Genomic DNA, 72,089 nt, shown 5'->3' with positions numbered 1-72,089 from the left:
CTCTGACTATTCTCTGCACTGCATATTGGGAATTATATATATTCATCTTCTGGCAAATATTTACCAAACCCATACAACATACTTCATAAACATTTGTCTCCTTTCCATTGGAAAGGTAACCCCTTGTATATGGTAATAGCATCTCTTGAATTAATCCTCCATAAACAAAAATTATTTATAATTATGCAAAACTATAATTATGCCAAGCTCCCTGCAAATTTGCACATGGGTGAAGAGTGGCTCAGGGCGTTCGCTAGAGTGGAAACCCCTGTACCACTGTTGTATGCTAATTGGGCTCCTGAAAAGTTCAGAGAAATGATTCTGTATGCCAGCATTCATCTGCCAAGTAACAATTATGTGTCCCAGCAGGGAGCAAAAATGCTACCAAACACAGCAAATACACATACACATTCACATGCAGCAATAGGATAAAGATCACGAGGAGGAAACAAGGCAAAGAATATGCTAATGAATGAAATAAGAAAACCACTTGACAGAAATACAGAGTTAAGAAAACAATGACACAAAGGAAAAATGCTGACAGAATCCTCAGCTGACCTACAGCAATTGGCTACTGGATACAGAGACTTTTGTATCCTGTATCACAGGGCCAATTATTTGAGTAAAAGTAAAAAATGTTTGCCTCTACCTAATGTAATCCTTGGGTGGGTAGTGATCTCCATCCCCCAAATCTCAGTGCATGACTGAAGCTTTCATCAAGTCAATGAATTGAATCAGGCTGCTAATAGCTGCAACAAAGGCTTGGCTTTTTAACCCAAGACCAGATTTGATTTTCTATAAAGCCAGCTATCTAATTTTTTATCTGTACACAAGATATGTATTTGGCTTTGAGTGGCTTCTTTCACACCTGTCTAAATGGAATCTCACCCTAATCTAATCTACTGTATCTCAAGATAATTCATATTCCGTATTTCAGCATGTTTCTTCCTGTTACTTTGATCAGTCTTTCACTGTCCTTGCATTGCTTCCCTAATTCACACTGGATCCTGTAAAAGTATTTCATATTTTATCTTCAAACTATCAAAACACTTGAACAGATGCACAAAAGTAAACTCCAGAGTTGTCCCATCCCCTTCTGTGGGATTGCTTACCAGAAGAGCCTGCCTGACTGGGTGGATGAAGTTCTAACACGTTTCAGCAAGGAACCAATGTGCTTGCAGCTATTAAGTGAGCTGTGTGTGGTGTAAGCTTTATTAACACTAGTTGTACCGCCTGACCTATCCAAGTAGCTATGGTTGGAGACAGAAGGATACAAATGACCAAAGAGTGTCATCACCCAAATCTTAGGAAAAAAACCCCCACTCTTTCAGCAGCACCTCTTTTATAGTCATATCCCCTAATGGCTTGTGTGTCTCCTCATTTTTGAAATTACATGAAAGAATAGTAATGGAATTATTAATGCTTTGATAGATTTTGCTGAGTGAGGACTATAGTGTTAGAAAGATCGGAGTGCTGAAGGCAATAGTGAAGTAGGCAAGACTCTGCTTGATCTGTTCTTTACTTCCCTGTTTACCATCAACAGTTTGGCCTGGCATCGGCACTAGCTCTACAACGGCCACACACGGCCTGAAAAAAATCAGGTCCTGTTGCCCATTAACTTTTCCTTTATCTTCTCCTTTTTTTTTCTCCAAATTCCATGCTAAGCAGAGCAGAACAGTTTTAACCTGTCGGACCACTACTTCGTGTATCAAAGGCCACAGCTATCCCTTGAATGAAATAGTCACATACCTTGACTTCTTCCATGAAAGGACCGTTGCCCAAATACTGCAAGCCGACATAACTACAGTGAAACTTGGGGATTTGGCCAAGATACATTTTGCACAATATCTTAATAATAATAATTTTTTAAAAAAATTCTAATTACTAAGCATTAATTTTGGTATTTTTTTTTTTTTAGAAAAAACAACAAATCAAAACACAAACTTCCTCCTTTGCCTAGAAGAACACTGTTTTAATTTGCTTATCAAAGTAGTTTATTCTTAATGAAGGGTAATTATATCCTGATTACTACAGGCTTAAATTCACATCTGCTATTAATCTTCTGACCAGTTCATCAAGTTGGATTGGTTCCAATGATAAAGATATAGCCATACTTCAGATACATCTGCTTATCCATTGACAGTTAGCAAACCACCCCAGATATGTCAGTGAGAAATGACATTTAAGTATTCTGCTGTATTTAACTATTTTTTTTCTACAGTCACTTGAACTTAGGACAGAGTTAAATGAGCTCTCCAACACAGGAAATACAAAATAAGCTTATTAAATCTCATATTAAAATGCCTCATCAAAAAGCTTTCTTCACTCAGGGCATAATTGTTAGTTCTCCACATCATCTTGTTCTCTCTGGTCTTCTTCATTCAAAAAATTTTAAGTTTTACCACAAACTAAATTGATAAAAGTATTTGCTAAAATACTTTAATTCCTATTCCTTTGCTTTTCTTTGAATACAGTGCTGCCTAGAACAAACAGTCATAAACAAGCAGGAAAAAAAATCCTGATACTTAGCATTTATATATTATTGTATACACTTTAATTTTATTGCAAATTTTAATGAACATTCAATTAACTGCTGTGGTATGATCATCCATAATTTATGGAGGTCCACAAGCTAGGTGTACTTTCAAGATTTGCTGTAGGAGCAGCTATAAGCACATTGTACTTCTTCAGCCTTATTTCTCCTTAAGGTGTCCCAGGCTGCTAAGTGTCGACAGAAACAACCATGGACAGGCTGTTTCCACATGCATGCAAAAGGTACATGTCAACAAGTAGATAGAGGCACACAGAGTTTTCTGCAATGTCTTATTTACTCTGGAAGGTAGCCTCTGCTGTTTTGCTCCACATGTCGAGGGCAAACATGAACACAAAGCACCTAAAAATTCAATAGGGACAAGATATGAAAAGGCTCGTTGATATTTAATCAACTAATTGGTAACCAAGAAAAAGTGATTCCTGTGTCTGCACTTTTCTCATGCTAGATACAGAGTGGCTTCTCATATTAATATTGCTACAGCTCCTCTGGGTTATTGGATGGTTGGAGTTTTTTTACAACTGCCTCTAGATTTCATGTCCTCTTATTTCTGTTGGTGCTGTACTGATGTCCTCCTTAATATCAAACAGTATTGCATTGCTTCTGTCCCTGATTTGCTTGCCACTGGAGGACTTGTCTGAAAAATTTTTTTGGAGTGGCAAATTGCTTCTCTTCTTTGAATCCCATACAAAACCACTTCCTTCTAAAGTTAGAACCTGAATAATGTAAATCCTGTTCTGCTCTCCCTCCACTCTTAGTATATCATTGCTAGTAGTCAGGGGAAAGCAGACCAGCTGCAGGTACCTAGAAAGCTGCCCCAAGGAAGCTTTGATAATGACAAGTAGTCATTTTTTTAATTGAAAAATTCCATCTATTTTAGTAACCTGGCATCTGTCAGGGAGTCATGCTAATAGAGATGGGCCTCAAAAAATAATGTGACTTTTATGCTCCAAACACCATCAAACTGTTAAAATATGTGTCCTAAGCCAAGATAGAATGCTGATATTTGCCGTGTGTGTGATTTACAAAAACCTCATGCACCTGGTGTCACTTTTTTCCTCAAGGACCTCAGCCTTGCTTTAGCCTTCTCAGATGTGCTTCAGGACACAAGGCAAGACAGCACAAAAATAAGGGGATCAAGAAAGACCTGTGCTTGCCAGTTACTTTGATTAATTAATTTCAACACAATTATACAAAACAAGTGGTATATGGGAATCATTTACCACTTCAGGGAGCAATTATGTGAAATAGGAAGACGTCTTTGTTCCTTGATTTTGTTAATGGTCTAATCAGAAGAACAAAGAATGATTGGTCATTACTTGCCAGAGTACAGTAGTCTTGGATTGACAATATGCCAACCTTGAACAGAAATCTGTAAATCTTTGCAGGAAGTCATGGTTTCCAGGCTTGGGTGGCAGGAGAAAGCAAAACTCTGCCTATCCTTGCTGAGAGAATTTGTTCCCAGAACACACAAACTGTCTATGTGCACATATGTGCATAAGAAAGAACTGTCACAGAATAAGAAATAGAGAAAACAAATGCAAGACTACTATCTAAGCAGCAAAGGTAAGGAACAGAGAGTGGAGAAATTAATTAACAATGAGAAAATGGATGAAAACAGTAACCTGGTTTAACTTGAAATTAGTTACTTAGAACTTGACCCTTTCCAGCCATTGTCTCCTACACATAGGGCAATATAGAAACTCTCTTATCGCTTGATTTTGAACTACCTCCGTGCTAGGAGAAGACACGAGGGAATAATTCAGCTTTCCACATTCTTTTTGTGTTCCCCCTCTCTTCTTTCTCTGTGTTACGAGAGCCACAAAATATATGACACCTATGAGAAACCCCAAATTGCCACTCTGCAGTGATTAGCATTACTTTTAAACCAATGAAATTCTAACAAGAATGAAAATTTTCCAAGAGTATTGATAAGAAAAGGGAAAAATCTTCAGGTTTTAAAATCAAGCGTTTTGTTTTCCTCTCTACCTCTAACCTCTTAATGTATACAAAGCTACTGGAAAAAATATACAGCATATAATCAGTCACAGCACAACAAAAGAATAGAATAGATCTGTATTAAAATTGGGTACGCCCCACAGAAATAATTAAAAAAATAACAATTGCACATTCAATTTCTTTAACTTTCTAAGCTCTAAGAGATAGGGTCTATATCTACCTGTGAAGCTGCTGACCTCTAGAAACACAAGAGGGATTTAAGTCCTTGCTGCTTTTTAGACATCAAAATCCAGTTTTAAGGTGCCAATCACATTTTGAATAGCCTGCCTGGTGATCACCTTCCTGTGTGTGAAAAGTGGAATCATCAATATAGCCAGGGAACAGAAAGGCAATGCAGTACTCAGCGTTGTTAAACCTCTTGTCCCTTACGGTTCTAATTCACATCAAAGAGAGTGGTGGGTTCTAATGTGATTCAGACTCTGTAGGTGGTACCAAAATATACACAATAATGTTAAGAAAGGGGTAGACCATTTCACAGATTTACTCTGATGTCCTCAAGTGTTATTTTAGCTGATTAAATATGTAACATTGCAAACATGAAAGAGGTAGAAGACTGATAACCGTACATGAGCATGCTGCTTCAATACGTATGTTTTATTTATATATTACATTATTAACTGAAAAAGTTGAATACTTAATATCTATTTACATTTTCTATCTTTTTTTTCCTTTGATCTAGTTAACAAGGTTGCAATTCTTGAAGCCCTTGCTGACTACAATGCCTTGCTAGTAGCTATAAAGACTGGGATCTCACAACACTAAATGAGGCTTTTGCATGCTAACTAACAAAGGATTCCTACAAAACTTTTGATTTTGAATGTAACTTCTCCCCAGATTTAAGTCTGAGCATATTAGTAATTTCTTGAAATAAAGAGCTGGTTGTATGAAGACAGTGAGGCAAAATAAGAGATTCTAAGACTATTACTTCCTAGCTGGTGTTTTGCCTTTCAATGTCTTTCTAACAAACAGCAGTAATTGACAGTTTCTATTGTAATCTATCCTCTAAAATGAATGTTTAAAAGGAGTGATGAAGAATCAGTAATCAAATATAAAACAAAATTGCAGTATGCTTTCATGAACAGGTCAAATCTTTAACAGAGAAACCAATTGCTATGGTGATATTCATTCATCTTCTTGTCTATTTAAACACTTCTACAGGTTAGATAAAACTTAAGTGAAAGAATACAAAGGCTCCAACGGAGACGTCAAAAACTTGAAGGTGCTGGAGCACATTTGAAAAAAAAAAAAATGGCTATAGTAATTCAACAGCTTCGAACCTGTGTAGAAGAACTGTACAGGGCACCACTACCATCAGTTTTTAAGTGATGTGCCACATTCTTTCTCTGTAATTTTGTGTATGTCAAGGTCAACACATGCAGATAAACCTGTGTTCAGACCAAGGGTGCATGTCCAACCACTCTTCAATAAGTCTCTTATGGGATTAATTTGTTAAGATATTCAAAGTTGAGGTCTTGATATTTCACTTCAGTTAAGCATTTTCTAACCTTTTATTAAAATTTGATTTTTCCAGGCCATGTTCAGTGCTACACCACACAACCTTCTTTAAAAATAAGCTAGAGTGTCTAATCTATCAATTTGCCCATCCCTACATGTCATGCCTACATGACTGAGTGAATGCAGAACCTGGCCTGTTGATATCTATCTCATGACAGTACATCCAGCACTCTGTTTCAATAAATGACTTAGATGCTGATGCTTTGAGCCATGCTGTATCAGTATCATATTAGCTACAGAACAACAGGGTTTACAATAAATCTGCATATTATTAATGAGCTATTAAATGTCACGTTCATTCAAGGACACACTTCAAAGGAGTCCTGTGATATACAAAACAAGTAGCAGCATACTGAACTATGGCATTATAAAACACTTTCAGTTGAGATAATAGACTGCCTCCACAGAGATCTGAAATATCCATAGGGAAATACCTGTGAAGACAGAGGTACCTTCTGCCATAGTGCATTGATTCCACAAGTTAAGAGGAGGAGCTATGGGGGCCACAATACTTGTGGCAGCAAGCGTGTAGCCTCACAGTGCCCAAACAGGGTTAGCAAAGCAGCAGCAGTGAGGACAACAGGGTCAATTGATGGTCTAGTAATCATCACACATAAGCAAGGGGACAAGGCAGATCCAGGGCAAATCCAGGAATTTCCATCAGCAAGTCAGGAACAGCAAAGAGTACTGGGCTCAGATTTATCTACAACAGAGCTCGGGCCAGGACTGAGTGCCCAAGTCTGCATTTAAATGAAGTACCTGGGTTTGGAGGGGGGGCAGGTGTGAGGTAAAGCTGGTTGGGGCAATTAGGGCTTATTGGCATACACAGGATTCTGACACCTTCATGCATTATTAGACTGAGAAGACCAATCTTCTCCATCTCTTCCCTTTGACAAAGAAGTATTATATTTGCAGGAAGAAACTTTCATTCAGCAGTCCTTTTTTGTATCCTTGTGTTTCTCTTATAGTATACTACAACATCATAAAAGATGACTGCATTTTATGGCTATACAGCACACTTGCAGATATCCTCTTCCAAAAGCTTTATACAACACCTGTGGTTTATATGTGTGTGTGTATATATATGTGTGTGTGTGTGTATATATATATACTGATTGGCTGTGAATGTGGAATATTTTATTCTATGACAGAGGTACGATTTCTTCTCCACAAACCTATTTTTCTAAGTTCTGGTAAGATTTTTATCTTATTTTTGCTGTAATACAAATGAAAACTGATTATTCTCGCGTTAGTATAGGAAAACCCACTGCCATATGAACTTCATTTTTTCTCCTGAAAAGACAGTGAGTTTAATTAAACCCCAACCACTCTTACTTTTCTACTGTCTTCAAACTACCACTTAAAGTAGGAATCACAGTACCTGTTTATAAATTCAGTTACCTAGGAGTGGAACTTGGTACAAAAATGGTCATATTTCTTCACCAATATCCTTACCCAAGAAGTTCTTGCTGCCTGCACTTACCTTCAATATGTCTCTGTTCCGTTATCAACCTACAGAGTCTACTTTTTTCTATTCAAATCATGCTTTCGACTTTGTTACAAGGCAGCAACAGGAAAATAACATAATTGCCCTTAATTCTTTAAGCATTTATATTGTTTTTTTAGCTGTCTTCTTTCACAGATGATTAAAACAAAATAAAACATGTGCTTTGAAAACTTTTTCTTACATTTCTCCATTTGAAAACATTCCTTTGCAACACAGAGTTCTTGTTATATAATTGCCTAGTTTTTCTCCTGAAAACTAACAATTTTAGGTCTGTAACATTTGTTCTTACCTCAAATTTGCAGTGATGCTTAACAAACACTTTTTACTGCAGTAAAAAATGCTTTCTTTTGAATAGCTGCAACATGTTTCTAACTGAAACAATGTCAGAGGACCAAACCAGTTATCTGTTCAAATATTCTATATTTCTGTGTTTTTCAAGGAAAAATTAAAAAGTTCCATGTTAAGAGGACTTTTTTTTCCTGAAAAATAATACTGTTTCAGATTTTAAAATGCTTCAATATAAAATCTCCCATTTTTTTCAGTTAGTCAACAAAAATTCTTGCAGTGACAAAGAAACACTGGGATTCCAAAATGCAAGTATATAACCTTGTTGAAATATAATTTCCATTTATCTTAAAAAAAACAACAGACAGTAGTTGATGGTGACATGCTAAAGCTGAAGCTCAAAGTTGGGTGCTTTTCACAACAACGTTTTGGCCATAAGAATAGTTTTAGCCTCTCAGACCATTGGAGTTTTAGGAGTGAACCTAAAAAAACAGTGGAGTTTAAACGGCTTTAACATTGATGAAACTGTCTTTTTCTTAAAGTCATAAAAAAAACTTCCAAGACCTCATGATCTGTAAGACTAAGCTTCTGCCTTTCATTAAAACAGGCCATCTAGTCACGATGGAATGCTGTCAGCAACAGGTAAAGCTGTGCTTCAACAACAGTTTGCCCTGCTGTCCTGGTTCTGGCTAGGACAGAGTTAATTTCGCAAGGAGCCAGGACAGGTGAGCCCCCCCAGCCAGGGGCTATTCCATACCATGTGATGTCATGCTCACCATAGAAGGGGGCTAGTCGGGGAGGGGTGGATTCGGCGCGGCCAGGATGGGCTGAGCGTCAGGTCGGTTGTCGGATCGGTAAGTTGCTTTCTGTTATGCCCCGTTGTGTATGTTCTGTTACCAGTACTGTTGTTGTTGTTCCCCTCTCCCTTGCCGTCCCAGTGAACTGTCCTCACCCCACCCCAGGAGGCTTTGCCTTTGTCTTTCCCATTCTCCTCCCCGTCCCACCGGGGAGGGGTGAGCGAGCGGTGCGCGGTGCTCAGCTGCTGGCTGGGGTTGAGCTGCGTCACCTGCACTATCCGTGATAAAATTGAGGAATTCCATCTCCAGGTCCCACTGGCTCATACTTTACAGACCTAAAACAATCTAAAAATGTTGAACAAAATAAGGGAAGAAAAGTAAATATAGTAGTTTAGACCAACTGGTACAAAATCACTCTTGTGTAACACAGTTCACGGCTTTCATTGCCTTTCTTACCTCCCAATAAATCTAGGTAAAGTAGGTATTTATGCTAGATGTACATAAATAAAGTCTATTTAATTTTACCTCAAAGATAAATAAATGACAAGGTGTTTATATTTGGTCTTTTCATCAATTAACTAAAAAAATAATAGGCAGAGGGATAGATAATTGCTTTAGAAACTCCATGTAAGAGAGAATGAAAACATCATTCTGTCATTGTCTCTATAGAAAACATGTATCATCAGCAGAAGACAGCTGGATTTGTTTTTTTGGAAAGACCGTAAAGAAGAAAACTGTTTCTTACTCAGTTTAACACAACCACTGCATCTCCTAGGTTTACTATGACAAAATCCCTAAGTTCTTGTTAAAGTCAATGGGCCTTTGCTGTCATGACTAAATAAATCTGACAGCTAGCTAACTCTGAGACAGCAAATTTACTATAAGGTTTAAAGAACCTATAGCAACTCCTCCTGTCCCACAGTTAGCACAACTAATGCATCAGATGTTCAGCAGCTGTTGTGTGAAACTAATGACATCCATCATGATAACACATTAGACTTCATCTTTTCCTTTATTATGCTCACAAAAGATAACACAGCTTCAGAGAAAGCAATATGCCACATCCTTAGCATGGGTAAAATGGCATATCTCCTCTGAAGTAAATGGTGTTACACTGAATTACATCATCTGAGACCAATAAACTTTGACTTTAATCCAAGTTGCCAGACAGTGCCTTCCTGGGGAGATTTTGTTGTTGTTACTGGGTTCTGAGGTTTTTTGTTTGAGGTTTGGAGGTTTTTTGTTGTTTGTTGGGTTTTTTTCCCCATGGTGGCATTAGGTCATTCATCTCATTAGAATTTTACTTGGGCCTTCAATCTCAGTCTGAAGACCCTGCAAACAGCTATCAGATCACTGCAGGTTTTGATCATCCTTCAGTTGACTGGAGCAATGACCAAGCAGAAGGAAGCTAATCTATTTTGTTGCCTCTGCCTCTCCACTGATCAGCTTCTAGAAAGTTGTCATTGCTAAACTGGTTTGTCCTTCAGGATCTCCCTGTAGTTAGAAAGTATTGTTATGCAATTTGGGGGTTTATAGCTTCATAAATACAAAGTCAGAAAATGAAGACCCATTATGGTTAATAAAAAGTTGTGCCTGAAACTCCTTAAGCCAAATGCTACGTACGTACATTTGAAAGTGGCTTTTGGTTTCTAAAAGAAGGATTTTTGGAAGCTGTAGGGGGTTTCCATATTGTTTTTTATTTCACTGCATTCCTGTCACATGAGCATTCATTAACACTGCAGTCCTATGAATAAGCAGAGCTCATACATAGTTCAGTAACACTTTGAAAGGCCACAGGTAGGGTGACTTGCTCCAAAACCATGAATGACCATCTCAGGTGAGTAGATTAATCTACAACTGATGATATGGTGTTCTGTTTAACATCTAAATAACTGCTTAAAACGTAGCTCAAGTTAAAAGACAGTGATGTCTTAAGCTATTCATTATGATTTGTGAACCTCTAACCAATACACTGTGAATGAGTTTCTCTCTAATAAACCTGCCCTAATTAATTAGTACCTGTCATCTTTATTCCTTTCTTACTCACTTCAGTCAATTCTAGGAGAAAGAGCAAAAACTCTGTAGGCAAGGAGTAACAGCATGGCATTCTCAGCCTGAAAACAAGCTTTCCAGATCAAACCATAAAGTGCACCAAGGCAACTGGTGCAGTAATATTGCATTAAGGTTATCATGTGGACATACACACAATGGAAGGTGGCATTTTAAGCACACAGCTTTTGTTCCCAAGGCAGCCAGTTGTTAACTTTTCAAAAATAACATGGTCTTCAGAGCCGTTGAGTTCCTACACATCCTGTCAAATTCAGCTTGAAACCTTTAGAACTGGGCCATAAATCCAATATAAAGTACTCTCAGCACTTCAAGCTAAGATAATATGCATATTACACAGCTGCAAAACTCTTTTTACCTACCTTTTAGAATATATTTACTTTGGCACTTTAAACTTGTCTTTCCGAGTACAACAGAAATTATTGTGAAAATTTGTATTTCTTATTTCATCTAACAAGCAAAAAATTATGGGATTCCTCATCACTTCCCCAAAATTCTAAACGAAATGATTATGCAGCAATTCCTAATCTGAACAAAGCCATTCAATGATGATGGCTAAATTCCCCATAATCCCTGAATTACAAAATAGTGATTTTAGAAAATGATTGCATCATCACAATTAGACATACAGTAATGCTCTCAGTGGTCACTTTTGATTCATGTATTTCAAAGCAAATTAAAAAATAGCATGGATTCTTATGCTGCAAATTGGGAAAGAGACAAAGAAAGGCAATGTGACACACCAAAGAGCACCAAACTGGTCACCAACACAGCAGGAATAAAAGTGAGGTCACTTGGGCAGCAGGCTGGCATGCTCATCTACTAGGCTATCCTTCCTCTCTCTTCCATGTACATATGCCAGTATTGGTTGTTATGAAAGAAAAAACAGCTTTCATAAAGTCTTGAATGTCCTTTTATCTAATTAGATAAATTCTTGCCTTGCTGCCATTGAGACCAGGAATAATCCTGTTAGAAATAATAGGGTTTAAAGAGCTGCTGTGAAGGCATATGAAATTCTTATGAAGGGCATTGGTAAACCTGTCCTGTCATCCTCTTTTAACCCTGTTCCTCCAACAGAACAAGAGATCATTTCTGGTTTAAAAGGGGATAATCATGAAACAAGCAAAAAGCGTATTTCTCTTATATAAGCCTTCGTAGTTTGGTGCTGAAAGAGCACCACACAGCCATGGTTAAACCACGACAGAGGCACAAAGAGGTATAAGTAATCTTTTAGTCCCCTTTAACAACATATAGACCTAGATAAAGTTAATCACAAAAGGTCATTCTTCAGTCAAAGTCAAATGGACTGGTTTTTAGTAAAACTTGTTTCTCTCCCTCCTCAGGTTCACTGGCACGAGTGTGTACAAAATGTCTTATTTTGTATTTCTTGGTCTTTTTTCCCCCATATTCTCTGATCACTACTTTTTCTCTAAGCCTTTAGCAATAGATCTGCAACATACATGCAGGCACATCCTAACTTAAAGGCCTGTGCAAAGTCAATGCATATATTGCTTTATGAGCTTCCCCAGTCAATTATTTCTTTCAAGGAAAAAAAGGAAAGTAGATTATGTCACAATCTTTAAGTCACATCTTTTTCATCACAGTTACTACAATTTCTTTGATAATACTTTGACATTTATATGATGTGTTATACCCAATATTCAGTGCCTCAATGCCTTCCTCTTTGGAATACATTTTTAAGCATGGAATAATCCTTAATTTGACCTTTTTAGAAATATGCTTTCATTTCTTTCTTGAAGCTCTAGATGCCATCACAGAAAAACACTCTAGCTTTAGATAAATAAAAAAAGACACTCTATTCTTTGCCAACCACTATTTCCACTTCAAAATTTGTAAAAATATGTGGTGATGAAAAAAAGGGGTCACTTTTTGAACAGAGGTCACAGTGTTAACCTGGCTTGTCACAATGCTTTTCATTCTGACAACATTCATACGTGAGATGGTCAATCCACAAATTATAAGGACTACTGAGAGTATGTCTGAAAACTGCCTGACTTTTCCCAAAAATTCTGAGGAAGCTTAGTCTGGGAGGAAGAGGATTGTTTAAACACTGTGTCTCTAGTAGCAGGAACCTCTTGGAAAGCTTGCCCAGAGCAGTTTGTGTTTCATTTTTTATTTTGCTACTGTAAGACTTAAAGGAGCTTTCTTCAAGCCCCATCTCTACCAGTGACTTTTTCTGTTATCTGACAAAGCTGGTTTATCTTTACTGTCCGTCTATGAGTAAAGTGAGGCACCACAAAAGGAGGTTTTTTATTATTTTTTCCCTCATGGAAAATTTCATTTTAATAGTGATCACTCATGTTTATTTTTAATTTTGCCAAAAGTTTTTTTGGGAGTATTCTAACTTTTCTTCAAAATTAAATATTTTTCAGATGAAAAAATCTAAGCAAAAAAATTTTATATTAATAAATTATCATTTATAAGGCGCATCATTACTTTCTGCTGTGGTACTCATTCAGCTGGAAGTCCCCTTCACATCAAGAAAAAGAAGTTCTTAATGGAAGTTTTTCAGTAATCTCTTTATATTTCTTTTCCATTTAAAACTGTAAGTTTTTCTGGAGTACAGGCTTTCTCTCACCTTCTGTTTGTGCCGCACTAAATGCATTGATATTGAAATATTGTTTTGAAATTCCTGGTGCTTTTCTAACAAAAAAATCATTCCTACTGTGTCCACTGTGAGGCCGGAGAACTGCAAGGACGCCTGAACTGGAATCACTAGCTGACCACTCAAGGCATATTAAGCTTCATTTGCACTACACTTCTCAAAATCATGCAAGTAGGGTAAGAATGGCATCCTTGCTGAGTTGCTGGGAAGTTTTTTATTGGGTTTGTTTTGTTTTTAAATAAAAAACCCAGCATATAATGATCATTAGAGAAGCTAAATGCAAGTCTGACACACAGAAAGAACATGTCCACTTATGTTTTAGAAATTATAGGGGTTTCTTCCTTTTTTTTTTTGGTCTCTTGTGGTAACCTTTTCCTTTATTTGATTCTTTACAAGTGTGATTATGTAAACAAGTCGTCTGCAGAATCTCTTACAGGGTGTCACTCCTTTCTTTTCTCAGTAACCTCTCTTTCTCCTTAACAGCTTCAGAAAACTGGAGTTTGGGATAGAGAGAAATACTAATCTTTTCCAACTGTTCTTGCAATCACAGAGATTGCAGAAAGAAAGGTCTGGATTGGCTCGCTGTCTTTTTGCTGTGGGTGCCATCTGGAAGTTCACATAGCTTGTACAAAGTATGAAATACAATCTGTTAATTTAAATTATCTTTAGAGATAATTATCCTGAGTGACAGCATTTGACAGTTTATTAAGACAAAGTCTAAACCAGGAAATTGTTACTTGGGTTACTTTCCATCTTACCAGTGGAAAGGAAGGTAAATCACTCTCCTCACTGCCACAAAAACAATGAATTCAAAGCTGCACAGGGGAATAACATTTGCAAATTTTTCATGTATTACTCTAAAATTACAGCTATGGTGAAAAAAGTACTGGATTAAATGTATTGTCACTTACCAATCTTCACAACCTTGAAGAAAGGAAATGGTGTCTCCTATTCCCCGTCTCTTCAGCAGTAGGGTCACATTGATGGGACATTATAGACTTTCCTTAGTTAATGTCTGACCTCATCTATAAGCAAATAGTGAGTCAGAAATTCTTATCATGTGCAGTAGCAAGTTCATTAATTTCTTTTATAAGAATACAAGAATTCATTTGTTTCTTTTCCTGGCCAGCTTGGTCACTACTTAGAGCAAAAGGTCCTAGCACAAAATTACTTTTTTTTTTTTTCCTAAAATAGTATGTGATATTAGCCAAGTGACCAATTGCTAGCAAAATTGCCCCATAAGTTTTGCTGTTTCTTTACTTCATGATATGTTTAATCATTTTGTGCCTTCTACCTATCAAGTTATATACTCGTGCTAGGGAACACTGTAAATTTTTTTGAAATGTCTTGGGACCAAAACAGTCCCAAGTCTTGGGACTTGATACAGCTCAAGTAAAACCCAAATAATATTAAGATAAATTACTTTACTGGTTTATTAATTGTGCAGCATCAGACAATACCTCCCAGGAGCAAACGGCACTCTTTTAAGAGCCAGAAAACTATAGAACTTCAAAATTTACTCAGTTCCACAGAAGAGACATGTTGGGGTGAAGGCATCAAAAAACAATGAAAAGGAAAGCCTTCTGATGCAAAAATCATGTAGTAAAAAATGAAGAAAGAAAAAAAAATACAAGGAGAGGGAGATCAAAGACTAAGGAGTAAAGTCGAGTGAAAAAATAAACAAATATACTTGTCCAAACTTGAGAGTGACAGAAACAGTTTTGTATATTCCATGTTGGGTGTAAGAAATGAACAAATTTCATAGAAGATTTTAAATTCTCTACCACAACATAATTGTAAATTGGGCTTGCCAAATGAGATGGCAGAATGCTGATTAGTTGAATATCTCATCAACATGCTTCCATATCTTCAGCTTCTCAAGCCAAACTGCCGTGAGTTTCATTGAATGCACTCATTTAAGGCCAGAGTTAAAGAACTGTCTAAACGAATAAAACCCCAATTACCTAGAGGCAACTCGGCCAATGCTAAATCTACAGCTACTTCCATACAAATATGATAAATCTGAAATTAATGCTTGCAAACAATGGTGTCGTTGAGGAGAAGCAGCGGTTGGCTGTTCCGCAAGGGAAGGGGAGGGGAGGGGGACAGCGAGGCAGGGCAGTGGCCCCACAGCACTTCAGCAAGGGCAGAAGAGCCAGACCAGTTTCAGCCAGAGTCCACTGAACACCAGACAAGACGAAAGGAAAGTCCAAGGTCGAGCCAGCAAGTCAGTAAGGCAAGCAAAAGGTCTAGCAAATTATATATACCTAAGACAAGCAAAAAAACATTATCAAGAAGTATAATGACATAAAAATCTTTTTAAAATAATTTAGAACCAGGTTCTTAATCAACAGTCAATAAGTGTATAGGCTAGGATGATATAGCCTGGGTTTTCTAAAAGCTCTGACAATTTCCTTGGCTAAGCACTCCTAAAGAACTTGTAGATCATGCGACATGAGAATTCCAATAGGTACATCACTGAATAAAAGACAATGATAAGACTAAATAGGCTATTTCACACAGCCTGATAGATAACTCTGGCTTTCTACTGTACAATGGAATATTTTAAAAATTATTGAGAAAAGCACTTATATAATAAATCGTCATAATATGTAGATTATATAAAATTTTTCAGAACAATAAAAACTACAGGGAGAGAGGGATAACAATCTGCATAGCAAGTGTATGAAAGCAAACAATCTACAGGATGAAAATTTTTGTAGCAATTAGTAGGAAGTCCATATGCATGTGGTTTCTTCAGGTCTAGATGCACTTTTTTGTAAACATATTTTTCAATAAATTATTTAACTGTACAAAACTGTACTTTTCTACAGTTTTAAAAATTTGGAATTGACCTCATAATAAAATAAAATAATATTCAAATGCATGTTTTTGGCTAATGGGGGAAAGTTTATTCTGAGTTCTGAAGAAAAGTTTTTGAAAGTATGTAAATCATAGTATTTTATACCCGGGGTTCTGAAATGGGCTTACAAGCAGTAATTATATACTTATGTGAAATGAAAATCTACCTCCTCAGTTATCTTTAATTAGAAAAAAAATCCTGATCCCCCCATATTTGCTTCCTGGGCCACAACACAGTGCTGCTTCTTCCCTAAATGGCCTTCTTGAATGGCATCTTAATTTCAGAAGTTAGAGAGGAGAGCTGCGGGGTAGCCTAAAAAAGCAGTCTATATCCCAAAGACAGTAAAGATTTTTGACCCTACTGGACTTGAAGTGCTAAAATAAGCAAGACAGCTTGACACAGGACATAACGAACAGAAAACTGTGCTACTTTTTAGATGACAAAGAGCTTTAATCTCCCCTGCTGGCTATTAAAGTGAACAAAAGAATGTCTTAATCTTTGACAACAGAATGAAGATCCCCAGGCAATAAAAAACAAAAAGCAGTTACAAGGAGCATCAGCTGCAAAAAAGAATCTGTATAGGGCAGATGAATGGGGTTTCACCGGAGACCAGATATCATATATTTAAGTGATATTTAATCTCTTCACCTCCACATTAAGGCAACTTTTATGTTTTCAAAAGCAGCAGGATGTTATGTTTTACATGATATTCAGGATGGTGGACAAATAAAAGGAGTCCTGCCTATAAAAAGCTTTAGTTCCAATCACTTAATAAATTCATCCTTGTCAGAGTTAATGCAAAAGCATTCACTTTACTGCTTACAAGCAAACATTAACACATTATGAAACTGGAGTATTGGTTTGAAACCTAAATAAATAAAGCGAAACTGCAGCTTTTATGGAGAAAGAGATGTTATTATGTGTCAATCAAACGAATGATGCCAACGCACACTGGTAGGCAGTAAAACCCCAAGTATTTCACTGTTGGGTCATTTCTCACATACTGTTACTGCCTGGCTCCCAGGCTCAGGGGTCTGACAATGCAGAGGAAGGCTGTGAGATAAACTCTGCTTCTTTTGTTCAGGCTCAATAAGAAGAGGATTTTTTTAAACTCTAATCCAGTTGGGTGTGCTTCTTAAGAAATTTGACTGCAATTAAAATCTGAAGTGAAATTTAGTCCATTGACTTACAGACTCACTGTCTGGAAAATGACTTGGGAATAGAAATGGATTTCTATACCCTGAAAATTATTTTCCCATTCTTCATCAAAATTAACCTGAAGTGGGTCAATTTCTCTTGTGAAAAAGCACACACAATTCCTGTTCCAGTTGCTACTCAGACAGTCTTTGGCATACTACAGAAAAGCTCGAATTTCTCAGACATCAGCTTTTTCACGATGAAAAATGTTTCTTACTCTCATTTTCACATATAACTGATGGGGAAAATAAAATCTTTTCAGAAAATTTCTAACTATTTGTGTCTGAAACTATCTTCTGATTGTCTTTAGACCTCCTCACTTGGTCTGTTGAACTGTCCCACACACACAATCAGATTTGATCTGGACTCACTCAAAAGCCATTTACTTCAAAAAACAGCCTGGATAGCTGACTAGAAAATCAGCTTCAGGCTGATCAAAAATCCAAACTAAGGTTTTGGGAAACTCCACTAAGACTCTACGAGAATACAGCTGACCTGATCAGAGTTCAATCAGTTCAATTCAGATCAAAGTATTGGTAATACCTTTTAACAGATTGTCAGAAAGTATTAAAGATAAAGAGAAAGCTAGAAATGTGAAAATTAAACACTACTGGTGCATCTCAGGTAGATACACAGATATGTTGGCCTCCTCTCAGAGAGGGTTTGAAAGAACCTGCTGCCTGTACATTATGCAAATGTGAACTCACTGTTCAAATTACCTATGGCAATCTTCAGCCAACAGTGAATAAAATCTGGTAATTATATCATATTGATATGTACACTCCAAGAGCAAGAGTTATTTTCAAAGGTTAATTATTTACATAACCCCTCTCTTTCATCTTTCTTATTCACACAAACTCAATCTCTGCAAAAAACACATGGAATAAGGTTTTCTTTTTTTACCAGTAAAGTTACTCCACCAAAGAATACAAGGGCTGCATTCCACAAAACAGGTACCAAAAATCTAAGGATGACTCTTGAATATGCATGAAATATATTCAAAATAATGGAGGCAGGAACAGTAATGCAATCTGTACATAGCCTAGTTACATAAAATATTGAAATTATATGATTTTTTAAATTATCAAGTACTGTATCTGTGAATGCATGTCCAGTTTTGCATACACTTTTCTGATACTATTCTGAAACAGTATTTAGAAAAACAATGACAGGAAAGCTGCTGTTTAGGAAACCAGAATTCAGAATTTATTTAAGACAAGTATTATCACTTTATTTCCACAAACAAAGGTTTAATATTTGTTATTTTCAGTCAAGACTGTAATTAGTCTTATGAATTAATGTTCTTGTGATGGTTTTGTTTCTTAGCATATAGAATCACAGAATGGTTTGGGTTGGAAGGGACCTTTAAAGGTCATCTAGTTCAAACCCCCTGCAATGAGCAGGGACATCTTCATCTAGATCAGGTTGCTCACAGCTCAGTCCAATCTGACCTTGAATGTTTCCAGGGCTGGGGCATCTACCACATCTCTGGGCAACCTATTCTGGTGTGTCACCACCTTCATGGTAAAAAAATTCTTCCTTCTATCTAGTCTGAATCTACCTTCTATTAGTTTAAAACCATTACCTCTTGTCCTATTGCTACAGGGCCTACTAAAAAGTCTATCCCCATCATTCTTGTAGTCCCCTTTTAAGTACCTAAAGGCCATAATAAGGTCTCCCTGGAGCCTTCTCTTCTCCCATACTCTCTCACCCTTTCCACATAGAAGAGGTGGTCCATCCCTCTCCTCATTTTTGTGGCCCTCCTCTGGACAAGCTCCAACACTCCATGTCTTTCCTGTGCTGGCGACCCCAGAGCTGGACACATTACTCCAGGTGGGGTCTCGAGCAGAGCAGAGGGGGAGAATCACCTCCCTCGACCTGTTCATCACGTTTCTTTTGATGCAGCCTAAGATACAGTTGGCTTATGGTTGCCGGCTCACGTCCAGCTTTTCATCCACTAGTGCCCCCAGGTCCTTCTCTGGAGGGCTGCTCTCCATCCCTTCATCCCCAGCCAGTATTGATAGCAGGGGTTGCCCCAGCCCAGGTGCAAGACCTTGCATATGGATCACAGAAGTGGATGAAATACGAAAGACAATTTGAAGACAATGAGGGAGGAAGTTTTGAAAGATTTTGGACCTATTTCCATGATATCCAGAGAACAGATGTACAATAAACTTGTTTCTCATGCAAAGAACAAACATGTAAATTGTACATACCTTCCTCAAGTTTTAGAGAAGAAAGAAAAAAATAGGAGTTTAATTCCCAGAATCTAAGAAGAAGGAGCATTAAACCATTCACAATCTTTTTTAATTCTATTCCCTGAGGCTTACAAGAGTGAATCTGTCAGTAGTTTCAGGGGAAATAAATCTTTTTTTCTCTCTTTTTGAGGCCAGCAGATGGAAAGTAAAATTTTCTTTTCTATCATTCTGTATCTATTTGGGAGGACTCAAAAGAATAGCTCTTCAGGACTTTTCCTCCTGGCTCAGCATGGTTCCAATATTCTTTAATATCTTTTTACAATTACTTTTCAAGGGAGAATAAATTTAAAATACCTTCTTTGGCTTACAAGTATGTTGACAAAATGAGCTCAGGGATTCTGAAACTGAACCCCATGCTAGAATTTCAAAGGCAGGAGTAGGATTTAGGCACTACGCTTTCATTGAAAGTCAATAGGAGTTAGTTACCTAAGAGCAGGAATTTGTTACCTAAGTGTCATTTGAATGTCCATCCTGAAATCTTAATAGAGAGAGATTACAGCATGAAACCTGTCTCCTTTTCCTGATCATGCAGATCATTTTTCTTCTGGGTCATTAAATTAAATCTGGGAAGTACTACAGATGGAAGATACATTTATGTGCAAAACTTGTGCCTTCTTTTTTAAATTTCAGGCTGGATTTTGAAATGTTTTAATTATTTCTAGTAAGCACAGAAAAATGCAAATAAGTATATTGACATTTTATAAGTTCTTTCTGAAAAATCTCCTAACTATTTTAAGGCCAATACAAATGAACTGACTTGCAGTATTAGAAGTCATTTAGTATAGTTTACATGTTATCCATTTAAAAATGTACATTTCTCACAAGAAGAATTATCTAATGAAACCATAGAATCATAGAAATGCTGATTGGAAGAGACCTCTGTAAATCTCTCATCCAGCCTTTCACTCAAGTTCACTGCTGCCACCACTAGAACAGATCAGCTATGTTTTTTTCTAGCCAGTTGTAGAAAAGCTTTGAGGACAGAGGCTCCACCATCCTCTTTTAGGAACCTGTTCCAGTACTGCACTACTTTGTCTGACTCTAAAAAAGAATTTGGCTCCATCAGCTTTGTAATACACATTTAGATACATATAGATACTGTAGGCTTCTCTGTGCCAGATTAAACAAGACCAATTGCCTCCTGATTTGTCATATTCCCATAGTTCTTGATTGTCTTAGTAGGCTTCTGCTGAATTCTGTCCAGTTTCTCAATATAGGGAACCAAATACTGGCTAGGTTGTCCTAGATGTGACCTCACTACCACTAAGCAGAGGGGGATAACATATCCCATTGTTCTGCTAGTCACATTTCTCCTAACATTTCCACAGCTATGGTTGCCTTAGTCACAGTGGAAGCACACTGTTGGCTTATATTCAACTTGGTGTCCACCTTAACACCTGGGTCCTTTTCTGTGGGCTGCTACTCAAGTCAGTTGCATCCCAAATGGTATCATCAATACATGTTTGTTTGGGGTTTGGTTTTGGTTTTTTTTTTTTTTTGCTTTGCATACAGAACCCTTCACTTTCTCTCTTGAACTTTGTGGGTTTTCTGCTGGCCTAATCCCTTAGATCCCTCTGGCCTGAAGCTCTGCCATTTGTTGTGTAAGCCACTCCCCCTAATTTAGTATGATTAGGAAATTTGTTGAGGAGCAATCTGTGTCATCACACAGGTTGCTGATGAAGATGTTGAGAAATAAGGGCCCCCTAGCTTGTCCCATTCATTATCAATCATCAACTGGACATGGAGTGAACTTTTAACTGTGGGGCATTTTCTGCTATTTACTGTCTGTCTGTATGGTTGTTACATGCCTTGGCAAACTCACAAAATATCTTCCTTCTGTTGTCCCTCTTTAAAGCTGGTGGATATGATCTAGACTTCTGGCAGAAAGATTATGGGTATTATCCAAATTTTGGGGAGGAATCTCTTCTTCCTTCTGAATATTTCCATTTTTCTAGTTATGGGCATGAAGGTTAGCAAATAATACTTCTCTTAAGAAATTTCATTTGTTTTTCACTTTTTAAAGAGACTAATTAGGTAGAAATTATGTAAAAAATCCAGGACAACATGACATTGAGTCTCTCATATAATTAGCACTTGTTTTGACTCACTAAGGCAGCAGATACAAAAGTCTGAGAAATTCTGAACTTTCTTGAAGTTGAGTAAATGTATTGAAGAAATAAAATGCTAAATGTTATAATTTCCAGAAACATAATAAACTGAGCTGCATCAATTCAACCTGATTCGTCAGAGAAAGAAAATTTCTGATGGGTGAAAAGCCTCCAGAATAACTGATTTTAACTGTAACTAGTGCTCTTTTCATGTAACTATGAGTTATGTGGCCTAAGAAGAAAAATGGTAATAAATAGTTTTTAAAAGCTCATTTTGTTTCCTGAGTAGTTGTAAAGGGGAGACCTCAAAATGTGAACAGAATGCATGCTCCAGGCGAAGATTTAAAAAAGCAATCTAGACCAATACTAGTTCATTTTCCTTAAATAGACAGGGCACAGACTATACAGAGGCTTGCCAGGAGACAGTTACAGAAACTACCAAAATTAAGTATAATGGTTTTGATTTTCAGAGAAGTAAAAGCTTCATCATTTAATGTCTCAGGACCAAAGTCAGAATTAGAAAGGTACTAAATTCACCCTATAATGGCACCTGCAAGTAATAAGGAAACCCTTACTACCAAGACAGATCCTGGGGCCAGAAGACTAAATGAGAACTGTTTCCGAACTTCAATAATTATGGTAAAAGCATATAAGGACTTTATTAAGAGGCCTATAGCCCAAAGTAGTAAAAGAATATGTTTGTGAAAAGTATTTTATGTTGATGGATTCTTGAAATATTGCTACCTCTGAATTCGCAAATCAGAAGACTACCAGAATAATTTAATAATAATTAGCTTCTACAGAATGAAATAAAGTTAAAGAAGATGTATTTAGTGTATCTTGTGTTATCATGACTTTTAAAGCTCAAGAATTCAAGTTTTTAATCATAAAAATTAAGGAAAGAAACTTCTTTGGTTAAATTGAAGGTCAGTTACTCACATAAGCAACCAAATCTATGCAATAAGGCTTTAAGAATCTAGATTGCAACATCATGTCAGGGCTGTATCTACACGAGAAAACCCATACTTAAGATCCAGGGCTTAATTTGCCTCCGGTCAAATACTAATCTCTGTAATCAAGATGTGCAAATACTCATGCATGTATATTAAGTCAGTTGACACTGCAGGTGACATTCACTGTTTTAGTAACGTGCTTCTGCTTTCCACGCACCCTCACAGTAATCTGCTGACAATTTTATCTTTTGAGCTTTCAAACCTGGCGCAAATCGAATGTAGTCACTATAGAATTACTGTTTTAAAATAATCATAAGCAGCTAACAGAAAATTAGCCCATGACATTGATGAAGGAAATAATAGGCTGCATTAGAAAGGCATGCCATTGTCAAGCACGATGCCTGTGCCAGGCTTGTGCCCGAGACACTTGCAAGCAATCTGGCATTTTCTTTGCTAGAAATGGAGTGGTAGCAGTCTGATTGACTTTACACGAATAAAACACAGTCAGGGATGCTGATAGTTCTGACTTAACTCTTACTTTCTCCTTATATTAATATGGCATTATGTACCATATTTCAGGTCTTACCTGATCTGGACTAATTTTCTTGGAAGAACAATGGTCAAGAGCAAGACATGACTAAAGAGATGTTAAGATGACCAGGAAAATATGAAATATGACTACTATAGCTATGTAACTGAAGTAATATTGAGTGGCCAGATAATAAAATAATGAGTAAGGTAGTTGCAATCTCACAGTAGAATAACATGTGATTACATAAGACATCTGTGGAATTGTATGGAGAAAAAGAAAACATGAAAAATTCCTCTGAAAACCATTTCATTTTAACCAAATGGAATGATGTTCATGGCCACAATTTGCATACATGCTTGATAAAAGGACAAAGATAATGCATGAAATAAAAAGGACAAAGATAATGCATGAAATAAAAATGCATCATTGATAAATGGTATCCATCAGGAGAACGCATAATACAATAGATGCAGAACAGATGGGCAACCACAGTAAAGAGTAAGACTGCAGAACAGATGTGAGCTCTTAGGTAACTTTTACACTCTGATATACTTGATACCTATGTGAGGAACAAAGCAAAGAAATATGTTGGACAAACGTTGAATAAAATCAAAAGAATAATGGGAAAAGATGAGTGAGACTAGTTCCTGAAAGTCAGAAAAACTGTGTAGGGAGCAGTGAGCAGGGTGACAAAGTCTACAGCTCAAGGTGGAGGTGGGGCTGCAAAGGGCCAAAAAAAAAGAAACAGTGGGCTGCACCAAGAATTCTTTCCTGACAGCTTCTTCCTCAAGGGTCTGGAAAGGGATCTCAGGCTAAGTTTCAGCCTACCTTGAGGCTTAGGGTTAGGGTTAGCTTTAGGGTTAGGCCTAGGGAACACAGAGAGACAAAACCTAGAGCTCCAGGTACAGTGAGACTGGAAAAGGGATACCAGAAAAAAAGTGAGCTGTACCAAGAACACTTCCTGACAACTTCTTCCTCTAGGTTATAGGAGGGGATTTAGCACTAAGCCTCAGGTCACCTGAAGTCAGGGGCTTAGCATTGCCATTGGTAGAGAGACAAAGTCAAAAGTCATAGATGCAGCTGGGCTGCAAGGCAGCTGCAAAAGAAGGATTAGACTGCATCAAGAATTCTCTCCAACAACTTCTGGGTCATGGCTTGTCTTGGGGCTTAAGTCTCAGCCCACAGCTAAGTTTAGGATAAGGTTTAGGGTTAGGACAGAGACAAATCCTAGAATTCCAGGTGGAGTGGGACTGCAAAGGGTGTACTAGAGGGGTAGGTAGCACAAAGTTCTCCACTGACAACTTGTTTCTCTAGGAAATCCCTCAGGTTAAGTTTAGAGTAATGTTTAGAGCTAGGAGCAAAACAAATCTAGAGCTTCAGGTGAATTGGACCTGGAAAGGTGCTGGCAGAAACCCTAACCTGGCTCAACTTCCATCTTGCCTCTTCACTATGGACTTGCTGGGACTTCACCAGACTGTTTGTAATACTGGCTTCCACCACCAGGTAAGTGTTCCCTCCGTGCCTGCTGGTGGGTCTGGGCCCCAGCTGGCAAGGATACTGCCTCTGCCAGCCTTGTTCTCACACTTGGCTTCTGGGTCCCTTTCACTTAATTAGCTGCTGCTCAGTGCAGCTCCATGAGTGTTTTGAGGTGTAGCCCAAGGCCAAAAACAGGAACCTGATGAACAAGGTCTTTTCAAACACATTTTTTTAGCACTCATTGTGGAGCCCATTCCCTCCTTTGGGACTTCTTTTGTACCCCCACTCCACCTGGAGCGGGAAGCTTGTTTCTGTCTCCCAGTATTGCCCTCAGGTGTGCAGCTATAGGCTGAGTTCAAGTAGCGGCTGTTGGACCACACTGGGAGTTTGCCCTTGAGACCAAAAGGCAGTTTGGACATATTAATCCACTTCCTGGATTGTTAGGTCATACTAGCCACTTCTACCCCTGTCATAGCTGAAAATATTGGCCTTCTGCAAAGAGGTAGACAAGTAACAAACCAACCATTGAGACTTCTCAAAGCATACTGAAGTGTTACCAGACTCACTGAAGGAAGAAACAGTCTCCTTTGTCCTTTGTTTCTCCTCATTTCTCATTAAGACCTAAGAAGTAGAACAGCAAAGGAAGAGTCACATAGTGCACTCAGCTAAGCTTCAACAAGGAATGGGGAAGAATCCAGGAGGGGATAACCAAGTGATTTGTGAGTTTCCCTGAGGTGTCCAGTGATAGATGGGAGGTTTACGGTTATCAGGGTAGGGCAGGCCTTGTGTCCTGAATATTGATCCCCACTTGCTTGAGAATTAAGTGTGCTATAAATCCACAGCTTCTCTTCCTTCTGCATGCTCAGCAAAGGCACACGTTGAAAAGAGTAAGAAAGAGTGAACAGGAGAGGTGAAGCTTGGAAAGAGGACAGAGCATCTGAATTGAAAGACCTGCTTGGAAATAATTTCAAGCAGCTTCCCCATCTTCCCCTCTAAACATTTTAAGTGTATTAATGCAGTAATTAACAGCAGGGAAAGAGTAGAATGTTCCCAAGGCACTTAAGACAAACCATTCACATTACAGAAGAGACAGGGGAAGAAAAGGTGCTGTACCATGCATTTAAATGGCCTTTCTGTTGCTTCTTGCTGTTCACTTATGCTCTAATTGTTTCTTTCATTTTTTCTCTCTCCAGCCTCCAACCTAGCTAAATAAGGTGTCTTTCAGACCAATATTTATTTTACATCAAAACCTTTATAGATATTAACTTCAGTCTTCCTTTGCAAATGGTTTCAGTTAGGAGAAGTTGTATTTCAGTGTGGGGAACTGCCATATATTTTTTTTCTCAAGGAGAAATTTGGGAAGAGAGGCAATATGTGTGTGAAATTAATACTTTTGAGCTGTCTATGACATGCTATTATCTATGTTGTGGGTATGCATACATTTGCATTTGCCATTGAGCTCTTCCAATCATATAGCCAAATGAGAATATCATGATAACTAAGTGTGTTCACAGGAAAATAATCCACATTTAAGGGTTAGAGGGAGATTTTTGAAGCTGAATAAGCAAAATACTTAATCTTGGGGTCCACATCCAAGCAGGAATTCATTTAATAGGGTAATTTTTTTCTAAGAGAATGAGAAACTCACTTTGAATAGTGACAGAAAGATTTCTCAGAAAACCCAGATTTTAAAAAAGGAAACAGAAATCAACTGTGTGACAGAACTGAACAGATAACCTGACTAGAGCAGCAAACATAGAAAAACAAAGGTTCTGCCTTTTATAACAATCCATTGGCAAGTTGCTGACATAAATCACTCATCAAGCAACATTACCTGATTACACATAAAAAAACGTGATAAACTCACAAAAAAAGCCCCCCAAAGCTGCAAACATAATAGCAGTATTTTGGATGTAAACAGACTTCCAATCCACAGTTGATGGAGGAAAAATCTGCCCAACGCTTGTTTTCCCTATGCCAATCTAACCCTGCTTCTCTCAAGGTATTTCAAATGAGCGGCTGGCGAAGGCAATCCTTACCCTGCCTTCAGTCTCAATGTGCTGGATTAGCACAGACCTATTATCATTAAAGCTAAACAACACTGCAGCTAGTTAAGATTCATTTACAGGATCATCCCTGGCACTGCAGCACCATGCTCCTGCAGGGGCAGACAGATCTGTCAAGAGAGCAGTGCTGGGACAGCAAATATGGTCCAGGGACAGTAACTTTTTACAGCTTTATAAAAGAATAATGCCAGCTCTAGGCTTAATTTCATTCTAGACATAATTTCACCTACTGTATCTACATCACAGCTCCCTTCCCATGGTTAAATTTTCCAGAAAATCTCAGCCAGTCAGATTTAATTCACAAGCCACACAGACCAAATCTAGTGTCTCTCTCCTCTCACTTACTTACTTTCAAAGACACAAACAGACAATTTTTTAGGACATATACAAGTACTTCTTTCTCATCATTTGTAAGCACCTGATTTCCAGGCAATATTCATTCTGACGTTTTCTAAAGAACGCATTCTGATTTTCACGATTCTTTAAAATTATGATTTCATTCAGAGTACTAAATGTGTAACACAAAACAAAAACAAAAGCCAGAATTTCAGTTACAAATTGTACAAACATGCCAAAAAGAATTCGGAGGAACAGAGGAGAGAGGAAAGGAGGAAAAGAGTAATCATTCTGGCTAGTAAATTGATTGAATAAGAATGATAAGCAGGATAAGGGAAGATACTGCAATTTCCTGGTAGTCTAATAAAATTTTCAGAAAAATGTCCAGCTGCCACAGTGTCCCGCTCATGGTGTAAAATTTTTAACACCTTCTAGAGGAACTTGATGAATACAAAGATCTGACTCTGCTTTTCAAAATACCCCATAATTAATGGGTAAATTACTAGGACAATGCTTTAGTTTCTTTCAAAAGCTGGGCTAAAGGAAATTTTTTCTTGACATTAAAATCATGCTGTTTTCCAGAGTATTTCCAAGCTCCTATTTCTGTTTGATTCAAACAATTCTTCCTATCAGTCAGTATCAGTAGCTAATCAAAGCTTTCCTAATGCAATAAGAATTGAGTTATTCTAGCACAATATTTGGAAATGCTGTAATTTTCATTTCTAAGGCATCAGAGACTGGCAGATATTCATGGATTTTATTTATTTATTTATTGTGACAGCATTCAATATATTCATTGGGTGGTTGTGTGAAAATCCTCCAGGCCCCTGTACTTTTAAAAGATGTTTCTCCTTATTGATTTCCTGCAGTCAGCTATAAGACAAATTCTGTGACTCCTAATAATATACACACTGAGGAAACTTGGGCAATAAAAGTGTTTATTATGTGGTAGCATGAGGAATGAGAGTAGAAGGATCTCAATTCAATTGTAAGTGTATTCCCAACACAACAGCTATGATAAATCCAGAGATGAAATGAAAGATTAATTCATGGAGAGAGATGGCAGTTTGGCAGCAGCATGTTACTGTCAGATTGTTATTTTTGCAATATTTTTTTTTCTTTATGCTTCTGCACACAGGTTTGCATTTGCATGAGGTTTCTGCATGGCAAACAGACACCCTTGTTCTTCTATCTATGTATTTACCAGAGGTTTCCTCTCATACAAGATTAATACTGGTAGTAATAATAATAGTAATAACAATAATAATAATCCATTAAATTTATATTACCCTTTTCATACAGAAAGTTCCCAAGATACCTTTCACCACCAGTGTGGAATGGTTTAGAAAATTAATATATCTTTCTGCATAGACACGCAGAATAATTTAGGTTGGAAGGAGTCTCTGGAGGTCGCCTAGTCTGACTCCCTGCTCAAAACATATCTAATAAATCAAGGCTTTGTCCAGTCAAATCTTGAACATCTCCATGGTCAGAGAGTCTACAAAATTTCTGGGCATTTTTGTTCCAGTCTAACCAGCCTCCTCAGGAGTCACCAGCTTCCATCCTTCCCCACCTCAGCAGCTACCCTACGCTGCCTGTGTGACCAGGGCCTCCAGCATCCCCCCTCCATCCCCAGGGCTGAGGCACCCATGTGTGCCGGACACCACACCCAGTTGGTGCCCTGTGGCCGTTGACACCATCTCTGGGTGGCCCTGTGCAGCCCTGCGCAGAGAAGATGGGACCATGGGGCTCTGCCTGCCACCAGGAGGTCTGAGGTTCAGGCTAGAACTCATAAGCACAGTCCTGCTTCCCAGCATCAGGTTCAGCCTGCTGCACGCCAGTGGTCTGCGCCTGCCAGCCATCATCCCACCTTGTCCTCCCCTCTGCAGCAAACCTTCCTGTGAGGCAGCTCAGGGTCGGTGCCCACGCAGCAGGTTTCATAGCTGCATGTGCATTCTCCACGGGATTTAGTAAAAAGCTAGTCTCTGTTAGCCTTAGCTTGAGGTATTTTAGACTTCATGGGGTTACCACAGAAATGGTCTGCCAAGCTTCTTCTCTAATGCTTCTCTGTGGCCCTGCTGAGTACAGCCCATGAGCAAGGAGCTGGGAGGCAGCCCAGGCATTCAGGTGGGACAGGTTGAGCAGGTCAGGAGCGCATAAGCCATTGGCAGAGGGAGTGGGTGGCAGAGCAAAGTATGAGGGTGTACTCCTGACCTTCATCTCCTCCTACTTACTTCCATTTCTACTTCTTATCCAGCTCAGTCATGCCATGTTCCAGACAACTGAAGTGAGCTTCCAAACAGTAGGAATCAATGGTGGAAAAGAAAATAGGGTAGGGATTACCCAAACCCCAGCATGTGTTTGGATGCAGAAGGAGGGCAAGAGAACTGCACAGAGTCCTTGATCATCATCATAGTCCATGTGGCACCATGGAAGATGGAAAAAATTGGAGACCAGGAATTTGGAACAAAAATGTGAATACCTCATTCCCTGACATGTGAGAAGGAAGGGGAAAGCAGCTCCTCAATGGCCTCCTCCATTTCTTCCATTCTGTTGTTACATAGATAAGAGGAGGAATTGGAGGATTGTAGGTGTAGGACAGCAAGGATAGATGGAGCAAGGGAACACCCTCCCACCTTCATACATTCAGAGATGGAAGAAATACATGAGTAGAGACAGAAAGATGAGTGGAGCGAAGGCATAGATGAGCATTGCTACTGATGGGGCAGTTTCAGGCAGAGGGAAGATGCAATCAGGAGTACCATTCTGATTCTGGGAGGAGAGGAAGGAGAGAGAATAGTAGAAAAGCAGAAAAGTACTGCTTTTCACTTCACACACACAGCTGCGGAGAGCTACCAGGGAGCGTTAGGAACCAAAAGCAGGGCTGATCCTGTGAGCCGTGCTGTCATGAATGAAGGATTACAGTTGGTGAGTTACACATGGTAAATTATATGCTATTAATTAAGACATCCTTGCACAGAGAAAGTTACACATTCTGAGCTAGAAGGTGTTGCATCTGATCTCAAACATTTTTTTGACTACTCCATCAGGAGGAGAGTCAGGAAACAAACCTTGGTCTGATGCAAGGCTTGATACTCAACATGCTTGAGAGAAATGTCACCAACTTTCTGGCCTCAACATTTCTTTAGTGTTGCAAAGTTTTGGGTCTTTTTATATAGAAGGCATAATATGTTTCATCCTGTCTAAAGCCTAGAGGTGCCTTTTTCTTATTGTTAGAATTACTAAGCCAGCAAGAACACTTGCTGTGGGATAGGCTTGTGAAATAAACCAAGACAGATAAACCTCTCTAACAGTCACAAAATGTACTTTTCTCAAAGTAGACCTGCCAACCTCCAGGAGTGTTAGTCTGTATCAGAGAATGTGTAGATTCGATAAATAACTAGAGGTAAAAGCATAATTAAAAGATTCAAAGTTAAAGGTTACAGATATTCAGCCTTTGAATTCCTACTTGTTGAGGAGATTACTGGCCTCATATATAACATTTTGGAAGCATTTCTGAGGTAGAAGATTAGTGGAGGTACTCATTTTCTTTCTTTCAAATCATTTAGCTGCACAAAAAGAGCAATTCTGTTTCTTTAGGTAGTACTGTAACTGCCGCTGTCAGAAACACTAGATTCAACAGCACCAATAGCTAGTCCTTGGGTTTCTTAATAAGGAACACATTTCATTCTTTTTTATCTTTAATCATTTTTTCTTTCCTCATCATGACTCTGAGCTTGATTCAACAGTTCTTTTAAGCCTTCTCACTTCCTGGAAGAAACACAGAGTGGGACTGAGCAAAGGTCTTTCTTCAATTATGGTCTCTACAGATCTGACAAAGGTGACAATTCAGGATAAGGTTTGAAAATGCCCCTCTTATTTAATAAGAACTTAATTTTGCCTGACACGGATAAATTGGTGTACTGGATTTTGTCCTGTTTGAATCAGTAGCAGCAAAAATCTCTGCATTTTGTGAGTTTTAAAATAGATATATTTGGGGAAGTCAAGTGAGCGATTAAATAAATGACTTCCAGGCATTATAGACCTCCTTAACTTTTTTTTTTCTCTATTATACATTCAAAGGCATCCCATAATTATGTAGAAAAACTTCTGCTGTCCACCATATGTCCATTGATTATGCCAAAGTTATCTTTGCCAGGAAGTACATTTTGCTGAGATATTTTCAAGAACCTAGATGTTTCATTTTGTGTCCAGCACTCATTGACAAAACTGGTTAGAACAAGACGTATGTGAAACCTTGAGACGACCTTCAGAAAAATACATTATTGATGGCAACATGCTCACCAACACTGTTGGTACAATGTAAGTAACAAACCAATTTTAAACCAATCTCTACCAAGAAGACTCCTATACCATTAGTGCTTTAGCACAGGGGATAGGCAGGACTATATTGTCGGAAGAGTACAGTATGAATTGTCAGTGATCCTGCTGATACCCTAAGGATAACCAGCAATGTAAAGGCTATCTTGTGCTTCCTTGAGGGTCTCAACATTTCAGTACATTCTGAGGATGGGTGGCTGGTCCTTTTATTATTCCATGGGCTTTTCTGAGATGTCATGATTTCATGATAGCTTGTGTATCAGTGATCACTACATATTGGATCTGTGTTTTGCTGCATCACTTCTCTGAAAAAATGTGATGTGCCTGGATCAGGTGCAGGCAGACAACTGCACTGCTTTTGAATCAGACAAGATCAAGGGATTTTATGCTGATTTTGCAATGGCAAAATAAAAAAAACCAGAGGTCAGATGATACTTCATGCATGTTCACTTTCATCTGACACTAGGAAGGTTAAAATCTGCATTTACTCTACCATTAATTGCAGCCTAAGTTTCATGGAAAAAAAAGTCTTAACTGGGAGAGCCATGCTGCAGAATTGGTAGCAGTGATTCTATCACTTTAGCACAAATTCAAGTTCTCTTATGCCTGGTGTTGAACAAGGATTTGATCCTTGTTTCCACACAAACAAGCTGAATACATTACCTTCAAACACATTTGTTATTATGAAACAGTTTTTTTCAATCCCCTCTGCTAGACTTGTTCCTTTTTTTTATAAATATTAATTAATTGAGCCCAAGAGAATAAGAAAAGAAGGGTGTAAAATTGCCTATATATCCTAGTGATTATAGTACCAGGAATTATGGAGAGTCATGGTTCAAATCTTTGTTTCAGAAGACACTTAACTATTCAATGTGAAGTAAAAACATTTCAGTGCTTTCTGGAAATTTCCAACTAGTTCTCATTTAGATTACTATTTCTCCTCTCTACAATATAGCAGTACTCTGTAAGATTAAAAAGCATGCATTTCTTTTTTTTTTTTAATAACACCCTTATCTACATTGCTTATCATAATGTAGATGAGTAACACATAACAAGTTGTTAAAAATCTGTTTTTCTCTCATATTATTACTGTATATACTGCAAAAGGGTCTATGAGAGGGAAGGTGTCTGCTGTGTAAGGCTGCCACAGGATTTTGGAGATGCACATTCAGCCCGTGGAACTGTCAAGACCTTGCCTCAATGTGCTCATGTTCTGGACCTCCAAAGTGGAATCTTAAAATCTTGTTGCTCAGTTAGGCTGTGTACAGGTGCATCATGATAAAATCCAGTCAGATGAGGACATCATGGAAATAATCCCAGGTTAGCCAGCAGGAAATACTCAAATGTATATGAAATCCTGCTCCTCTAGAAGGTTTTAAGGACAATGAGATATAAATCCTAACCTTCCTCAACAGCAGTAGTTTCCTACAAGAATTCTTTCATATGAAAAGGCTCTTCCTCTCGGCCCAGGGAGTGAGGGATTGGCTTCAGATCTATTCTGAAAGATGGTAATCCTATGGAAGACATATTCACATATTCATTCCCCAAGAAACATCAGAGTAAGTGAAGAGCAAGCAAAGAAAGGGTGCAGGTACATTAATCCACTACTCCCTCTTACCATGAACGCAACTCACGGGATGCTATTAGTCGGAGTCATTTACCCACTTTCAAACCTCCAGCTAAAGTACTCCACATTTCCCTCCCGAACTTTCCTCTCTTTCTGACCTAGAACCTTCACACTTTTTCCTGAACTGAGAGTAATTCTCTAGGTGACAACCTCTGACAATCTAGAACTGGATTTTCTTCCCACAGCTAAATAAAATTAAATGTAAGAATGTGTTACGACAAAGAGCTAGGAGGGGCACTTCTGCATGGCTATACTCGCATATTTTACCCCTCCCTGCTTCCATATAAAAGCCAGCCTCCTGCTACCCCAGAAATCTCATACCCAACACACTCCCTGCTCCTAGAATCAGGATACTTCACTTGCTCAGTGCACTGCTGTAAGCCCAAGACTTCTGTCTGTTTTTTACTGAGTATTCCAGCAGGGAATTCAATATTACAGGCTTCATTAGAAAAGCTTAGTTTGTACAGGACTCTAATCACAATGAAAGCAACCCTTTCCCCCCCAACACTATGTCCTGAAAATAATAAATACAGGGCTAGCCTATTCAGAGCTGCTCAGGCTAGATCAGTTTTGGGCATGCCATGTTTATAAGGCATTCAGATAGTCTTTCATGAGTTTAAGCTTCCTGACTTAGATGGCAGATGAGTGGAGAAATGGGATCGCAGCTCTAGATTTCGTTGCTTAAATATCAGGAACCCTATTGGATTTAAGCTGTTAAGATCTTTCTCCGTGTCTCAAGTCAACCTCAATAAAAATAAAGATATAATAATAAAATATAATTGGAAGAAAATATTTTTCTGGCCTTACAACTATTGTGGAGATCACAATAGACTGAAATCGGGGCCCTTCTGTATGGAAAAGCACAAGTACATAAAATAATGACATTACTTGCTCCACAATAGTGCTTGTCCAAGGAAAAAATAAGAAGGATCCAATGAACAGAGGTACACAAAGAAAGATATGCTTAAAGTCAGACAGAAAATCAGACTTTGATCTCCTGAGTGATCGGCAATGATCACAGTGGTGTTAAACATCACAGATACCGCAGGTCAAGTATGGACTACCACACTGTACCAGGATACACGTCCTGTACCTGTGACATAGAAGGTGGTGGGAAGGGAGCTGTTATTCCACCATGCATGCATCTGTAAGTGTATGCTGTATTAGGCAATGTTAACTGGAAGATTACAGTGCAGCAAGCCCTGTCTTGGTAAATACTCAAGGAGTCTTGTGCAAAGTTCTAAGTAGATATCCAAATGCAAACATCATCTCCTTCCTTTCTTTAAAGCTAGAGGTTTCTGTTCTGAATTTTTTCAACCCAATAAAATGAAATATAAGCTTTGTTTAGAACCCCATATCATTTGTGATCTGCAAACACTTTGAGAGCTTTTTGTTGCTTATTTTTAAAGCATAAAATAGTTATACTTTTGATGGGATTTGTGTGACAGGGAAACATTTTAAATTGGTCTGAGGCCTGTAAAAATATGTTTATACAACACACACATCTCAGGCTAAATTTGCTCTTTTCACTGAAATCATTAGTTTTAATCCCTCAGCTTTGAATTCATTGTTGGTTTTCTTCCAGGACTGCCATTCTTCCATTATAGACTGGTAATAATAATGCTTGGTATTTATAGAGTACTTCATATTCTCAAATCTCTGTGTAAGCATTCATTATTTCATCACTATAGATTTAAAATAATTCAGTCCTATTTTAGAGGAGTTAAATGGAAGGCATTGAAACACTGAGGACTTCAGTCTCAAAACAAGTGACAGAAATAGAATAAAAATCAGAAACCTCTGACTTCTGGGATCATGGTACCTACTAATTCGTAGCACTTATCAAAATAGTTACTAAAATTAATCAAAAGAAAAAACCCTAAATGGCAAGCAACTTAGGCCAATATGTGTCACAGACTAAACAACGCTGTTATTATAGAGAGCTCAGCATAATAATGGACTTGGAAAATTTGTGACATTTATTTTGGATAAAAGTGAAAATACTAGCTGTGATTCTAAAAGACATTAATTCAATACTGGTTTGAGTCACATATTTGAGAAATAATTTGATCAAATAATTTCATCACTTTTTTTCTAGTACTAGGGACATTTTTATCAAATAAATAAATTTATTTAGTTTGTCTTCCCCTTTTTTTTCCCCAGTTTTAGATGAAATATTATTTCACATGGGATCAGACAACTAGACTAATTTTTATCCAGTCTATAGCCTGAAGTTGTAATAGTCAATGCATGAAAAACTAGAAAAATATAAAATATACCCATTTAATTTTGAATTGTTTTCCAAAAAAGATGTACTTCTTCAGAGGTCATTCCAATAGTAGATTTTCATGAAATAAAATCAATCTGCTGACATTTCATTGTCTTGGGAAATTGAGTTGAATGTGAGCATTACCAAACACTCAGAAAATTGGGCAATAAATCTGGAAAGTTAAATGCTACCCTCTTCTCGCTGTCTTCCTCATCAGAAGACAATGAGAGAGTAGAAGGTGGTTAACCCTCTGAAAATCAAAAATCTTTAGGAAAGATACCAACAATTACAATTAACCAAGTTACCATGTCTTAACAAATTACCTTTTCTGAGCTGACTCTTCCTAATTGATTCCTTACACAACCCTACACTTCTGCAATTGCAAACTAATTTACTTAACATTTGCAGTGGGCTGGAAGCAAATAGATAAAATGGTCTAGCTGAAGTGCTGAATCCTTCACAACAGTGGCCTGTTTGTATGTGAGCAACTGTGCTGTAAGGACCCTGAGCACATCCTCTCCCATGCTGGGGGTTTGCCTGCCTGAGTTCCGAGCCGGCTTAGACACAGTACAACTGGGGGCAGCCCCTGTTCCTTCTGGTGACATGGGGAGAGGATCCCACACAGCTCTGCGGCGAGGCTTTAGCAAGGGCTGACCCATGGGAGCTGATTTCAGGCAGCAGCTCTTGCACTTGCCCCATGCCTGAGCTCCAGCTCCCATCAGAGCCATGCCTGTTCCCAGCCTTGCACCTTCTGATCTGGGTCCCAACCCACGGACAGACTATCCAGCTCGATGCCAGTTGTGCCTCATCATCATAAACTTCCCTGATGCCCTGGGCTGGGGTGTTCTTTCTGTTTGTACAGTAAATAGTACAATAGAGCTCTAAATTTTGGGATACAGCATTTTATGATGTTTAAAAACGCACTGAACAGTAAGATGTGATCTAAATGCAGCTCCAACTGATTCAACTTTGTACTCCTGGTCAAGAGTGAAATGCAAACATTTTCAGCACTGCAATAGAGAAAGAACTCAATTTATTCCAAGTCTCAGTTCGGTCCTAGAGTCATCAGCTATCAGGAGGTTCCTCCTTGGCCTTCAGCTGTTGTTCTGAAAAGGCGCATGTTGCTCCGTCATAGGTGTCATGGTATATTGGCTATATGAATGTTGCGGGTGCCTTAAATGCCCCTAGAAGGCTACATGTGCCATTTGAATGCCTGAAATACCCCTAGAGCTCTACATGTAGGCAACTAGAAGGATCCCAAATAACACAAAGCACATTAGACTACTTTCATTGAACAGCTTTATTTCAATATCACCAGTTGTTTCACTTATTTGCAGTTCAGTACCAGTGTGGACACAAGAGAAAGTGATCCATATAGTCAGCAGCTCTGATTTTCATTCCAGCTGTGTGAATGTATTTAATAAAATGGCATATGGTACCACTCACTGTATCACTGTCAAAAAAGTTTTGGTCTCACCATGTTTATGATAATCACCTTTCAGCATTCTCTATACTTTATACACAATGTGCAACTGTATACCTAAGTCACATGGGTTTGCTCTTATCTCTCTATTAGATGATTAAAGTAACAAAATGGTAAATAATAAATATTCATGGTCATTGCTGAATATGGAATTAATGTTACTTTCCATACATCAGAGTGAGAAAATATCCACTTGATGAATGTTTCTAATCATCATCAGAAAATGGATGTGAATATAGCTGAATTGAATAGTAGTTCAGACTGGAAAAGAGGTTTGAGTGGATTATGTTGTGTATTTTTTAGCTTTCTCCCCTCACCTCCCTCCCCGCTCCTGAAAACGGTCCCTACAAAGTTTCAGATGGTCTGCTGTGGAATCTGTGGGGGAAACTCTGCAATGGTAAGGCAGTATCTGGAATTTTCGGGTCAGTTCTGCATTTGCAGCATTCACGTAAACATCTGTCTCTCCTGTATTGTCATACATCGCAATCCCCTAGGTGTTTTAACTTTGAAGACAATCCCAAGCAAAATGAATAGCACAATAGCAGGGAAGGTGGACTGCTTCAAAGGTAAAGCCTCTGTCTTGTGGGTTGAAGGCCTCTGTGGAGTTCCAGCTGGCAGACTGATATCAGGTGTTAGTCTCAGCTTAGCTTCTGATGGACTGCAGTGCACTATGCAAGATGGTTGCTATGCTATTTGACATGCATCTGGGACTTTCTTCAAAAAGGAAGGAACTGAAAACTGAAATTAGCTTTCTACCCTGGAGAAATTTGTCAGTATAGAAAATAGCCATTTCCATGCCTGTGCCCCTGGCTTTGTTGGAAGACTCCCGCATGACTTGTCACTACCATAAAGGCTTTCTGAGAACTCTGCACATTGTGACCACTCACATATGTGGCTGAATGTTCAATATTGAAATCCTGTGACATGGAGGCAGTCTGAGGGTCAGACAGGCTTTTATTAGACAGTAATTGATTGATGACCTCGGTAGAAATGAGTACCACATATGAACCTTAAACACGTACTATGGTTGCTGGTGTCTAGTCCCCTGCAGCTGAGACTGGTGCTTGCAATGACAAAGGTGAAACCAGTATCTGTCTGTGTAAGTATTCACATTCATCATTCTTCATCTGTGGTTCTCTCTGGAGCAGGGCAGATGAGTTCTCAGAGAGGAATATCTCCTCAGACACTCCGAGTATTTCCTGTGAATCACCCAGTACTTTGAAACCATGCAGAGTTGTGGATGTTCAAAAACCTTGTTGCGTTAGACCTTTACTGGTATTTATTACTGATTCCATTTTAATGATCTATAATCTGAGATGTAAATGGCAAAGTGACTTCTCTGCAAACATCAGCAACAGACACCGAAGTCCTGATCCCCAGATTATTTAGACTATACTTAGGTTTTTGCTTTGTGTAAATTGAGGTCAGAGATGGAACACAAATGAAGCAACAACTACAGTGTGTTCCTTCATACTGTGGTAAAGCTTATGCTATTCAGTATTCACAATTAGATAGCTCTCTTCAGCTTTAATAACTTCTTCCTCCTTAATTGTTTTTGATCAGCATGATCTTCCCAAGCATGTATGAGTCATTTCTATCTAGTATGAGAAAGGGGTCCTTTCTGGCATCAGCAACTCTGTGACTGGCATAAATGCTAATAAAAAAAAGAAAAAAAAGCAAGCCTGCTAATTGTGAATGATTTGCTTTCTCATCCCAAGCTGATGGAGGAATAATTTTGATGAAGGATTCAGAGTCAGGGATCATCAAGTGAGTTCACTCCAGATTAATTTCCCTTTTCGAAAGTACAAAATGGTTGCTGCTGGAGTATGGAGCTGCATTTAATCTGTCCCATTCAAGGTGGGATGAGTAGGCCATATCTTTGTCAGCCATTTAATTCGATCAATGCAATTTAATTATGTTTCCATGCGAAACCACCTGTGACTTTCCATCTGCTAACGAAACTCACCCATCCTTGCACATACACACAGAGTCTTCAAACAAAAGAAGAGTGTATTCCTGGAGGTATAAAGGAAATAAGGTTTCCGACTATTGCAGCTGGAAACATCTGCTCATACTGTCTTTCCATAGAGTTGGTGGACAGGAGCTTGCCACCTGGGCTGCCTTTGAAGTAATGGAGTTGAGAAACATCCATTCAGAGCAAATTAGAAGTGCCTAAGTGAGCTGACAGAAGCCAAAATGATATACTGCAGTTGGTCCTCTACAGGAGCAGAAATGTATTAAATGTGGCTCCAGGAGTACAACTCACCTTTTTTACCTATAGAAGCTTGACAAAATACTGAGGGGAAAATTTTTTTTTTTTTTTTTTTTTTGTCTGAAAAAAATGATGAAAGGAATCAAGGTGTGTTAGATGTTTTGGGGGAGAGAGGTTTGTACAAATTTCTGGCTGTTTGATATTACGTGTAAGCTTTACTCTATGTGAAATTAATGTCACTTTCTGTTTTTCTATGCCATCCCTACCTGCTAACAGAGACCAGCAGAATAATTTCTTGCTAAACCAAAGGATACACTAATTGCTATCAGGCCACACCAGATAGGCAAAGCATGGGACTGACAGTATGATCTCTCTTTAGCCCAGAGTGAAAGTGGATTCTCAAGTGTCTTGTCAGGTTTCTGTTTCACTATGAAAAATGGTCCATAGTAATAATTAGAAATAGTGTTTACTGATTTAAAATATAGAATTTAATTTCTGCAGAAAATGTCAAGATTTCAAAACTATTTCCTGTTCCAATCCAAACAAGAGAGTCAAAATAGGGACAATTTTGATGGAATAGAAAGCGATGCATATTTCATACTGGCAATCACCAAAGTAAAATATTGCTATTTGTAATGTCAGTAAATTATTTGACAGTTTTAGAAGACATTTCTCATCATTCACCTAATATATAGCGTTCTTTGTAATTAGTATTTTCGTGCATCAAATTCTGATTTCATTAAAAATATTTCCTAATTTACTTACCTGCTTTTATTAACATCCTTCTTCCAAGAATCTCAAAGTAATGTAATATTTTTTTTTATTATCATGGTGTCTTCAGGAAGATTGCAATATAAGGAACTGAGTAAGGTCTCATAGAAAAGTCTGTGACCGAGCTGAGAAGAAAATCTGAGTTTTCTGTGAGCCAGTCCTGGTACACTCAGCCAACGATTCTAAATCTGGAACAGAAGCTGAAATGAGGATTGGGATCTCAAACAATATTCCTTTCCCCAGTATTAAACAGGAAGGAAGTCCAGGCTCCTCTGGGTGTAGACTGAAAGGGTTTTTATTACTGAGACAGAATTATGCTAGACCGTAGTTTCTTTTCAACAAGGTGTATGCAGAACTCTGCCAATTAAAGAAAATCTTTTCTTATTGCCAAGTTGGTGTCATGGTTACTATTTTTTTCTTCAACAAATAAGAAGTGGAAGTACTCCATTGTCAGTTCCTATTGTGTATCTCCTCAGGCATATGATTGCCTCTTTCAACTAGAGAACCTGGAAGTTCTTTCAAAAGTATGTGTAACTCACAGGCTGAAATAAAAAGGGAAAAAAAGAAATCTCCACACCTTTCAACACAGAGGTTTATAAATACCAGCTTCTCTTGATAAAACAAATGGAGCTTTCAAATTGAATGTGGCATTGAAACTGAATGATGGTTTATTCTCTCTATCTCACACTTGCTCTTTTTTTTTTTTTTAAGTTTTTTCCACACTTAGAAAGAACCTATTAGTAAGAAATGAGAAAAAATGATAAGCCTATCTAGATGAATCAGAGGAGATAAAATAAAAATGTTTAAAAGGCATTTTTTAGTGACAAATAACAAGACGAAGAGTTGTATCAACTTTGTGATTTTTTTGAATACTGTCTATTTCTAGGTTTTGTGTTGGATAAAGAATAGGTTTTGTTTGTGAGATAAAAAGGACAAATTCTTCTGGAGCTGTGTTCCCCTGCAGCATATATATTTTCATATACTGGTATAATTTGGAGTTACAGTCTAATCATAATTCCGTTCCTGTCTTTAGTAAAAGCATGTGCCTCTAATTTGCAATCAATTTCTGCGCTTGACACATGGAAATAATGAATGTCCTCATCTACAGCTGGAGACAAAGGGAGAAAGGAGCGTGCAGCACTTCACAGGCTGGACTCTTTGGGCATTTCACGCCCCAAGACTTTGGAGCCTGGACATCCAAATCATGCTAATATTGTCCTATAATCATCGTGTGAATAATGATTCTCTATTTAAATTTTTTTCTTGCCTTCTTTAAACATACAACTTCAATAACTGCATAACATAAGTGAGAATTTGATGGCACCGCCTCATGATGTGGGGTCTGACACAGTGTAAAGTATATAAGTTTTACCTCATTCATTGGGTTTTTTTCCAAAAGCTGATATCTGTGGACATATTCATCTCTATATGTGTGTCACAGCTTACTATTATTTTTCTCTGATAACATGCTTGTCTTTTGCTGAGCAAAAACTTGTAAAAGAAACAATATCTGGAAACATTCATTGTCAAGAATAAATATGTAGTTTTAAATTCCTCCCTTTTCAAGAAGTCTCATGCCTGATTTTTCAGGGCATACCTGTAAAACTAATTTCCCAGTGTACAGAGATTTTGTTGATGGTTTTCTGTACTAAACCACTGAATTTAAGAAGACTACATGACACTGCACCATAAAGAAGTCATCTTAAGTTTGTGTTCTGCTTCCCTGTTTTAGATGGAATGAGACTTGCTTAAGTATCTATCATGGCTTTTTGTAATTAATTTTATTGTGATAGTGGCTGAGATCTTCAGATAATAGAATCCCCTTCTGCTAAGCAAAATATAAACACGATGATGGGCTTTGCTTTGAAAGGCTTTTAGCCAAGTGTATCATCAGGAGAGTGAACAACTGAGGGAGGAAACAGATGAATGGAACACAATGAAATAGTTTCAATTCTATACCAGAAATCACTACCGATAGAAAAAACATCTACAATTCTACCACAAGAGGATCTGTTTTCTCACTTGCCATTGTGAAGGTCTAAATAGCTGCTGAAGAAAGACAAAGATGGTACTTACCAATCATTTCACCTGTCATTAATGAAATCGCTGCTAGGCTGGAACATGGAACCTGCTTGACAGCAACACCAGATGATAGCAATGAAAAAGAGAAGAGAAATGCTGCAAGGCACTGACACTGCAAACACACTTTAATAAAAAAACCTGCATCTAGCTCCACTAAAATTTGGCCAGCTCACTACAGCTGACATCTCCATACTTGTGGGTTTAGGACTTCCTCTGATCACTACAATGATACAACAGTAGTTGCACAACGGTAGACATCAAGAATTTTCTGTGGGTAAAGAATTGGTCAATAGCAAGGGTATTAAAAAGAATACTTCACAGCTAGTACAACATGATGACAATTTAGACTTCAACAAAGATGATTTAAAATGGCAATTAATATTCAAAAAGAGTTTAATAAGAAGAATCCTTAGGCCTTTCTGGATCATTTTTCCTATTGTGATATAAATAATCTGGTAATTATTCCCCCAATGAAATATGTATATGTTAATTAAGCAAAAGCTTACAGCTCACTATATATGCAATTTTTTATTTTTTTTTTCTTAATAAGCAGGGTTACTGGGTAGGGATGAATTATATGGGAAATAATTAATAGTCATAGAAGCCACTTCCAACAAAAACCTGTTGAGAGAAAGGGAGCATAACTGCTCATAAAGGTGATGTATGGTAACATTAATCAAGAAAATAGATGCTATATAAAACCAAAAGGTCAGCTACTGTGAAAAGTAGTGAAAAAGTGTTGATACAGGAGGTTAGCATTTAAGACACTTTGACAGTGCACTACCTTTCAAGTAAAAGGTTTCTGAAAGTCTTTACAAAAGGCATGGTTGGTATCATTCACCCAATTCAGTAAATTAGTCAGCTCTAGAGTGAAACAAGACAGACTTACTGTTCCAACAATAAGGAAAGGCGGATCCCTTTTGTTAATCTTATGCTTGAAGGGAGAACTTTATTAGTAACAAGCAAATAATTTTAAATGACATGCAAGTAAAGAATACATACTGGGTTTTGTTCACAAATACTTCCATTAGGTGAGAATTTGTCTCTCTCTTCTTCAGAAGACAACAAATTCTGCTAATAGCAAAGGTAGCATTAATGACCGAGGACAAGAAGTGTGAATCAAAGAGAAGTTGGGGTTGTGATCATATGCTCACCATGACTGACTTGCAGCCACTGCTGACTAGCTGGTTATGGGATAAGAGGAACAAGTAGGAAAACCCCATCCTTCTGTCTTTCTCTTTCAGGTGGCTTACAAAGATATCTTACTATATTTCAACTCTATACTGGGAAGGTGTGATACCTCCAACACCTGTGATTATAGCAATGGTTCAACATAAAATATCAAATCCTGGTTATGTCAGCTAATTCGATGCTTCTCAGTCATAATATCTTGAAATTTACAGACCTCATTTTGAAGAGTATACTCTGAAAAAAACAATTTCATCATGCTGTCATGCATTGTGTCTCCAGTTCACTCTGCCTTAGACTTTCCATTCTCCACGTGCCTATTCTGATTCATCCTCTCAGCTTCTCTCTCTGAATCTGTATTTAGCTTGGTGCTTCCACACTCTTTATCCCACTGCCTCATATTTCCCTGGACTAATCTTCTATCTGCTACTTCACGTCCCTTCACAACAAACCCAATTTCACTTCTAAGACACTTTCCTCCATCTTCTTCTTGGCATACCTATGCCAAGCAGTTTCTACTTCATGCATTCTGTGTCAGTCATGACTTTTTAAAAGTGACAGTAATACTCCAAATGGAAATGCATGAGGTGCTTCAGCAATGCCAGCCAGTCAGGAAATCTTCCTTTGAGTACGGAAGATTGCTGAAAAGCTCTCATTGTTCTTCAGTATTAACTTTCAGTCCCACAAACTGCTTGAAACATATTATTAGCAGTTTTTTCCTGCCTATTTATCTCCCAGTGTTTCTCTATTTATCTACTTATTTACTGGCACCAAGTAATTCCACCTAACCTTCAGGGATTTTTGTTTGCTATCATTTCGTGGGGGAGGGGAAGAGAGACAAGTTTAAAAATGCATATGTTGTCCTTACTGTGCCGTAACAAGATTGGCATGGTACCAGTGATGTTTGAATTTCTCTCTTAGGAAGACTAAGATAGTTCAACCAGCTGCACTGAAATTGCATTGAAAATGGGTACTTTGCAAATTCTCCCCATAAATGAAAGTTTAAATTACAAAAAGCCGCCTGACCGGTTATCTCTTAGTAAAGTGCTTTACAATTTGCATATAAACTTCATTTCTTTTTCTAATTACACAGAGTAAAATGCATTCATTTTGCTTTTGATTACAAGCTGGTCTTGCCAAACACCTGTGACTGCCACAAATTCTAATTTGTTATTTATTTACTTCAAAGCAATCTTATTATCTAAATGATTCAAAGCATCAAAGACCTTAATTATTGATAGTCAATTCAATAGGGTTACACTTTCCACGTCCTTGGGCTGAAGGCACTTCTCTACTTTCTTCTGCTCAAGTACACACTTGGCTGAGAAATAGGACATATGATTCTGCCATTAAGTGTATTGGAAATCACATTCTTGCCTAACTGCAACTAGATTTAGACAATACCAAAGAGCCAAGACTGACAGCTACAATCTGCTGGTTAATGGTACTAAAAAAAATTTTAAAACTTACCCTCCTTTCTCTTCGATGGTCAAAAAAAATGTTGCATGTGTAACACATGCATTCTGCAAGTCTGATCTAGTCTTCACAACTCTAATGCTGCATGACTACCTCTCCTTTATTCCAAGCAGTAATACTCCAAATTTACACTACTGCAACAAATGTGCGCTTGGTGTGTCCTGTGGTCATGATGAAACTTTTATGCTTTCTGACAACTTCATTAGAACATTTAAGTGGGTTCCAAATACTCTTATACATGTCAGAAGTAAAAGGATGAAAAAGGTCCTCAATACAAGCAAGACATTTACCTACCATGCATGTTTTAGGGTGCAGATGTGTATATTCCTAGTGCATACATGTGCATGGATATCACAATGTAAACTTTCAGGCAAAAACACCCTGCAAAAAGCTGCCTCTGTCTGCAAATCATATCTTAGTCAGTGTCTTGGACCGTGAGAGATACTATAGTCACATAATGCCTTGAAGATTTGTTGTATTACACTTATTTCTAGGAGCTAAGGATACTCAGAGCTTCATTCAGATAATTTTTAATCATATCTTTCTCCATTAGCCTCTACATTTTTTTCCCTTTAACATTTAAGATCTTCAGATATAAGAAGGATCATATTCAGTATGAGGCTTTCATAAAACTGATCACGTAGCAATCAGAATGCATAGATCTCTGCCTAACTTCCTTATCTGTAACCTTTTCTTTTACTTTTGGACAACCATCTTAGATTCTATTTCAACTGTGGATTTCCCAGGGATGGTACAGTTTTCTGGTGTCACTGTTCTTCTAAATATATTCATATATTTATTTTTATTCTATGATTCTATAGTTTGTCTTGTAATCTGACTACAAGCACTCCTTCATCCTGTCTTATTCCTTTTAGACTGGGCTGGCATCTGCTATTTCATTGTTTGACTGGTAAAACAAAGGTTGTCCAGCTTGAATGCATGTCATACTACATAATCCACTTAGGTATCATAGAATCATAGAATGGTTTGGGTTGGAAGGGATCTCAAAGATCATCTAGTTCCAACTCCCCTGCCATGGGCAGGGACACCCTCCACTAGACCATGTTGCCCAAAGCCCCATCCAACCCGGCCTTGAACACTTCCAGGGATGGGGCATCCACAGCTTCTCTGGGCAACCTGCTCCAGTGCCTCACCACCCTCACAGTAAGTTCTTCCTAATATCTAATCTAAATCTACCCTCATTCAGTTTAAAACCTTTACCCCTCGTCTTATCGCTATATGCGCTCGTAAACAATCCTCCAGATTTCTTGTAGGCCCCCTTCAGGTACATTAGGCCTGGTGTTGCATGATGTAATGAAGATCTGTAAAGAATCCTGCTGCATAGGAATCGGGAAGTAAATTAAGGAGGAAATGCACAACATCCTATACACTACAAATGCATGGATACAGTGCATATAAACTCCACACAGATATACACATACGCGGTACATGAAACCACACTGTAGGTTAGACTTTTGGCTGTGTAAACCAGATCAGTTCCAGTGGCTGAGTGAAGCAGATCTGTGGATGGATTGCATGTGTCCCAGCCTTATTGTGGTATTTCTTCAGAATCTGTTCTTCTGTATGTGCAATGTTGATGTGTTAATAGACTGTTCACATATTCCTTAAATGACCTGTTGGTCTCTGAGTTCAAGGCTCACCTTATTCTGTAACATGAGATGCCAGTGGAAACCCTTTCACATTTAGACTTCTATGGGTTTTTTTCTTTTTTTTTTTTCATGATATTATTGCCTACTGCAAAAGAACCGCCAAACCATCTGTTCTGCTCTTGGCAAATTAAAGGGAACTGATTTTCAAGAATTTCATTGCCGTAAATCAGTATGCAATATCTTAAATTAGATATCTTAATACTGTTTGCATGTTTACAATTAGTATATTTTGTTTTCTTTTTAGAAAAAACAAAACCAAAAATGAAAAGAAAACATTGGATATTACAAAGCCAGGAGTAAGACCTACATACCAACATTTTACACAACTGGGAAGATACTAAACAATAATAATCTACCTGGAGATACAAAAAATTTACAAGTACATGATCTGTGGATGCTCTCAACATTAATAGGGAGAGACTAAAAATGACTCATAAACCGTAATGCACTTCATTGTTCCACTAACTCTTCACTTCTGAAAGCAGCACCATCATTGAATGGTCATTTCAATGTTACTGATGTCTTATAACATCAAAGATAATATGACAACCATAATCATGTAGTAACCCTACAGAAAGATATAGATCCTCTTATTACAGCATGATTTTTAAATTTTTGATATGTTATAAACGATGGAACATAGCAGCACACAAATTGTGATGTCAAGGTGCAAATTATGGAACAATGTCGTTCTTGTTATTTTTAGGGCTTAATCAGAAGCGATACATGAAATGCTGGAGAGAATACTTGAGTCTTCAAGACAAGTAAGACTGATCAGAGGAAAATATAGGCCAGGATAATTAACATATTCCTTTACGATCCTAAATTTAAATTTATGTTCAGCCAACAAAACATGATTTTGCAATTCTATTATGAATTAAAAAAAAGTTTTAAAGATTTTAAAAATTTATATATCAGTATATATATATAAAATTTATCTTTTAAAAATCAATCTCTCCAGCATTTTGAAATACAGAAATCTGCAAGCTTGAGCTGAGGAAAGGAAAATTGACTGGTCAGGTTTCCTTGCTGAAGCTAAGACGCACAAGCAATCAGCATGGATAATGAAAAGCGTATTAGATTCTTAAATGATTTTCATCTTAACAACCTAATGTGTTATTGTTAACTGAAGGAAATAAAATTATTTAACTCCACTGCTTTCCACTTCTTTAAATCACTGGTTAATTGGATTTTCTAGGTAATTGGTAAAAGGATAGTTCCAGTCTCTCTCTTTCTTTCTCTCATTATCCCATCTATGGCTTTTCAAATACTGCAGCAGTACTGCTTTCACTGAAATTAAACATCTGACGCAAAGCTCCCTGAAGTCAGTGTAAAGATTTCCACTAACTTTAGTGGGATTTGTATCAAGACCTAAGTAAGCTGCATAAAATCTCTACCTTTATAACTGAGCACTGCAAGCAAGAGAAATTGTTGGATGGCCAGTGGTCAGGATTTCCATCCAACGTGAAAGGTTTTCTTAATTGACCTCTACTGTCTTGTCTCTTTGACTTTTTTATTATTAGTATTATTTTACTTTGTGACTCTGTGTTTAAATCTTTATGTCTTGCCAACATTACTTACAGGGCTTTGATTTTATGGTAGCACCTTGCAACCTCAAGAGGAATTATACTACATGAACACAAACTGCAATACACCACCTTTTCTCTGCTGGAAAATTTACCATGAAATTGAGCCTACTTCATTCTAGTGAGCCATTGTTACATCATCAGTGACTTTCCACTCTGATCAGCATGATCCAAATCCACCTTACAATATCTCTCTGAAGAGTGACATGGATTGTCTATGAAAATACAAACTAGTAGACTGACATTTGGACACCCTGCATTAATTCAGAGTGTACTGCCAAAAATTCTGTACTTAGTTCACTTTGAAGGAGCAGCTCACAGTGGAAAACAAGACTGAGTGGTTTTCTATGCTAGTTCAGTTCTGAAAGAGAAAGGAATTTGGTTGGGAGAGTCCCTAGTGAAGAGGCACCCTTTTTCCGTGTGAGACTCGAGTGTTATCCTGCTTAAAAGGGAAAAAAAAAAAAAAAAAAAGAGGAAAAAAAAGGGAAAAAAAAGGTGTTTGGTCGGGTTTTTTTAATAACCAGGTATCAGTAGACCTTGGACCGCAGAGAGGATGCTACACAGACTATCTGAGCACAAGCCATGCTTAGTGTCACTGTATCAGGTTTCCTCTAGAGGCAGTTGCCAGAGTGCATGCTGTTCTACATTCACTCACTTATTTGTGAAATCACTTTAAGATGTAGTAGTATTCACAGAAAAGCTCTCAAGAGACAGCCCTCCAAGCAGAATGATCAGTGTAGCAGTTGAAATTGCATCACTTTTCTGTCCCAGTAGGGAAAGGGAAAGAGAAAGAGAAAGAGTTTACTGCCAGCACATTAACGGAGTGAAGAGGTAAGGAGGTCTGCCTTTAGCCTGCAGTAACAGCCCGCAGCTTCCCCAATTGATCTTTTAAAGTGCATGAGTGGTAAAATCATTCTGGAATGGACTGTGAATGGCAGAGAAATGGATTTCACTACTGCTATGTTTGCAGTGGCTTGCAGATGATCTGCCACAGGTCCACCCGCAGTCATTCCATGATCAATGAAATACTTTATTTATGCTCAGAGCTATCAGTTGTTAATGGTGAGCTCTTGTTGTGTGCCTCAGAATGCACATAACATGAACAGAATGTGACACTCAATTAGGCACACATGTCAATCAAAAGACATCAGTGGAGATCTCTTTGTCAGCCACATTGCTCTCTGCCCTAGGTAGAGCCCTTTCATTAAAGCTGTTTACTGTATGTTTGCTCATTCTGTACATCCTTTGGACTGGCTTTGTACTCAAAAACAAAGGCAGCAAGAAGAGAACCTACAAGTTTCATTGTCCCATATATGCCTGAAAGGCTTCACATTTTTCAGGATCTTTTTTTCCCCAGAATTTTTCGCCAAATACTTAGAAACAAAGAGGGCTCTGAGCCCTCCAGCTTAGAGAGAGCACAAGTCCCTTTCCTTATCCCTTCCCTTCCTACCTCCAATCTTTGTTGGTGGGCTCAGCAGGGAGGCCAGAGACTGGTAGGCTGAGACATTACCAGCTGGGTATTTTGAGGAAAACTTGCTCTCCAATAGTCTCTGCTATGTCTCTTCATCAGCCTTTCTGAGGATTTCAGTCTTTGCCCCATACAATAAGTTTCAGTCCAATTGTTTTCATGAAAACTTCTAAGGAAAATATTCTACTTCTGCTCTTCACAGTTCCTAGTTTGGAAATGGCAGAGGATTAACATCAGTGTTTTGCTGTGTTAAAAACAACCATGAAACTCTCCTCAGGATATGAAGTATCATGCGGGTAGTAATGTCAAGATGTAACTCACACGACATGATACAGTTCAATGAGATTTTAATTTGCTGCAAAATTTAAGACTATTAAACAGGAATTAAGACTGAGGCAATTAAAGTGCATTCAGAAAAGCTTGTAAAGCTCATGCTTATGAGCTGGGAAGGGATGAATCAACTTTAGGCAAATGCCAGGAAGCTCTGAGAGAATAAAAGAAAATAGAGGCACAGGAGAGAACATACAGTTGCAAAATCACTTCCTGCATAGGTAAACCCTCTTGACTACACAAGCCTCAGAGAAACATTTTGGAAATCATTCTACAGAAATACAGACATACTGAAATTCTGCTAGCCTAAGAGTCAGAAGCAAAGGAGTAATTTTTTGAAATTTCTGCTAAAGCTGGGTCTTGAGACATTCTCCTCCTTCACCTAAAAAGACCATTTACAAGCATAAGCAGCAAAATAGCTTTCGAAGGTTTTTTAATCTGAAGAACTACTTTCAAGATGTCTCTATTCATCTATTAGTACTCTCATGAGAAGTTATCGAACAATTTTTATTCAACTGCCATTATTTAAACCTCCCGTGTCTTGCAGATGGTAGCTCCTTAATACCTGTCTTAACTTCTGGGTTTCCTTCCCTACCTTGCTTTACACTTTTGGCTTTATACTTTCTGTTAGCTTCTATTCCTTTCCACTATCTTTATTGTTTTCCACAAATCCTAGATTTTTCGTCTCCTTTTTGTATCATGTTCTTACACTCTTTCCATTGATCTTGTACTTCTAAATTTCCTAATCTTTTAAATCTAGGTGATGATTCTATATAAAAACAATGGAAAGCTTGCATCTTTGGCCTGCTATTTCTTTAATCACAAATTTCTTTAATTATATTTCATTTTTAGCTATGGGAAGATCATTCAATTGTTGGTTATGGCAATGATTCTAAATGTTTTTGCAGATCAGATCTATAATCCTCTGGTGGCAAATTAATAGCTTTTATACGCTATCCTGCCAGTAAGCAAGCTACGTGTAACTTTATTTGTACATCTGTGTGGAAACAAAGATCCAGAAGAATACTACTGGCAAGTATTAGGCCTCTAAAAGAGTCATTTTAGGCTGGTTTTATAGTCAAGGGAGAGAGAAAGGGACCTCCAGAATGCACTACCAAAGATCTGAATTTACATAGCATGATTCAGAGGAAAAGCCCAAGACCACTTATAGCTGACTTAAGTTTGCAGAGATGAAGTCAGGTCTTAGTCTGTCCAACAGTCAATTTAGCAATGTCCAAAAACTGGACCAGACAATCCTCAGTTTTATATTCTTTCTTCTCTATCCTTTCATCCTAAAGATACGCCTGAACTATATCTGTTTTATCTTAAAGGGTGTTACTGACTTCTGTGTTAGTATCTAAATACCCAACACTGTGCTTTGTTCAAGATAACCTGCAGAGATGATCTAGTTCTTCCATAGTCATATTTTCTGCTGCATAAAAATACATTACAGAAAATGGCAAAGCAGAATCCAAGGAAGAAAGCAGGATCTCACTGAAAAATGCAAAACAAAAGACCATAAAAATTTAAAGCACTCTTCAGAAGGAAAGAGCTATTACTGAAGGTCACTGAAAGGAGGATGGATATGGAGGGAAAGAAATCAAGGCCCACAAGCTCTGCATTATTGAAGAGACAGCGTTTCAGTAAAGGAACAAAAAGTAGAGAACCAGGAGCCAGGACCAAGTCTCTATTGAAAATTAAAGCAGTGCAGAAGTAGCTTGCTATGTGGCAAGGGAGATTCAGGGCCAGGAGACCATTTTCCTCTCGTAGGTGTTCAGTTGCCTGAGCTCAAGGCTAGCTCGCTGATCTGGGATAGCTCTCTAACCTCACTTCAGACTGCTGTAAAGGAACCCTTTAAGAAGGAGCTCTAAGGAGCCTCTGCAGGCTCAGAGTAATGTTTTGCTCAGGAGCTTCTTGTAAGTTGAGACTCCTGCCCTTGGTCCCTGCCTGTTTGTATTCCAAACCAGTACCCTTACTGACCTCTGTGCTTTGTTTCTGTCCATCGCAGATATCACACGGCTCCATTTATTTGATGCAGGAAATCGGTGTTTGTCAATTAGTCTAATTCTACCAATGCTCTAGCACAAATTGAACCCTTTGTTTTTCATTGTACATATGGTGAGAGTGCAGGATAAAGGAGATGGAAAGTCTTTGCGCTAATGAAAATGGAATACACTTCAGACTGGCCTCTTCTCTAACAGCTTTTCTATTCCTGTTGAATCAATTCCCTTTTTCTCTTTGCAAAATAAGCTAAAATTCTGCAGCAAAATCTGATATATAATAAATTTCCTTTATGGAATGCTGGCCCTTCTCTGGCTGAAAGGGTTTTCAGGCTAATAGATGGAGAATGCATTTCTCAAGCTACCATGATAGTGGCAGGCAGGTGCAGTGATAGCAGAATTCACTTAAAGGGACATTACAAAGACTACACTTTGTTTTGTTTTATTTTTTGCAGCCTGCAGTGGTTGCTTGAAAATCACCCAGGAATTGATTTTTCACTATGATTTCACAAATTAAAAATACCTGAATAATTTTTTATGATTACTTTTCATAATTAAAATATTTTTCAAATAGTGCTGTGACCAGCATCACAGAAAACAGATCAGTCAACTGATGAACAGCTGCACTCCGTTTGCAGCTCTTCCCTCTGGGTAGCACTAGTGGCAGGAAAGCCTGCCCAATTCCCAACTCAGATGTAGAACCGTGTCTTCCCTCAGTAACTCCGACAGTAACACCAACAGAAGTAAGTGTTCCATAAGCAAACTCTGAAGATATAGCATGAAGTAAATGAGGAAGTGTCCTGGCTTCCTTCTATTTAAAAAAAAATAAAAATTAAAAAAATCTTAAAGCAATAAATCACGGTCATTCATGTCCTTCTGACTGGCATGCCTTACAATGACAGTGTTTCTGTGGAAACATGCGGATTAAGCCTGCATAGAACATAATTGCCTTGGTCTCAGCCGAGGGAACTTTGTTCAGAATCTATAGACCCTGTATGATCTTCATGATTTAAATCCCTTGCTGTCACTTCCAAGTCGCAGAGAGCTTGTGTAGATAATGCCCCTGGATTCCTCTAAATGAAGTTTCCTGAATGAGAACAGCAGATACAGGGATAGCAGAGAGAGGATTATTGTGCTCTGGTTTCACAGGAAATATCTTTTGGTGACACCTAAACATTTCAAAATATCAAAAATATTCCCATCTCAAAGTAGAATGAACACTAACACTTGCAAAAATGTTCAAGACCAAAAAGATATATTTTCAAATGCTTTGGGGCCACAGAAGAAGACTTATTCCAACAATCTCAAAATGCATCATTTTAATCACAAAAATATTAAAAGATGCAAATTTTTCTTCATTTTTTTAACAAGTTATTTTAATCTGGAAAATTGTGGGGTTTTTTAAAAAAAATCTAAACAATATAATGAAACTAGTTTTGAAACCCTTTCCAAAACAACCTTTGGGTTAAAAAAATTGCTGATACCAGTCTTTTGCCCCAAGAAGCCTTCCTTCAATAAAGCAACAGTTTTGGCGATTAAAAAAAAAAAAAAAAAAATTACAAAAATCTGACCAGCTATATTCCCTATTACTACATTTGAAACATGCTCAACTGACATGTAATTTGCTTTTTACATCCCACTCTTAACCTATTTGAACTTGACTTCATTTTCAAAATCCAAATCATTGATCTTTGTGTAGGAATAATTTCCTTTTCCTTTTCTTCTTTCTCTCAGATACATTCATCACCTTTTGTAGCATTCCAACTTAATACTGAAAAATACATCCATGTATGCACAGATGTAAATTATCTAGTACTTACTGAAAGGAAACTTTCTTCCTCTTTCTTTCTCATTATGTAGCAAGTATAAAAATTCAAAGTTCCAGTTACTGTTTCCCCTGTGGATTTTCAACCTATATCATTTAACTTTTCCTGACATCTTTCTTCCCTCCCTTTAATATTACAAATTTCTCCTAAGCAATGAGAACCCGTATTTGCGTCTTTGACAGCAAAGGGGAGACTGACGGATGGAAGCAATGCTCTCTTTGAATAATGCAAGATGTTGTGACAGTGACAGTAATAAAAAGTCCTAAATAATAGGTCCTTCTTGATACAATTGAAAAAGTATGCAGCCTGTTGTCTCAGCCACAGCAAACCAGCTCATAACTAGTGCCTCAATAGTAAGGCTGAGTTCCATCCATCTCAGTGACAGCTGACAACAGGAGACTAATCTCTCTTAAAAATACTTCCCAATCACTTTTTGCTGTAATTAAATCAACACAGTGTTCTACCACACACAAGTACAGGAAAAAGGCTTTCTGTTTTATGACATTTCGGAGTGAGCAATGGGCTTAAGCTTTACTCATCACCACCCTGGGGGAAGTCGGTGCCAATTAGAGTTGTCTGCATCACCTAATGCCAGTCAAGACCCTGTTCTCTTTGTATTTTCTTCCCCCCCCCCCCCCCCCCCCCCCGTGGTATCCACAGATATTAACAAACAGGAAAGAAATGGCGATAGAATGGTAAACCTTACAGGCTTAAATCACCCACATGCACCCTACAGCACTGACACCACTGGCTGAGGATCTCACCCTCAGGATTTTGTCTGTCTCAGTGTCTGTCATTTTATTTGGTACATTATTTGCCACATTAAAAGAAGTCAGAAGGGACTTGGAAGATGTTCAAAAGGTGAAAAATTGGTTAGTCTCAGTTGTACTTTTAATTATGCTTATAAATTGATACAACTTATACCATTAGAGAGGTTTTATTAACTTGTCCAGATTTTGAACTACAGCTTCAGTGACATAATTTGGTAATTAATGAGTTATAGGCTTTCATTTATGGAATTTCTGTAAAATGGTGTCAGAATTAGAAAGAAAGAGAGAAAGGTATAAAAAGGGCAAACTGCTTGAGAATATGGTTAATTTTGTGTAGAGACTTAGACCCTATAACAGCCAATGAGACTTGCTAATAGTTAACTGTGCTCAAGTTCAGAGTTGCATGGAAGATTTTGTGTGTAATAAAAGTCTAAAACAATAGCAAAAACACCTACAGTTATCACTGTAGGCAATCTAATCAAGAATGAAAATCTGCCACCTACCCAAGGTACTTTGCAGAATTACAGCCAGGGAGAATACACTATATACTTTTGCATATCTTTGGCACAGTGGGGTCCTGGAATCCCTGAGACAGCACGTCCAGTATGCCTACACGTCAGACTTAAGCATATTGTAGGCACCCATACTGAGTGGTACCAGTTACTATGCAGCCATAGCAAAATGAAATTCAGCATGAGATTTGCTAAGCCCTATATTCACTAAGCTACAGAGCAGCTGATCAAAGCTTACTTCCATGTCTCTCTATAACATTGCCATTGACTGTGCAGTCAGATCGTAAATTATAGCTGCATTTCTAATCCTGTCTTTGGTTGGAGTTGCTGAGAGTAACTGCACACCACTTGCACTGAACAAATCCTTCCCCAGCCACAGCCATTGTTTCTATGGCCATATCACATCAGCCTTATTAGCTAATGTATAAAGACTGACACAGCAGTGGAGACATCATCTTAATATTATCTTCCATTGCAAAGTACCAGCATTACCAATTGCAAATTTCTGTACTGCAGCTTCAAGAACTTTCTCCATTGCAACCGCTTCCCTGATGTATTGCAGTTCACAGTAGGTAGAGATATGCAAAATAAATATAGCCAGTTGGCTAAAGCTGGTTTGCATTTTCAAAGGAATATGAAAAATATTCAAGTTTCCTTTTACTTCTAAGAAAGTAGTGTGGATGATAACACCAAGGGTATATTTTTCCTCCTATAGGAAACCAATCACCTAGTTGGGATGTTAAAGTGTAATCTTTTGTTGAGTTTATGATAGAAGTAGAGATACAGGACTTATTTCAAATCTTAGGAGTTTGCCAAAATTGCCCCAAACTGAACCATATTCACTTTAAAACAATGACTGCATGTATCTATACTACATAATCTTGTGAGTGTATGTGGGGAAAATCTTTAGAATAATAGGATAGAAAAAGGCAAATAGAGGTAAAATAAAAGTTCACACAGTTGCACTCATGGGGAATACCTACCTGTGGTGCAGGAGTTTGCATTCTTTTATCTGAAATTGTAGAGAAGAAAGGTTCAGAAATAACCTTATAGCTGTCTTCTACCATCTCTGCAGTGCTTGTGTGTTGGTAAAGATACGGTTTAATATAAAGGCATTCTCTTAGAAGGAGTGTGGACTTCTGACTTCTATTACTCATCTGTGTTATGCCTGGAGATACAAACTCCGACAAATTCTCCATGGGTCTTAAAAGATTCTTCAATGCTTAATGGAGATCAAAGACACTCTTGGTACTATTTGAAAGCCTCATTCCAAGGTCAAGGGGGAGCTGGCAACGCACCTCTCTCTAACATGACACAGCAGATCACCGCCTCCTTCCTGCTCTTGCCTTTGAGCAGAAGTGGAGATAAGTGACCCTGCAAGTCTGAGGTCCTTCCAACTTTCCTGTATTCATATGATATCTCAACAATTCTGCTATTCAAGTCTAATGGACTTATGAAACTGCTTTAGGAAACAATGTAAGGGAAGAGCCTAAGTTTCCCGTAATACCACAAATATACGTCACAGCTGGGCTCATGAAATAGGGTTTGAAGTGTCTTCTGTTGATTCAAGCTATTCCATAAACATCTGGCAGGCAGTGTCTCATTCCATCTGCCTGTCAAAGGGTAGCAAAATCAGTACTGAAAATAATAAGAAACAACAGAAAAACAAACAAAAAAATCTGTAAAAATTCCAGCCCTGACAGGATGAAAAGAAACAAACCAGAGTGATAAGACCTTGCCATTTAAGAAAAATAGAAAACTTTGTTTTCCATCAAAAAATAGAGAAGAGACCTGTTTGCACATCTGTCTCCAATTTTCCAATGCTTATTTAATTCTAATACTTACATCATACTCAAAGTGACCCTGACAGATGTTTGATAATGAATCTGCTTTGAAACTCATCCAGAGAAGCAAAATCTGTTCAGGGAATCCAGTGCTCTAGCTCAAAGGGAATAACTTTAGATCAGCCTGGAGCCAGTTAATACAATTACACTTGTACAGTTCTTGGAGTGTTTACTAAATGTTGTGGTGCAATAAATGAACAAGAATTGGCTAAGCATAACTTTAAATCCATCTCCTGCCTGCCTGTGAGGTAGAATGTAACATGATTTGCCCCCTCTGAGGAGAATGGAGATTTGTGACTGTAGATTTGTAACTTTAAAGGGATACTTGTTTGACCTAAAATTTCAATTTAAAATTGTAACAGCTGCCTATGACTGAAAATTTCTTTTAATTCATCCACTGATGCTCTTCTCTTTCTTTTCTTCATTCACTCCAGAAAATATCTCCCAGTTTTCTGTAAGGTTTATTCATTCCCTCCACTAGATGTAAGAATGCTACAATGGCTCCACTTGCTTTTTCAACCACTTACAACCACCAAAGCAAATATGACAGGGATTCAGGAGCCATCTTATCTTCACCCCTTTGAGGCACCACACTACCATCATCCTATTACAGAACTGCCTGCACAAGCAGTAAACAAGCAAACAACAACAAAAAAACCCCAACCTTAATGTTCATGGGCAGAAGATAAGATTTTTTTTTTATTTTTCTGACAGAAGTCACATTCATAGAGCAGAAAATTCCTGGTCTACTTTTCTCCCACAGGAGAGAGGGAAGAACTCTATTTTACTATTCTTAAATTTAATGTTTTTGTAATTCACTATTCTAACTAGGCTTCAATCACAAGTGATCAGGGATTAACCAAAAGCAATGAGAAGCACCTGTCCCCATAGCCCTGTTCAGGCTACTGAAATGTCCAGACAGCCTTTGCATGCAAACTTTCCCACCATACCGAAATCCTGTCAAGCACAGCACAATCCTCCTCATCTGGTATGGCAGCCAAGCCCCATTGCTTGTCACTCCACATCGAAGAGAGAGCAATGTGGAATGAAATGTGGCTGCTGAGCTGGCTGGGCTCTATGAAAGCAGAGGCACTCTTCCTTTGAGAGCTCCAATGGAAAAGACAGAAGGAATTTAATCAGCTTTTCAACATCTACTTCCGAAGTAACAGGACAGCTTTCTGACCAGGCTAATTTTATTTATAAAGACAGTGCAGTTTGCCATGTTTGTGTAGAGTAAAACATTCCAGCTCAGCTCCAGTAATGAGATTCCTCAGGGATCGTGCAAGCAGCACATACAATCCACGGTACAGCAGGCAGGCTGGAATCGGAGTGAAGCTCTTTGGGGGAGTTACCAGGTCTGCTTTGATAGCTGGTAAGTGCCTAGCAGCACATTGTGTGTTTTTCTGACTACATGTGTTTGGAACTGAAAGCCTGAGATTAGCAAGCAGGTAGGGCAACAGTTACCTACAGAACAGAGTTTGCAGAGCAATTTGTAGATCAGGAAATAGGTTTTTTTAGCAATTATACATAGTATTCTCCTAAAAAAATCACCTTTCTCATACTATTTTGTTATCCATATTTCAACATCTCAGCAATTTTCTGATGCCCTAGAACTCAAGGAGATTGTCAGAGGAATGATGGCAACCTGGGAAGAAGCTTACTTTCTTCTTCTTTTCCAAAACTGTGTTTTGAAGGCAGGCTAAAGGCCTTTGATGAAGGTCAGAGTAGGTGACTCTTCTGGTACAGCATAAAATTCTTATGAAGAATAGAAAGGAGATTCTCAATCAGGAAGGTTTGACAGTAGGAGGAACCATTGGTTATATGGTTTGGAATTATTTTAAATAGTTTGTCTCATCTAGTACCTGACCAGCCAAAATGACTACATGATGGGCTGGTTTTACCCATCTATTGGGACTATTGATGAGGTGGTGAAATCAAAGCCATATACCACAAGAAAAGTAAACTACACATATTTTGTCTAAAATATATAACACTTGCACAGCAGGAAGGCTGTTACATTATAGCCCAGCCATCATGCACAAAGCAGCCAGGTTTCTGATGATTTTCATGCTCTCATTTCACAAATTGTTTTGATTCAAGCTATGAATCTGTATACTTCACGAAAAGGGTGATAAAGCCAGTACACTGTGCAAACTCTTAAAGTAACAGAAAACCAATTTTAAATCAAGCCATCTACCCCTCTTTCACAAAAGCTGTGTGATTAATAAATTATTCTAATTAAAGAGTGGGTAAAAAAAAAAGGAAAAAATAGCTAAAATTAAATAGCACTAATGAAAAATTTTGGTGAAACAAAAAGTCAAAAGATTTTCATTATATATCCAGTTAAACACTTTATTTATTAAAAAACAAACAAACAAACAAACAAAACACAAAACCACCCAACAAAACAAAAAACACCAAACAAATTTACACTTGAATTTCAGGATTAAAGGAGTGAAAATATACATAGGGAAATTTCAAATTTTTTAAAAAAATCTTTGTTCAAAACATTTAGACTGAAACTGTCACTAATTTTTTCTTTCTGGTATGATAAACTCAATAAAACTAACAAAAATTCACAAAACTTCATATATTCTAGAACCTGTAACTTTAGGGAAAGAATTAATAAAAAAACCTTTCCTTTTCTATTTTGTATTACGTGGCTTAAGAAAAAATGCAGGCAGAACTTAAAAAAAATGAAAAAGAAAAAAAGAATGAAAGACAATAAAAACTACCAAACCAACTTGGACTTTTCTCATAGGTTTCCTTTTCTTTCTCCACCTGTTCCTTAGCTTCCATGTAGACAAATATCTTATATCGATACTGACAGGCCAGAGGAATTCACTTACATTTCCAGACCAATGACAATAATAAGGCCAGTCAATTATGAATTATAATAAAGTGATTTAGTTCAAAGAAGTGCCATAGAGATACAGTTGTTTTGTGTAATACCAACGTGTAATGCCAATATAGAAATTGTAGATAAAAATTTTTTTTTCAGGTTTGAAGCCTCCAGAAAATACTGCCCTAGGTCATAAGGTAATTGTAAATAACTGCTCTGGAGAGACATGAGAGGGCGATTTTTTTGTGAGCAAGACTCTGATTAATTTAAACAATATTTTGAATAATTTTAGGCAAAACGACAGTTCAAAAGGATATGCATCAACTTTTTCTATGGAAAAGGAGATAGTTTCCACTAAAAGATTTATGGTGCTTGTTATACCTATCAAAGGCCATCAGGCCATTGACCTCAAGTTTCTTTATTTTCTAAACCAGAAGATACATCTAAGGCTGGGTTCTTAGGGTTAAAGTAGTCTAACAGTTCAGCCCATCAGCCTTTTGTCCTAAACTGATGTGCAGTTCCTGAAAACACTATTACCAAGCCATAATGCTCATTTATAGGGCACATCTACCGGCATTTTCGCTCAACATTGTTGTTCCCTTAGCCCCACTAGTTGCTATTTTTGATTATTAGTGTTCTCGCATCAGCAATCATTTTGCTGCCATTTTGTATTTGCAATTTGTAAGCAATCAATGCTCCCTACCAAAACTCAGTCAAGTCAGCCGGTGGAATAGTCATGTCCTTCAGCAGCCTCAGGGAAGAAACAGTGTTCTATGAAGTTCTACATTTTTCTCACCAGAACAAAAAACGGGCCTCAACTCAGTTTTACGTCTTAGACTTTTAAACCAAGAAAAGCTCTAACTGTGTTATAATTAACATGCAAATAAGATCTGGCCATTCAGCTTTTCTTCATTTCCCCATTGGTTTAAATTAACACAATAAACCAAAGCTGTGGTTCTGACCATACCACATGAGTCAGACCTGCTTCCATTGACAGGAGCAGCAGGGGAAGATAGGTGCTTTCTCCGGCTGGCAGGGGAACATCCAAGACGGGTGGACTGAGCACCCCAGTATCACTGTGCCCACGCCTGTTCCAGGTGTGACTGCATCAGCCTCTGCCCACTGACACTCAAACAGTATCTCTCTGGCTCTGACCATAGGTAGACGCTTCTGTCTGTGAAAGATGTGTAGACATGTCTTCAGATACATGATGAGAATGCCTCATCCTATAGTAGAGCTACACTGATGATTGAGTCTACAATTTGCAGAGGCACAGAAAAAAACGCAGACAAAACCAGACTACTTTAAAAGCTGTGACTACTGCCAGAGAATAAGGATCCCTCTCAGGGAATATTTTCAAAGCGAGCTTCAGGAAAATAAGTCAGCTTTGTCTGAGGAAAGTCAAACTGCAGTCAGCGTGGGATAGACAGCAGGTAGAGTGGCCATCCTTCCTTCAAAAATCGTATCCTATTTTTTCTGTAGGTATCTTTCTGTTCTCTGCCTTGAGAGATATCCATTATTTCATTCACCGCATGAGTAAGAGGAAAGCTGAACCCATCAGTCAAACAAGTAACATAACTGCTGATTAAATCTTGTTCTCAGTGTACATTTCAGCCAGGAGAACCCCTGGTTTTTTAGGAAGAAAACAAAACAAAACCAAACCAAAACCAAACAGTAGTTTGCATTTATACAACAGCTTTAAAGCCAAAAGCTCCTGGTCATTTTACAAACTCCACAAGACATGGCTCAACCAATAACAAAATGCAAAAAAGAATCATCTAGCCTTCCCAAAGGAACTGCACCTAGGATTACCCTATATATGGTTATTATCCATAAGATGATTTTCTTAATGTCTAAAGGCAATTTCACCCCTTCTATTTATCAAGAAATAAATTTCAAATGTGAGTACAGAAAAGATAGGATCATCCTGATCTAAGCTTGATTCTTGACTGATGAATTCTGAATTGGTTTAGATACATCCAAGACATAGATAGTGATTGGTTTTATAATAGTCCATAAAGTAAAGGCACACTCCCCCAAACTGAAGAAAGAACTTTTTAGATGGGTAGCTTAAAAATGTTAATTAATTACTAAGAACAATAATAGTTACAAAAGATTTACTCTATGTAAAAGCAGTTTATCTATTTCTAATGTTAAATTGTCATGGATAAGAAACACATGAAATAATTCTACTGTAAACAGAGAGAACAACGGACTTGAAACTTTGTCTGTGACTAATAAACGTGAGAATATAGATTTTCTCTCTATGTGGTGATTACAGCAGAAACAGCAAAATGTGACACGCTTATCTATAGTCATTCATATAGTTCACTTGATTGCCATAGAAAATGAAACAGTGTTGTTTTCATTTTTTCCCCATAGCCAAAATCATAGTAGGTAAGATAAAAGTTTTGTGTTTTCTACTTAATGTAGCAGCTTCTTTTTTGAGTCAGAAAATAATTAGGAAGGAAATAAGCCTTTGCAATTGTTCTCTCTATCCACCTCTCTTCTGCAGACCTTTGCAAGCAATTTTGCTACAACTTGTAGCATGATAGGAGAAGGGTTAGTGTTTCTGCTGTAGAAAAAGCTGATGCATGAGTATTACATCTTTATGTTCAGCTAATCAGGCAATATATGCATGGCAATATATGCCAGTCCATCAGCATAAATACAAGTCAAAAATCAGAGGGTTTTTTCCCCTATCAATTGTTTATAGTGTATTCAGGAGATTTTGAAAGCACTGGGAAAGGGATAAGGAAGAAACTGAGAGTGTTGTGGTGAGGGGCTGTGTAGGGACAGACGTAGAACACAAATCCTTCTGAATTTCAATTTCATTAAATTCACTTTTCGTAGAAAAACTTGTTCTCTGCAGCCACTAATATTTTAAAACAATGCAAATGTCAACATTTGGGTTATTATCTGATTGGACTGAACTGATTTCAGCTTGATTATGTTTTAAAAAGCACTGCAAGTTTATAGGAATAAAGCATAATAAATTATACTAGCCTCAAACAGTTTGAACTTTGGTAACCTGTTATTATTTGCAGCAGTTATTACTTATTTTCATTTTGGAATACATTCTTCTATATACAAATAAATAAAACCTGACAATAAAAAGGTAATTTTTCCCACTCAAATACTGCATAATAGAGAAATATATGATATAAAAAGGTCATAATTTCATTTTGAAGGCTGTGAATGAAATTTTTCCAGCACTTTTCTTCATTTGCCAAAATAGTTTCAGAATGACAAGAATTTCATTATGTCAGCATTTACTTTATGAAAATGCTGATGCTTGTACATACAGGACAATTATATGTTGGTCTTGGTTTTTAGACTAATCTTGATACGTTCACTAGCTAACAGAAATTATTTTCACAATATTTTTTAAGTTTTTTAAGTATGAAAATAATAGGAATAGATTGGCATTTTTAGTGACTGAATACTAGTTCTATTTCCCTCACAATACATATTTTCTTTTTCTGAAACACTGTCAGAATTTCAAAATCTGATCTTGACACAGATTGCAAAAGCCTGTTAAATATTGAGTGTCTTCAGACTAGACATGAAATTATGATTAATTTGGAGTGTACACATAAGAGTTTTGTGAACAGGTTAAAAAAATAAGATGTAGTGAAATATAATAAAAAGTGATAATAGGAGCTTTTTTAAACATTTCACTGCAATCGACTATAAATATCCATTTGAGAGGAACTGGGGGATACATAACAGAAAATACACGTTAGACTGAGGATAGTGATCTTTTCTGAAAGATTCTTCATGTAAAGTGTGATTTTTTAATTCCATTTGAGAAAGTTGTTTGCTACAGGAACAGCAGAAGGGGAGTTGCAGCACTTTGTGTTAATGATACGTGGTCTACTCTTAGTTTTGCTTTGTGTGACCTTTTGGGGGAATTTGGCTCTTTGTGCTGAACACCCAAGAAAAAAATGCTCTGATTTCAAGTGCACACTGCTGGTGCTTCCGAAATAGTAGTAGTAGTAGTAGTGGTGGTAGTAGTAGTCCTAGTAGCAACATTATTAGCACTGATAATCCAGTATTGGATAATAGGATGCTAAACAAGGCTATTCATAGTAGGCAACATTTAATAAACAACCTCAAACAGGACAAGGTTTGTGATTCTAGATAGTAGGTTGCTGAACCACTATCCCATCTAGTGTGCAAACTTACAAAATCTTAAAATAAGATAGTCAACCTTGTATTTTCCCTGTATAAAGAGGAGCCATACAGTTTGAATCTAAAGTTACTTCTGCTTTAGGGTTAAAAAAAGAAAAAACAACCAACCAATTGGGTAAGAAGGGGTAAGAAGTCTTGAAAAAGGTGCAGCAAATCTGGACCAAAAAAAAAAAAACGAAAAAAGAAAAAACCCACCACCAAAACCTTCCACCTTTTTCTGAACTTGCAATTTTTAGCTATGAACAACATGAACTGTCCTGGGAGCACAATAGTTCTCATGAAAATTTCAGTAAGTGTAAGAAGGAAAGCCCTACCTTTGTAAATGCAATATTAAATAGATTTCATCCAGAGCACAGAGACCAGTGATCTTTTCAATACCATTACATTTCAGCTCAGGAAGGTTAGGTGGATACAAAATCCCTTCAAACAAATATCTCTGGTTTTCAGTTGTTTTGCAAAGCTGCTTGAGATATTTCAACAATAAAAATATTTTGATGAACATTGAAACTACTTCTGTTTTTAAACAAAATACTCATGTTTACGGGGTTTTTTTAATGTTAAAAATGAAAACCAGTCTTCAAAATGTGTGCAGAATGCCCTGCTAATTTTTCACCAGTAGAATTTTGTTTTAATGATACGAAGGTCTTATGGATACTTCTCTTTTGGGGAAAAAGTTATTCTCACAGACCGATTCCAGCAAAATATTAAATCATCTGTCCCTGTCTGCAAATTCACCTAAGCGGGAACTCCACAGCTCCCAGATCAGTACTCAGTCTCCCTTTAGGTCATACTGTAATATAACGTGATGGGTCATTGCAGGTCCCAGGTAAATCTCTCTCACATCTTACAGCAGCATATGGCAATTAGTTGTGCAGTAATACTCCTGCCTCGGAAACTTGTCCAGTTTACACCTTTTGCTCCTAAAACTTAACAGAGATAACAATACTGCAAAATTCCCACTGGGACCAAGACTTTGGGTTTGACACTTAAGAATCTGGCTTTATCCTTTCCCATTTCAGGTACGATCTGGATATTCAGATTTTCCTCTTTGTCCATGCACCACCACCCTGAACTTGACCTGCATTGGCTGTTCTAATCTTGAACACTCACAATGAAATTCCTTCAGAATACTTCTGTCTTAACCTGCTATGCCATCTCAATATGGCAGCGATTAATGGAGAAAGACTGGAATTTGCAAGTTCATCCATTGCGATTAGATTTTCAGCAGTGAAAGTCCAGAGTATCCTCATCTGGCCTCTGTCACCTAACATGTTAAAAAGCCACTAGATGTGTCCTATTTCCAAACTGAAAACACTACTGTGCATTAATGAACACCAAGGTCTATACGCAAAATTGTACATTTAGCATTTTTAAGATCTTTAATGCCACACTGGGAGCTCTGGAGACTGCTGGCCTCTGTCTGTCTCCTCCTACCACCCAGACAACGTGTCCACTGGTACTGCATCTTAGAACACGCTGGTGACTCATTATCTGGGCTGTTCAGACCATGACAATTTGACTAAGGCTGTCAGAGGAAGCTCTGTTATTAACACCAAGAACATCATGTTTCCTCTACCAGAGGTGTACCGATATCATGACCAATATCAGTGCTGAGGAACCACTTTGATCACCAGCAGAGAATATTATCAAAAAGCAGCTGGATTTATATTTAAACCTCAAGGTCCAGGAAGATGTCCTGAGCAGATAAATCTTTGGAAAACCTGTCTTTTCCTTCCCAGCAGATGGGGGAAATGATAGGAGTCAGTTCAGCAACTGAGTTACTTACACAGCAGTAAACAAACACACAAAGTGTAAAAACAAAAGAAAGTTTTGGAACAAACACTGTCTTAAAATGAAACCTAGATTGAATTGAATAAATTAAGGAGCTGTTAGAGCCAGACATAGTCTGTGTGTGAAGGTGGAAGGCCCAGAGGGCAGGGGAGGGAGAGAAACAAAGAGTAGAAGAAAAATCTTTGTGAAATATATAAACACCTTCACATGGTCATATACACTGTCTGAAGTTTTTGCTTTTTTTGCTCCACTGCACTGATGCATTTTGACAGGATATTTTGTTCTGCCTCCAGGGTTTTTAGGGAAAAGGGACTCATGGGTTATTACTGTTCCAGTGAAGAGTTTTGACTGAAATGTTTTGGCTCATTTCCTTGAGCTATGCATTAGCCAGATGGTTTGATGCATGTACCATGCCACCCTGTTTGATCCTGCTGTTGGACTTTAGCTCCTGTTCCACTGTCAAAGGGAAGGATTGTTATGAATGTTCTCATTAATATTCACACTGAAGAGTGATCTGACTGCCACTTCACTCGTACTGCAGGTTAAGCGAAGGTGCCCTGTCAAAACAGAGAAAAGTCTTTAGCTCTTCTAATGCAAACCAGTCTGAGAGAGGGTTTTGAGCAGAAAATTATATTCCAGTACTCAGGGCTTCCATCTTCTCTGACACTGATTTACTATGTCAAAATCTCTTCTTCATTATTAAATAAGGAGAGCAATATCTGACTCTTTCAGAGAAAAAATATATTTTACAAGGTCTGGTGATAAAATTCTTGCATAAAATTTTATAAATTGTGAACTGATTAGTAACATGACTAACTTAACACAGTAATTAAAATCCCTGCTCGTGGACAGGACCTTGCTATGCAATATATCACGTAAACCAAAAATTCCCTCTGAATGGCTATAGCACACTAGCACCCTGGAAGAGCAGACGAAAGGTGCAGAGGGGGCTGGAGCCCTCTGCCCACCCGGTCCTGGCAGGAGGGAACAGCCCACAGAGCTGAGTGCAGACGCTATGATATAGGACAGACAGTTCTCCATAAGGCTGCTCTCCAGAGGTGCTGGGCAAGGTCAGGGAAAGAGATCTGCTGGGTGCCGGCAACCTGAGAAAAATGTGTGCCCAGGTATCAACATTTTGAGAACGTAGTTTTAAACACAGTAGAAATCTACTCCTTATGCAAGCAACTTTAGTATCTATCTGCTGTATTTCTTAACAGCTTATTCCTGCCATCCAGTGATTAATAATGTCAACCTACACTAACTCAAAATTGATCATATGTTAATAATTTTTTTTTAGAATTACCAAAACTATGTTCCATTCTCAAAATAGCTTTCCAGGATAACTTATTTCTGCTTTAGAACACATTAAGCAATTGAGACTATAGTATTACCAGTCTCAGTGGACTATGTTACTGGTGCATGAAGCTGCTGAGGAAGATGATTGCCTCCATCAGCCCACATCATGCAGCATTTTAAAATTCCCCCACTGTATTAGATTTGCTGAATTCCTATGACACTGAATTCTAGAGGTTGACCACAAACCAAGGAAAAGAAATGATGTGAAGGGAGGTCAAACTCTAAGAAATTTTTCTACTATGACTGAAAATGAAAAGTTTTATGATTTTGATAAAGGATCTACAACCTGTGTAGCATCCATTTGACTTCTGTACAGGAATTATCTCCTTCTTGGATTTTGACTATTAATCTCAGAAGAAAAAGTATTCTTTCTTGCTGTGTGAGACAGGATGCCAAATTCATACTCATGGCATAGTCTCCAAGTTGAATATATATCAACCTTTTGTTTTTCTCATGTAGCTGTGTACTATGTATCCAGAGTGCATTAGCTTCTGTTTACTCTAGACATAGCTACAACAATGGAACAGATCCATGAACCTGCTACATGCCAACAGATACAGAAAAAGTAGTGTCAGTTTGAGCAATTTTCAGCAAATTTGTGTTTATCCCAAGTTCAACAAAAATCCACCTGGTAGACTATGTACTATCTTATTAGACAGAAGTGGCTACAGCAAAGCTAGTTTGTGTTTGAAATAAGACCTTGCAAGGTGAAGTACAAGGAAGGTAAACCCTGAAAAGGATTTAACTCTGGACAAGAACTTAAACATGCATGTGTAAATACCATAAAGATGTCTAAACTCAAAATATACCTAAACTCAAAAACTCAGTTCAGTTGCAGCCTGACAGAATAAATGACTGCTATGGATAGGTCAAGAACTTTTTTTTGTAAGTGGTCTTCCCTTTCTCTCCATTGGTAATTTCCACAGCTTCTCAGGGCTGGCAGAACAAATATGTCCTGACTCCTCAGCCATTGTCATTTACAGAGTGATGTATAACTGCAAGGCCACCTCCATTGCTCTAAACTAATAAACTGAACTGTCAGATGCACACGTGAGGCTGACACACATTTATTCTTCTGCCCCATTTGTCTCTGGCCAGGACAGATTGAAAGCTGAAGGCAGCAAATTGTTCATACTGGTTTAGCAGATTGAGTCTTAGTCAACCCCTTAGTTCATATAGTCTTGGACAACTTGGTGCTGAATGCATGTTTAAACCCCTTTGGAACTCACGAAGTAAACATTTCCCTGATTCTCCTTCCTAACAAAAATCCTCCACTGTTTTTGTTGATTTCTCACCCCAGACCACCTCCCACAAAACAGGGGTCAGAGCAGACTCCTCCTACACAGGAATATCTGTGTGAAAAAAAAGTTACGGATGTGAAGACTGCAGATGAGTGAGATGTCTTCTCAAATGCAAGACAATGGGGCCTGAGGACACAAGATGTTGTCCTGTCCTTTCTATTTTCTGTTGGCTGGTCTAGGAAGCCCTTTACTTGGAAAATTGTCTTGATGTTTGGTTAGCAATTTTTACATGTATATTATAAGGGAAACTGATTTAGTGATGAATAATCAGGAACCTTAAAGTTAAAATATTGTGACTTTGAGCCTTGGATACTAGGATTTTGCCTGTCCTGAGGAATTAATTTCACTGAGTAATAAAGGTGTTTGTAAAAATAAGTTCTTCCACCAATAAATTATATAGGATTTTAGAGCTTCAGTGATGTTCTGAGCAATCCTGAATTCTGAGAGTCTAAATTCCCTTCTGTCTTTAGTATGAAAAATATAATATGTAGTGATTTTCATAATAAAATGAAAAGTAGACCTGTTTTTTTTATAGTTTGGAGGATCTTGGGGTTTTGGGGGTTTTTTTGAGGTTTTTTGGGGTGGGGTTTTTTGGGGGTTTGGGGTTTGGTTTTTTTTTTTTTTGGCAATGAGCACGCTGATAGGGTTGGATAGTAATCAGAAAAAAAAACCCCAGCAGGCAGAGAAGACTCCTCCTGAGGGATAGTTACAGTTCAGAACATGGTACAGAAGTTCATCTTTATTCATATAGTTTATGGGAGTAGGCCTTGCTTCAAAAGGCTGTGTCACTATTTTATTCTGGGATACGTCTAGAGTTTGAGTCAGCCAGATTGTGTCAGACACAGGTTGGTAAAAACACAGTATATTGTTCTCAAAAAGTTTTTCTTGACATTAAGCCAAAGTTTTCCCATAGTTCCTGCCCATTACTCTTTGATGATTACCTCCCTAAAAATTACATTAAGTGACAACGACATAAAAGGCAGACAAAGTTTTTAAAGAGCTGGGTTCCCAGAGCAAGATAAGAAGGCAGAAAGAGACTCTGCTAGGTCTACCTCTACTAGACACACAGCCAGCACAAAGCCAGCAGCAGAGCCTCGCTGAGCATGTAGCAATGAGAGGTGAATTCAATGTCAATGGCTCATTCAGTCTTTTTGCCTCTCTGCCAATGCTTCCAGCAAGTGCCCAATTAGCAGTGACAGCGGTGGTGGTGTTTATGAGAAACTAGCCTGAGACTGTCATTTCTTTAAATTTGAAACTGCAGAGCAGACACAGGGTGGTAAAGCTTTTAAGTCCCTATTGACATGCACCAGAATTTGACCTTGAACTGGTGACTTAGAGGTGAAAGCCTTTATTTGCTAAGTCAGTCTGTCTCCCACAGAGTGAATTTGTAATGCATGTCTCATTCCAGTCTACTTTATTTCTCTTGAGACCAAGGAAGCCTTCCCCTGTGCAACAGCTAGGACAGCACCACCTCGATTCCCTCCTCTCACCAAAGAAAATCGGGGTTTTGTAGTCACTCAGGTCTATGGTGAACAAATGGGTCGGTGCATCCAGCACTGATAAGTGAACAGTAGGAGGACTGCAAAAAATATGAAAAACATAAGGTCCTAAGTTATAAATGCAATGGATTGTCACATGAGGAATTACCCAGAGGTGATAATGAATGTGGTATTTCAGGAAATTACATTCAAAAGTTACTAAAAGGGATATGAAAGAGAGAGAAAGAAAAGGAAGAATATGCATGGAAGACTTTTCAGAGGCTGAAGCAAACACAAAAATCACAAATTACTGGAATGTCCCCCTAAGACACTCCTAATTTGTTGGCATGTCTTGCCTGTTGTAAATGTCTGCATACACTGATGGCCTATTCAGTAAATAACAGTGCACATTAATTTTAAGTACATGGGCTAAACTGCAACCATAGTTCTTGGTTGTCAAATGTCTTACAGTGCTCCTGGGTCCATTTCAAAGCCTGAATCCCACTGCCTTGGAATTTAAAAAAAGATCTGACTTCTATGTAAGTTCTGAACACCCAGCATGAAGGTTTTTGATTTACCTCAGTATGAGAATTCAGGGCTTGATTCTGTATTGGGTGGTTTGCTGCTTTGAACAAATTATTTGAGCAAATTATTGCTATTTGTATCTCCTCTTTCTATTCTCTTTTCTAATGTTTCTACTATTGCCCACTGTAATAGAATTAATCCAGGATTAGACTATTTTTGATCTGACCTGGTAAAGCCCTTCTCTAACACAGTGCAGAGAGCCAGTCCTTTTTATTATTAAAGGAATACAGACTTCTAATCTGACATTCTGGCTGCTTCACAATCTCTTTCCACAGGTGTAAAAGACAAAGCAGATTACAAAATGCTGGGGAACAGGATTTACGCAGTGTGCCTGAATCGTGGACTCAAGGTTATTCTTCGTTATTGTTCTCCTTTTCCTAGCTTAGCTATATGACAGACAGCCACTCGGCCATCTACATCCTTATTCCCTTCCAGCTCCTGATCTCCTGATAATAAAGGGCATGTTGACATGCGATATGGCTGAGCTCCTGCCAGCCGAGGATGGCATAATGGTGCCTTTCCGAGCTAACGTGAATCACAGCAACCCACAAAGATAATATGACATACTCGGGGACTAAAATAGCCTTGGAGATTAGATCATCACAAAGTTGTTATACAAACATTTTTGACAGTTCTCCCATTGTTCAAAATTCTGTGTTGAACTGAGCAAAGCTTAGCAAGGCAAAAGACTTTAATCTTGCACTTGGAGACCCATGAAACTTTGAATTAAGTGAATTAAGCACCAATAATACCAACATTCCCTATTTTCTTTTTTTTTTAATATTGAAAAGCTGGAAAAGAAAACATAATAAGAGGCAAGATAGGTGCTGCATGCTTGCGTGCCTCACTCATCTGTACCTGGGTGGTCATATCTCCTGTCTTTGAGGCGGTGAGGCTTTGGTTACCACTATATATTCTCTGCTATTTTACTGAGGTCAATTTGAAAGGTCCAGCTGTGTTTTCTTCCTTTCAGAGACTCAGTCTCATACCTCATATGACCACAATGCTAAAAAAATGTTTTCTAATATTAATCTTTAGCTGTTTCCTTTGACTAATTAGCCCTGCCATATTTGCAAATACTATAAAAACTTTCCTCTCTTATGTACAATCACCTTCCAGATTATTATAAAATTCTAAGTTATTTGCTTTAGTGTGTCTTTATATTCACAATACAGGAAGGCAGATTACTACTGTGTTTATTTCTGTTCTTCTCCACAATGAAAATTCTGGTGTCTTTACATTTAACCACACTGGAGCAAAATGATTACTGGGATGTTTCTTCTTGTTGTCATACTTTGAAATGTAATAATCATATTCAAAACAAAATTCTTCTTCTGACTTCTAAGTATATATGTATCTTCTGTTATACTCAGCTAATTAATGATGAATGTTTGAACAATCCCATGTTATCATTATCTAAAAGCCCATCTTATCTCATTAACCATAATTGAGGGGGAAAAAGAGACACCCACTGCAGTGGTGTGTATTTGTCTTAATTATAGTGATTTCACAAACTTAAAGCCCTGTTTTGATTATTTGGCTTTAGCATTTTCTTTGTTACTTAATAGTCTTCCAGGGAGGTTGCAGAATGCTTTCTCTGTCCTTGTTGAAAAGAATTATTTATAATTGATTTGATTAAATATCGTTTTCCTTGATACTCAGTCATGAGAGGAACTGTACTGGGGTTTGGATTCTTTTTTACACTCAGAGAAGAAATACAAGCTGGAAGGCAAACGTAATTGAGTTTTCTGCTTATTTTAAGTGGGCAACATCTGAATAAGCCAGTGCAGGCTGCAGAAGAAAATGCATCAGGAGGCCTTCAAAAATAAAATAGGCTATAAAGGAGGGATCCTTTACATAGTTCCTATGCTTAGAGGTTTTTTAGTGCTGTATTCATTAGAAGTGGTAGATTCTGCAATGAACTTCATGCA

This window comes from Grus americana, chromosome 5, assembly GCF_028858705.1.
Source record: "Grus americana isolate bGruAme1 chromosome 5, bGruAme1.mat, whole genome shotgun sequence".
Classification (NCBI taxonomy): Eukaryota; Metazoa; Chordata; class Aves; order Gruiformes; family Gruidae; genus Grus; species Grus americana.
Note: the sequence above shows the minus strand (reverse complement) of the source record.